General features: G+C 45.4%; 7 protein-coding genes, 1 long non-coding RNA gene and 1 pseudogene across 11 annotated transcripts in view; 4 read left to right on the forward strand and 5 right to left on the reverse strand.

Moving 5' to 3' along the window:
- The window catches only part of LOC117860262 (patatin-like protein 2), a 2,540-nt gene extending 1,393 nt beyond the window's left edge, over window positions 1–1,147 (reverse strand). The window contains exons 1-3 of one of the 2 annotated variants that reach the window (XM_034743524.2): window positions 614–1,147; window positions 289–476; window positions 75–174 (exon numbers count right to left, since the gene is read on the reverse strand). In XM_034743524.2, the coding sequence (XP_034599415.1) occupies window positions 75–174; window positions 289–476; window positions 614–838 (513 nt within the window). In that variant the 5' untranslated portion in view covers window positions 839–1,147. Of the gene's footprint in view, window positions 175–288; window positions 477–613 lie in introns of both variants that reach the window. The other variant, XM_034743522.2, reaches the window with a different exon arrangement.
- An 11,253-nt stretch (window positions 1,148–12,400) lies between these two features.
- On the reverse strand, window positions 12,401–14,742 carry LOC117860159 (patatin-like protein 2). Its single transcript, XM_034743403.2, has 5 exons — window positions 14,283–14,742; window positions 13,965–14,155; window positions 13,687–13,867; window positions 13,428–13,589; window positions 12,401–13,145 (listed from the first exon to the last, which is right to left on the reverse strand). The coding sequence occupies exons 1-5, from the start codon at window positions 14,508–14,510 to the stop codon at window positions 12,597–12,599; spliced, it is 1,311 nt and encodes a 436-aa protein (XP_034599294.1). The 5' UTR covers window positions 14,511–14,742; the 3' UTR covers window positions 12,401–12,596.
- Window positions 14,743–20,728: 5,986 nt separating this feature from the next.
- Window positions 20,729–23,593, reverse strand: LOC117860215 (patatin-like protein 2). The gene is made up of 6 exons (XM_034743469.2): window positions 23,374–23,593; window positions 23,112–23,290; window positions 22,721–22,910; window positions 21,645–21,806; window positions 21,237–21,536; window positions 20,729–21,140 (listed from the first exon to the last, which is right to left on the reverse strand). Exons 1-6 carry the CDS (start codon window positions 23,515–23,517, stop codon window positions 20,877–20,879), a joined length of 1,239 nt encoding a protein of 412 aa, XP_034599360.1. The 5' UTR covers window positions 23,518–23,593; the 3' UTR covers window positions 20,729–20,876.
- Window positions 23,594–32,254: 8,661 nt separating this feature from the next.
- LOC117860274 (patatin-like protein 2) lies at window positions 32,255–35,091 on the reverse strand. Its single transcript, XM_034743537.2, has 6 exons — window positions 34,799–35,091; window positions 34,495–34,673; window positions 34,141–34,330; window positions 33,222–33,383; window positions 32,840–33,139; window positions 32,255–32,740 (listed from the first exon to the last, which is right to left on the reverse strand). The coding sequence occupies exons 1-6, from the start codon at window positions 34,940–34,942 to the stop codon at window positions 32,510–32,512; spliced, it is 1,206 nt and encodes a 401-aa protein (XP_034599428.1). The 5' UTR covers window positions 34,943–35,091; the 3' UTR covers window positions 32,255–32,509.
- Window positions 35,092–37,288: 2,197 nt separating this feature from the next.
- Window positions 37,289–39,350, reverse strand: LOC117859876 (uncharacterized). The gene is made up of 3 exons (XM_034743062.2): window positions 39,055–39,350; window positions 37,960–38,472; window positions 37,289–37,576 (listed from the first exon to the last, which is right to left on the reverse strand). The coding sequence occupies exons 1-3, from the start codon at window positions 39,247–39,249 to the stop codon at window positions 37,529–37,531; spliced, it is 756 nt and encodes a 251-aa protein (XP_034598953.1). The 5' UTR covers window positions 39,250–39,350; the 3' UTR covers window positions 37,289–37,528.
- Window positions 39,351–41,226: 1,876 nt separating this feature from the next.
- LOC117861463 (uncharacterized) lies at window positions 41,227–42,996 on the forward strand. The gene has a single exon (XM_034745032.2). The coding sequence runs from the start codon at window positions 41,427–41,429 to the stop codon at window positions 42,636–42,638; it is 1,212 nt and encodes a 403-aa protein (XP_034600923.1). The 5' UTR covers window positions 41,227–41,426; the 3' UTR covers window positions 42,639–42,996.
- A 1,501-nt stretch (window positions 42,997–44,497) lies between these two features.
- Window positions 44,498–51,444, forward strand: LOC117861464 (dnaJ protein ERDJ7-like; annotated as a pseudogene).
- A 302-nt stretch (window positions 51,445–51,746) lies between these two features.
- Window positions 51,747–52,922, forward strand: LOC117861466 (uncharacterized). Its single transcript, XR_004641784.2, has 2 exons — window positions 51,747–52,420; window positions 52,529–52,922. It is a non-coding gene; the product is annotated as an uncharacterized lncRNA (long non-coding RNA).
- Window positions 52,923–54,717: 1,795 nt separating this feature from the next.
- Window positions 54,718–58,793, forward strand: LOC117861079 (uncharacterized). 3 transcript variants are annotated; one of them, XM_034744548.2, is made up of 8 exons: window positions 54,718–55,005; window positions 56,053–56,215; window positions 56,606–56,691; window positions 56,791–56,833; window positions 56,912–56,968; window positions 57,063–57,120; window positions 57,527–58,233; window positions 58,329–58,793. In XM_034744548.2, exons 2-8 carry the CDS (start codon window positions 56,069–56,071, stop codon window positions 58,359–58,361), a joined length of 1,131 nt encoding a protein of 376 aa, XP_034600439.1. In that variant the 5' UTR covers window positions 54,718–55,005; window positions 56,053–56,068; the 3' UTR covers window positions 58,362–58,793. The 3 variants fall into 3 exon arrangements, with proteins under 3 accessions (XP_034600439.1, XP_034600436.1, XP_034600438.1); XM_034744545.2 differs by having other exon boundaries at window positions 54,719–55,005; window positions 58,324–58,793; XM_034744547.2 differs by lacking the exon at window positions 54,718–55,005 and adding an exon at window positions 55,057–55,435 and having other exon boundaries at window positions 58,324–58,793.
- The last annotated feature ends 2,155 nt before the right edge of the window (window positions 58,794–60,948 follow it).

Raw genomic sequence — 60,948 nt, forward strand, 5'->3', positions numbered from 1 at the left:
CTGGAGAAGATGGTGGGCTGGAGGAGCTTGATGTCGAAGGTGGGGATGACGATGTTCGTGAGCACATCGCTGACCTTGGTCTCGCCGAGGAGCTCCCGGACGATGGAGTGGAGGTACTTGCCGTCGTACTTGGGGCCCGACATGATGCTCTTGAACAAGCCCAGAGGGCCGCCGCTGCACAACGCACACGGGTCGAGTCAAATCAACACTTGCACCAGGCTGAGATGAAATTGTACGACGTAGTAGGATTTTTGCTTCGTTTCGAGCCTGCAAGGGTTGGATCCTTACCCGCCGGATGGGAAGATCTTGGGGCAGTGCTCGAGGTAGAACTTGTTGATGTCCTTGGCGGCGAAGAGCGGGCGCTTGGGGTTCTCCTTGTTTGGCGCCGTGAGCATGGCGGTGACCAGGCCGCCAGTGCTCGTCCCGGCGATGACGTCGAAGTAGTCGGCGATCCTCGCGTCCGTCCCGTCCAGCTCCTGGAGACACATGCAGTAAACGATCATTAGAACCGACCAATAGTGCATCAGAGGTAGATGCATGATGCATGCCTCCCATGAATATGCAACATGCATGTACTAGCTAGCATGCATATATGAATGAATCTCCTCCTCACCTGCAGCTTCTCCTCGAGGAAGGCGAGGATGGTGCCGGGGATGATCCCGCGCACGCCGCCGCCGTCGATGCTTAGCACGGTGACGATGCTCCCGAACGCCGGCGGTGGCGACATGGGCGTGGACAGCGTGGACGCGCGGCGGCTGAGCGCCCGCTCCGCCACCGGGTTCAGCGTCAGGCCGGACCCGCTGGTGCCGAGCCCCGCGGCGTGCACTACCGGCGCCATGGTCGTCGCGGCCTCAACCACAAATTAAAACAGCTAGCCTCTCCGATCCCTAGCTCGACCCCGCCGTGTACGTGAAGTGCCGGTCGCCGCTAAACAAAGGCTCGGGAGGTCGATGAGATGCTGTCGAACGCTGGCCTTACACAAGGACTCGCTTTGTCCGCTTGCCTCTGCCTGTTGCCGCGCTTCGTGCTGCGTGTGGCGAAGGACGGTGCACGAGCTCATGTATTTATAGCCGCCCGGGAGAGAGATCAGAGTTCAGAGAGGTGCTAATAAAGAACGGGACAACACAGCGCTGCTAGTTTTACTGGACCAGAACGTGGTGATTTATTCCATCGACTGCCGGTGCTGTTATACAAGTCAACCGCTCGTGTGTGTGCACCCAGTGACAGAACTGCCGAACTCTGGAAAGGTGCGTGTGGGGTCAGAAAAGTCGAACGGATCAAAGCAGGAGCCGAGAGCCGGGAGCACGCGGTGCCGGGAGCAAGGATCCTGTCGCCGTCGCGGCGTCGCGCGTGACAACGACGATCGGGTCAAGGTCGCGCGCGAGTGGAAACCCGATACTCTTCGTGGAACTCCAAGTCCCGTTCCGCTTCCACACGCCACCTCTGCTCGCCGTGGCCGCCCGCGCGCGGCGCGCCATCCCGGCAGGCGGCAGTGCCACTTGCCGGGGCTTGCTGGCTTGTCGCTTGCGAGGGCGCGCGGCGACCGCGTGCGCGCGCTCGGGGTCGCCGGCGTGGGTGCTACGTAGCCGCCGTGCGCGCCGCCGTCGTTGCGCTGGCCGGTATAGACGGCTGGATCGGACTTATGCGAGCGTACAGCTAGCGTATGGGTGAACCGAAGCGGCGAGGAATTCTACGCCGGGGAAAGCGGCTGCAAGTCACGCGGTGACTGGGGACGAGATACTGGTGGTTCTCTTCCATATGGCTCGGAGTAACCGTGTTTAACTTTCCACCGTATCTGAGGACGACAAATTCAAGCCGCTTGACCTGAAGCTCTCTCCTTGGTCTCTGTCGGTTTGTTCCGGTCCTGTGGGGTTGCACGGTACAGTTTCGAGATCTGACAGTTGATTTTTCACTGGTCATAGCTACAGCTGTTATTGATCTAATGTTTTTTTATCGACTATAGTCCTGGACCAAGTAACTTGAGGCCACACTCAACTAAGAACGAACATGCATGAAGGCTGGGATGAGGCTCCTTTAGGCTGCTCTTGAGTCAGTGACACGTGGATCCGATCCTACGTGTCAATAACCCAACTGCTCTCTGGAGAAACCACTTTCGAAGGCTAAAGGGTATCGAGTAAGAGTCAAATGTCCGTGTGCACACACTTCAACTTGATCAAATGTAAGAAAATGAAACCGATTTGACATATTTTCTTTTCTTTTCACCCACACTCTGTCACTATGAAAGATCATCTAAAGTTTTTTCTGGTAAAAGATCATCTAAAGTTAACCCCTAAAGGTAAATATGCCGACATATGCTATTATGAATAAAATATCGTAATGTCCCCATGTGCATATGCTTCCAATCACCCATTTTTTGCATGAACAATAAATATATATTGCCATAGTTTAACAAATTATGGAAAAATTTTCTTGAATGAATCTCATACTAATGATACCAACAATGTATTTAAAGAATATTATTGCCTCGTAATAATAAGTTATGTTAAGTGCTACTTTAGATAAATTTATATATTGTGGTTGAAACATTATAACATGTCTGCATTAAACGTTTAGTTGTAAGCACTCATTTTGTGTGCAATAAAATATTTACTACACTCAAATTTTTCATAGAGAAAAATTATTTTGGCCAAAACATTACGACATACCTACTTTATAGTTCAATTGTAAGCACTCTTTTTTAAAGAATATAAAGTAAACTATATTACACTTGTAATTCTTTGATAGAAGAAATTCAACTTCTTGACTGTTATAGTGTAGGCCAAAATGCATGTTTATTAAATTGTAGTAACTAAAAGTACAACCTAAGATCTAGATCGATTATTTTTAATAAAATAAAAAAGGGAGTTTTGAACAAGAGGTACATTAAGTACCACTATGTGACGGAACCATCCAAATTAACCTGACTAAAATGCACTTAAGTCGCCTGACACGCGATCATGCACTTTAAGCAAGTCAACTTGGTCGTCCATCGGATTTCATCCGATAAACCACCTACTCAGCATCGAGAAGCATTGCTCGCATGAAGGTGAGTGGGCACAGAGATTACAACATTCCCATCATATTTACATAGTTCAACAATTTATTACATCAGAGTTTTCGAAATTCAAACAGAGTTTGCAAGGTTGTAAACAACAAAGAAGTAAAACAAGCGGAAGCTACACGACGATACATAATACCACGGCGAAGCCGACCATGATATCAATTCCCACGATCCACGCTGTCTGAGGACGGTTTCCACTCGACCGTCCAACCTGGAGGGAGTTGGGTCGGCCAAGTCAAACTGGCAACCATTTCCTCAAAATCAACACTACCTGAAAATATAGCAACAAGCAAGGTTGAGTATACTAATACTCAACAAGACTGACCTGACAGGTGATAACTACTTCACCGACTCCTAGACATGCAAGGCTTTTTGCCTATGGGTTTGTTTTTGCCAAAAGCGACTAAAGTTGATCCTTACTTTTAACATTTTAGCTCAAATTCTAAGTTCATTAACCAGTCTAAATTAGTAACTTTTACTAAGCAAGCATAGTTTCCAAACAATTAAAGTACAAGCATCAAGATTTACATCATCATCACGTTCCATCTTTACTCAGTGCGGAATAGCGATCAAGAAGTCCCAAACTGTGAGAGGCAGACGAATCGATTCGAGTTTATAACCATGCATGGTGAACCTAATCCCACGACATCCGCGCACCACTAAGGGTCGCTTCACTTGTCAGCCGTCCCCATCGATCCCTAAGCACGAGTCAGGTCCAAACTTCCTTTGGCATGCAATGCTCCACCGTCGCGGTCTCTGCCATACTGTGACCGCACTTTCACCCACATGATGCACCATGGGAACGACATTCCAAGGACAGTAGGAATATAAGCCACGCTTCAATCAGGTACTAGGCTTCCCCATCCCATACTAGGTATGAGATTAGTACTTTCAAACACTTGATCACGAACGCTGACACGTTTCGACCTTAGCAAGTTCATCTAGACAGACGGGCACACCACCACATTGGAACCATTCCTGGTCCCATCCGTCATCCTTGTAGTATGAGTAACTAACAACTCCTATAACTCACGAGTGACAGGCAATCACTCGACTTTTACCGAGTCCTATTTAGCACAGCAACTACTTGACTTTAGCAACTAGTGTTCAGATCAAAGGTACTAAGTTCATGCATCTAAGGTTTCAATCAACTCCTATAAACGTAAATGCACAATCATAAGCATCAACATATTGCATAATTTAAAAATAGGAAAACATGCACCGGGGCTTGCCTTCAGGTTCAGAGAAAGTTAATTGGTCTTCGAGGTCTTGATCTGGCTCGGGCTCAGCTTCCACGTGATGTAGCTCTGCAGCAGGTTCCTCATCCAGCGTAGGGTGGAGCTCATAGGTTCCATCAGCGATATTAGCTTCTACACGACATGCATATGCAGAAAGTTCAAATTTCCATACTTTCGTATGAAGGATGCAAGACATGACTTATTGTTGAAGTGAAAGTTGCATTTCGACCACATTCAACTAAACAAGGTTCTAAACTTTCATTATCTTCATGAAGTAAGGTGTGTTGTGGTTTAAAACTCGGGGCTAACTTTGATGGTGATTGTGTACGTATATAAGATTTTACAATTTAGACTTCACAAAGAAAGGTGGGGGTCACTTTTAGGATTGCTCAAGATTCATTCGGAAAGTCATCCTATTGCTGAATGTTTTTCTGTACCTCTTCTAAAAATTACCATTTTACCCTTACTTTTACCTAACGGTTTTTATTCATTTCCTTTTTGGGATTAAATTTCCATAAATGTTTCTGGTAGCTCCTGATAAGTTATGGTTCTAAAAATTTTACAGAGGCTTTATAATCACATCAGTGAGATACTATAAAATTTTGGGATGCATTGAACTTCTACAAAATTAAATAAAAATAAAACAGTACCCTATGGTAGATTATAGAGATCTATTTTTAACTCAAGTTCCAGCAGTAGTTTGGTTCTAATATTTTTACAGGAGGTTACATCAGTATGACAGAGGCTCCTATGATTTTTCCAAGATTTAAGGTGAAGGACATCTATTAACCATATTTTTCTTTCATCCAAACTTTTATAAAAAGTTAAGCATGTTTCTTCAAGCTTCATTCAGTGACTAATATTTTTCCTAGCAAGAAAGTTTTACAAGAGATCTAACCCCGTGGATGACATCACTGGGAGAGCCCCTTGTGAGCTTGTTAGTCCCGTGAAAAACAAGCTCATCATGGTGGCTTATGGTGTGGCTGAACAACCAACACAAGACCAAACAATTCATGGTGTGGAGATTCCAGCTCGCGGTTACGCCAAAATTGGAGTGGACCGAGTGGTCGACGGTTGGCATGACCTAGAACTAGAGATCCCTAGAGGTGACGGGGAAAAGAATCTAGGAGAATCCATCCATGGTTGGATTTTATGGCCCAAGCGCTACATAAGGATTACGCAGCTGAATCCCCCGACCTTGGGATCATCTCCTCAAGGCTCAAGGGCAAGATCACCTACGCCATCTGTCAGGGCACCCTCTCCACTACTAGATAGGGATCCTAGCATGAGTTCACCTTCCCCTATTCTGAGCAAGGCTACACGACAAAAGACGCCTTCAGTTTCGCCTACTGTGGCTACAAAGAAGAAGCAGAAGAAGCTGAAGGAAAAGCAACTAGAGCCCAAGAAAGCTTACAAAATGAGTGGTGCGGAAATCGACACGGTAGTGGATGCTGAGGTTAAATCTCACTTCGCACCAAAGCCTCCCGTGAAGAAAGATCCACCAGTTAAATGTCGGGCTTTCATTAGAAGCATGGAGAAAAAGGCAGAGAAACTACCGCTATCTGACTACGACCGCTCAATAACAAAGGCTTTTTAGAAGAAGAAAAAAAGTAAGTCAAGTATTCCACAGCTCGAAACCCAATCCAACCAATCGATTGCCCCGCTCTAGATATTTTCGGAGTCTAATAAGAACCTATTTCTATTTGCCAAAGATACAAATCTCACCCCAGCTCAACTTCGAGGGGAGGATCACGTCCCAAAGCACCCTGGGGATACTAAATGAAAATTTAAGTTAGGGAAACCGCTTGTGTGGCCGCAGTTGGTGGACCGTCTTCCAACAAAGATATACAAATAGCACCAATGGTACATGGAGGCTTCTGGCAACGGTTTACTCATGCTCGAAGTTCAGATTGGAGATCAACATTATTTCCATGGGGAAGACATTGTAAATGTGCCGCTGGAGAAACTCTATTTCCTTTACAATCAAGACGCACTTGACAAGTCACTCAGCAGTTCATGGGTTCTATAAGTCTTTAATTTGCTCTAACTTCAAAATCCCCACTCTAGTCATTGTGCGATGTCTTAACTCCTATTCGATTTTGTATCATGCAGGATGGAGCTTCAAAGTTGTCGGAGGAAAGGATACTATGACATCGGCTTCATGGACACAGATATTATAAATGAGTCAAATATAAGAGATAGACCAAATCAGACCTTCAAGAACATATATAAGTTCCTAGACAACTAACATTACAAGAAGTACATACTTCTACCATACAACTTCTAGTGAGTCCTAGTAGGATTACAAAGGAATTATAGTAGGAGTCTGTCTTCTTCCTTCCTTGCGGGTACTAGGCATCTATCCCTAAAAATCCCCCGAGTGCTTCGTAGTCGAATGCAGCAGTCTTCGAGTACTTTTCAGATCCTCGCCAAGTAGTTTAGTGCTTCTCGAGTACTTTGTCTGGCTGAATCTTCAAAGTTCTTCAAAGCTGCTATGAGGCTATGGTGTGCTCAAGCCCTTGATCATCTTGATTTTGTAATCTTCATCTTTGGAATGTGATATGGAGGGCGGCGGAAGTCGCGCTCCATATGAAGTAGCCCCCAAGCCTTAGGTTGAATCAAAAATCAGACTGAGGGTCAATAAAATCTTGAATCTTCTATCTTTGTCTTGAAAAAATCAACTGTTGGGTGTAGCTTATCAGCCTCCGAGTCTTGGAATGATTAAATAATCAATCTGAGGGTCTTTAGTCTTCACGCAAGTCATCATCCGAGTTGTATTGCGGCATCCAGTCCCCGAGCTTATGAGCCAGGTGAGCCGTAGAACCCACATCGAGTAGTTATTGGTGCTTAGCCCCCGAGCTTGGAAGCTAGCTGAGGCACTGGAGATATTTCGAGTAGTAATTAGCGTTTAGCCCCTGAGCCTGGGAGCTAGAGGAGCCATTATAGGTACGCTGAGTATCCTGGAGCATCGTCGCCGAAGCTTAACCTGCAAAAAGAGATGCATACATTATGTAGCATATTTGTAGAATATTGAAACTATTGAAATTTATTCAGTGATGAATGTAATGTAAATGTTGTGTGTCATACTCTTGTTTCGGTCATATTTTTCCCAAGTAGTTATCCTATTACATTTAAGTTCCCAGTCACTGTTTAGCCATTACCACTGCGTGTGAGATCTTTGTCTCATGTACGCGTACTGGCATTGCTGCTACGGAGATCTTTGTGTCACGTCCTAGCATTTAGGCATGACAAAAGATCCAAGGCTTTCATGAATTAAGGCCTGTTCTGCTTGAGGAGATTATGACCGCTAAGAGAAGACATTTAAAATAAGTAGTGAGCATTGTGACAAAAAGAGAGCGTGATTGCGGTTAAAGTAGTCGTTTAGACTTTTCTATCTTTTGGCAAGAAGAGCGTGTATTTCCGCACATAGGATTTGTGCCTCCTTATGGTGTAGCCACAGCGAGCCTCCAGCACTCAGTGCACCAAACCCGTGGCCGTAGCCTCCAAAATTTGATGTACCAAGCCTATTGGCAGAGCTTCTGCTTCCGGAACGCAGTGCACAAACTCCGTGGTTATAGCCTCCGTAATTCCGTGTACCAAGCCCATGGCTGTCGGTTAACATGCTCCAGGAATAATTGGCAAATTGTAACTTGGGAGGGTAATTTCCATCGAGAGGCATACACATATAAGTAGTCAGCGCATTCACCAACCATGCTGAAAACAAGCCAAAGAAAAATAATTATTAAAAAAGTGACTTAGCTTGATTTATGGATGATTGTCGATGAAACCGCGACGGTTGTTGATGAAACCGACTAGTCGGAGTTGATTCCAACTAGTTATCGATGGCATGAGACCTATTCTCGACTAGTTTTTAGACGAGATGAGTAGTCCAAATAGTCGTTAGCAAGCCGGTGTAGACGTCTTGTTTTTGCAGAATTAGTTGATCGTTTCGTCGAAGATTTGTTGCTGTTGCCATGCAAGCTAAAGTCCTTCTCGTAGCTTTTTTGGTGTGAGCATAGCTGAATACACCATTGATTTCCAGCGCCAGAGGGAACAGTAGCGGCTGTTTCTTTATTTTGATGCTTGGCGTGCTTTTCCGTCTCCAATCAACAAAGCTGGTCTCCGCTTCGGACTCGACTAAGGAAATTGATTCCCTGTAGGATTCCATCTTGACGCCATCCAATTCTATTCCATCTCGATCTTGATGCTTGGAGATAGTCAGCGGCAGGTGAATTGTTCCACTCCGCACTCCATTTTGAATTCCAATTCGGCGAGAACAGATGCTAGCTTGGAATTAGCCTGTTCGGCGACTTTGCCTCGGACTCCGACGCAGTTGCACACCGAGTTATCAATTGGATGGGAAAATAGTGTTCTTGTCTTGTAGAGTAGATTGATCTTGATGATTGTTGATGATAAGATCCTTCAAGCTCGCCCAATGATCTCGACGATCACCCCTACCTGGCACGCCAAATATCGGTGTTTTATACCAAGCAACCTACCAAGGGGTATCCTGAAGTAGTAGATTGGTTGGTGGGGGATCGCCGGACTTGGAACTCGAAGGTAATAGCGAGGACACAAGACACAGATTTATACGGGTTCGGGCCGACAGAGTAGCGTAATACCCTACATCCTGTTTGGGGTGATGTATATTGCGCCCTGCACTTGGGTGTTATTTGGTATCGATGATTTGGTCCTCTATTGTGATTCTATGAGGTCTTCGCCTATCGATCTAGGTACCCCTGCCCTCCTTTATATACTTCAGGGGGTGGGATGGATTTGGTCCTCTGTAGTGATTCTATGAGGTCTTCGCCTATCGATCTAGGTACCCCTGCCCTCCTTTATATACTTCAGGGGGTGGGATTACTAGTCAGTTACAAGGTAGGAGTCCTAGTAGGATTTCATAGTATGAGTCCTAGTAGGATTACAGAGGAATCATAGTAGGAGTCCGTCTTCTTCCTTCCTTGCGGGTACTGAGGATCTATCCCCGACAGATACTACGTATGTGAGTTCATCCATGGCTTTGTAGGTCCCAAGCGTATAACCGATCACGAATTAAGAGTATGTATACAAATTTCTTAACAATAAATTAGTTCTAATTGTGCAGATCCATTGATCTACTATATAATAACCTTTGCCAATGACACAGATGAGACACATGAAGGAAGCACTCTCCGAAACGGAAAAAACTATAGCAATTCAAGAACAACTTAGTGGATTTCTTCTGGACGAGGTAGTAAATCCAGCGGGGGAGTTCCATAATGATAGATCAAATATGCATCACCGTTAGGACTCGAGTTCAGAATAGTTGATCCAAATGTTGAACTTCAAGTGTTAATGCAATGTAATATTATTCATAAATGTGAATGCAAAAGATGTCTATATATATAATATTATATCAAATATAATATTATAGATAAATACAACTTTATTTATATATATATTAGCATATTAGAACTAGTATATGTAAAGGAAATAAATACGAGGATCTGGTTGTTTATAGCAACCGGTACTAAATTGGCCTCGGCCACACGCGATGTGGCAGCCAATTTAGTACCGATTGGTATAAACAACTGGTACTAAAGGCCCCCCTTTAGTTAGTATTGGTTATTTGACCCGGTACTAAAGTCCCACCTTTAGTACCGAAGTAGCAATACCAGTTGCATAACCGTACTAAAGGAGGTTAGGAACAAGATACCGAAGGCGCTTTCCTAGCAGTATACGCAGCTAGCTTCCCTTAAACAAAAGGACGGAAGTGCAAATCAAGAATTCAAGATGCGTCATCCGTAGAACCTCTCTTAAAGTAATCTCTGCAGCGCACCAGTGCTTAACCTCCACAGTTTCTGAGCTCCGAGAGCATATCTTTGACTTCTCTATAGGTATCACATTTAATTTTCTCGAGTGGAAAATTCTCACGTGACTTGTTAAGTTTTCACCGACGATTTCGTGTATATACCACTTCAAAAATAAGAATGGATGATACAAGCTTTCCACCAACAAGACCAAGGTTTGCATTGCATAGTCCATAATCAATAGCGTGAACGTGTTAGCTAGTGTAAACTAATGACGACTGACGCCATCTTTGGGAGCAGGATAATCATCCTAAGTTTTGATCATCAACCGGGATACTGTGGACTATCTTTAGGTATCAAGAGTAACATGTTAATCATGACTCATGACTTGACTTTTTTTATATGTGCATTAGGCAAATAGCTTTTTACACGGCTACATTTTTGTTTGTTAATGGGGTATAATCTAGTTTCGAGTGACTGAAATTCTCTCTTAGATTGTGGATGCATGGTTTTCCAAGATATATAACAGTGCAAATGACTGATGAACAAAATATGACATTGGTTGGTGATTGGGGTACGGTTCTGGACCTAAGCTTCCAGCTAAATGAAATCCAGCTCAGATACTTATCTCCAACTCATACACGTCAGGACAATATTGGCTTGGTACGTTGGCGGCTAAGATTTCTTGTGGGCAAAGAGTGAGACTATGAATTTGTCAGTCTGTTGTGTACTTGGAATTTCCTGGAGCTTTGACGACCTATAGTAGTATTGAACTGAACATTAGATAGGCACGTGCATTAATTCAAGACGTGGCGAAACAACACTTGGACGTTCTTCAGGAATTCCTTCACAAGTGAAACCTTGAGCTTGCTGTATTATCTTAGTAACTAACGATGATACTATAATTGGGCGGCTAGTGTGTGGTTTAAATCTGGAGTAGGCGGTTTAAATTTCACACGTGTATACTTCGCGTGAAATTTCGCATGACTTGTGACTTGTGACTTGTGACTTGGGATGTGCGCGTGTGTGAGAGCCTCCGAGAGTTTCTAATATTTTTTGGCGCAAAATACTTTAGTCCCGGTTGGCGCAAAAGATGTGCTTTTAATCCCGGGTGAAAGATCCGGGACTAAAAGTTGGAACCTTTAGTCCCAAATGATTAGTTCTGATTGGGAAAATTGAGATTTATGAGGTTTGAGACTACTGTTCGTTTCTCTACCAATGTCTCATATCAACGGCTTCATCAACGACATTCGTTGTCGCTAGAAGTAGTGGCACTAAAATTATAATCCATGATAGATTTCTCGTGATGTTTTCAGAGAACGTCAATGATTGCCCACATTGGAGATGCGTGAGCTACATTGTGCTCTGTCGTTTGACTGACGCCATGACCTCGAACGAACTATGGAAGCTTTGCGGACTAATGTCTTCATTGATGTTCCTTGCTGTTGCTATAGGTATAGGTTGTGGATCTATCATCAGCTTTGCGGGCCAGTGCTTACATCGTACTCTATTTCCCGGTTGACGCTTCGACTTCAAGCCACCGATCTAAGCCTATCCAACAAGGCAACGATGCATGTATCCTTCCGTAAAGATTTTTGTTATCTAATCTGTCAATATGGTGATCTATGGGTTGCCGAATTATATTTTTCCGTTGAACTCGCCACCGTCACCCACAATTGGATGCATAGTAGGGGCTCATACGTCTAACTTCAAAATAACTATATTTTGTGACATCCTTAGCAGCGATGTTCTCCCATCCTGTTATTGACCCATCCTCCTCCATAGTTATAGAGTGTGCAGCAGCGTCGACTAGTCAAAGCGGCCGCCCATTACATTTTTTATTTTTTATATTCTATATAAAAAGTTTTATCTGTGTCGCAACTTTGGACTCTTAAAATGCATGTAGATGCAGCAAAGGCAGCTGGATTTTTTTAATAATGGAACAGCTGACTAATACTAATTGAGTTCAAGCTATGTTTTGGGCAATGACAAATAATTTATCTATAAACTATAGGAATGACCACATTGATTGAAGGAAAAAATCATTAGTTACACACCACCATCATTAAAAAAATAAACCCAAAATACCTCTATATGATTGATAAATTGCCCACCGCTGTTATAAAAAAAATTTAACTAAACTACCTCTAAATGGTATCTATAAAATAATCATCGCTGACATTAGAAAAATTAATAAAAATATACAAATAAATTTGTAATTATTGAAAAAAATAACAAAAAACCCTTATGCAGGCTTCTCCCTTCCCTACTCCCATTATAAAAAGATAAGCTAAGTGTCGACAAAATTCAACTAATGCTGTAATGCAAATTAAGTTTATACATTGCGTATTGCATGTATTACAGAATACAGAGGCAGACAGTTTGGAAGTGCTAATTATAGTCGCTACAAAGAACATGAAGAAATAAATAAATTACAGAGCATGCATGCTTAGGCTATCATGTACTATTCATGTATTCGTCACTACAAGTACCCCGGCCCATCCATGTTTACTGTGATGTGTTGCCTTTCTTCTGGAGCCTGGCCCGGCGCTCCTCTACCAGCATCCGGGCGAAACGGGTGAGCTCCTCCTCATTGGTTCCCCTATTCTTCTCGTCAGACACGTTCTTCCCTGTCTCGACGTTCACCTTGCACACCGGCTTCTTCAAGAGCCTCTTGCCGACGTCGACGAGGCGGTTCAGGTTCTCCTTGGTGGAGACGTCGACGGACGAGGTGTCGCCGCTGAGCTCGTCGTCCTGGATCCGGAGGTAGCTATTCTCCGAGTGCAGCGCCTGGAAGAGCACGGAGGCGTGGATGTCGACGAGGTCGGCGCTGGCCTGGCTGAAGCTGTCGATGATGGGCGCCGAGCCCTTGTTGTAGATCCACCCCAGGAGCCCCCACTTGCTGGACTCCACGGCGTCGAACTTCTCCTCGATCTTGGCGGAGCCGGTGCCCAACGACAGGACCATGAACTTGCCGTAGTCCGCCGGCTTGATCGGGAAGAAGTCCTTGTTGCCCAGGATGATCTGCTTGCTCACGTGCGTCATCGCCAGTAGCGTCTGTAAAATTTTGTCAAGTTTTGCACACATCATCAGCGTCACAATTCATATTTATGGTTTGTACGTGTGCAAATTGCATTAGTAGTCAGTCTAGATTCAAAGGTTGCTGATCCAACGCCGTGGACTCCACGTACTGCACTCTGAGTCACTGAAAACGACCCATTTTCCTTGATTTGTGCATGCATGGTTTCGTGTGTGGCTGCTGTTCTTCGCGTCGATCTATATGCAGAGAGGTTGCTGCCGTTAGCAGCTGGCACATAGCATGGTCAGGCGGGCACTCACCGGATTGTTTGCGGCGACGCCTCCGTCGATGAGGTTGAAGGCCCTGGGCTTGCCGTCCTTGTCCTTGGTATGGAACTGGTGCCCTGGGAGGTACGTCGGCGCGGCGGAGGTGCTGATGCACACGTCCGAGAGCAGAGCGTTCTTGGAGGCATCGTTCTTGGCCTGCATGTGCAATCACAGTTCACAGTCACATTAGGATGGCGTACGCAGACCCAGCCATGGAATTTGCATGTGAAAGTTTATGTGCGTGTGCACGTACGTCGTATCTGGAGAAGACGGTGGGCTGGAGGAGCTTGATGTCGAAGGTGGGGATGACGATGTTCTGGAGCACCTCGCTGACCTTGGTGTCGCCGAGGAGATCCCGGACGATGGACTGGAGGTACTTGCCGTCGTACTTGGGGCCCAGAACGACGCTCTTAAAAAGACCCAGAGGGCCGCCGCTGCACAACGCACGACACGGCAGTCAGATCAAACGTTTACACGGCTTCGACTGAATGACTGATCTTGTGTCCGGCAAGGTTTTGCAGTAGACCTCACCTTCTGGCAGGGAAGATCTTGGGGCAGTGCTTGAGGTAGAAGTCGTTGATGTCCTTGGCGGCGAAGAGCGGGCGGTTGGGGTCCACCTTCTTATTTGGCGCCGTGAGCATGGCGGTCACCAGCCCGCCGGTGCTCGTCCCGGCGATCACATCGAAGTAGTCCGCGATCCTCGCGTCCGGACCGTCCAGCTCCTGCGCAGACACAGGAAACGAGAACGTTAGCACCGACCGGCAGAGAGCATCACAGATAGATGCATGCATGCACTGGCATGCCATGGCCAGCTCCCATATATACGCAGCAACATGGACTAGTACTCACCTGCAGCTTCTCCTCGAGGAAGGCGAGGATGGTCCCGGGGATGATCCCGCGCACGCCACCGCCGTCGATGCTGAGCACGGTGACGATGCTCCCGTACGCCGGCGGCGGCGACTTGGGCGTGGATAGCGCGGACGCGCCGCGGCTGAGCGCCGACCGCTGCGCCGCCGGGTCCAGGATCAGCCCGCCGGACCCGTTGGTGCCGGCCTCCGCGGCGTACACCGGCGCCATGGACACTAACCTCTCGATCGAGCAGCAACCAGTAATCTACCACCGCCAACCTCCGGTCCCTAGCTCGAGAGCCTCGAGAGGTAGCTCGTGAAACGTTTACTGGCTCGAGCGGTAAACAAAGACCGGTAGCTGTGAGAGATCCCTTGGCTAGCTTTAGGCTCTGGCTTGTTTGCTTGTCCCTGGCTTCGTGTCGCGCTTGGTGTGGAGTGGTTGGGTACTTGGGTCGAGGCACACCAGCGGATACTTATACTTGGGTGCAGGGTAGGGAGAACGGAGCAACACGGTGGACGTGATGGTTCCCGGATAAGAAAAGGTCGCGCTCGTAGTGGTGCACCCAGGGTGACGGAGCTGATGGGTGGGAGGGTACGGGCGGGACGAGTCAAAGGTTGAAGGGGTCGACGCAAATGCAGGCTGTAGCCGAGGGCGAGCACGCGCGTGTGGCCAGGGAAGGGCTGGGAGGGTGGACGACGAGACGACAGAGAGGATCCTGTCCTGTCGCCGTCGCGGTGCCTCGGTGGGTCGGTAGCGTCAAGACGATCGGGTCAAAAAGGTCGCGGGGCGGACCCCAATTTTCTTTTACCTCGAAGTCCGACCCGGTTCCGCATTTCCGCTCCGGCGGGATGGGCTGGAAACTATTGTTTTCGCTTGCGAGTGCGGCGCCGAGGCTGCTGCGAGCTTGCTGCAACGCAACCGCGCGCGGCCGCCATGCTACCGCATGGCTAATTGGCCACTTGCCCAGTGCGTGGGGTTCGCCGGTGGCTCGCCGCCGGTATACACGGATGGACCTATGCGTATGGTGTGGGCGTACCGAGCGGAGTGGGAATCCGCGCCACGAAAGAGGCTGGAAGTCTCGGGCGTGCCATACGTGTGCTCTTCCCTGCGAGTGGGGGGCGAGGAACTAGTTGCTTCAGATGATATGGATGGTCCGCGCAACCGTGTTTCTTTTTCCAACCGTCTGTTGACTCCGGGACGACGAAATCAGCAAGCCGGGTTGAGCACCACCACCACCACCTTTTATCTGTCTGTTGGATTTTTGTTTCGGTCGTGGCGTGGGGGTACAGTTTTGACCGTTGATTTTCCTTTCGTCATATATAGCTAGCTAGCTGCTAGATTTTGTTTTTTTTTTCCACAAGTAATGGACTGTAAGTAACAGGTGCCCAACTCCAACAAGAAAGTATGAACACACTGAAATCAGGTTACATTATATTATCTGTGAAACATTGGATCAAATCAGAATCAGACACCCAAACTTGATCAAATGTTTAAGGAAACAAAATAGACTTTTACAACTCATACACATTTCCCTTTTTATTTTATTTATTTTTAATAGTTTTTTGAGAGATGTGGTACCACCGTGGCAGCCTTTGGTCTTTGGTTCTATATGCAAACAAGCAGCCATTGTCAATAGCTTTCTCTCTCTCCTTTTCTTTCCAGAATGGCCAGTGTCGTTTGCGTTAGTTACGTTCACCCCTTGTCCTGTCCGCACTTTTAATTTGCCTATCGCGCGTACATGGTTGCTGGTTGTCAGATTTTAATATTTGAGGCGTGATTAGCTACCAGGCCCAAGCTCGCCGCCGGCGATGGTGTCTGTGCGCATTGTTTTGCATTGCACGGAAAGCTTCTGCATGCTTTTTTGGCTTTTCGCACTAATCTATCTCGTGCGGTTCGGAGAACATCCATCGTGCATATCTTGCCAAGCACCGAAGATTCTACCAAGATGCATTTCTTCAACAAAATAAAGATTGCCCTCATCCAACACGTGACAATGTAGCGGCCAAGTCATCCATTTTGATCTCCACAATTTCATCGCGCAAGATTACCACGAGCCCCAGCTCGATCGCCATGGATTAACAACATTAAAAAAGGCAGCTAGCTAAATCATATAGAGAACAATGTGGAAGCTGAATTTTAGAATCTACAACTTGTGAGATGTGTATCCTTCAAAAACGCGAGACAGCAGCACATCTCTTATTGCAATACAATTTTATCAAGGCTTGTTGGCGCTCAGTGGGTATTACATACTCTTCCACCAGATCAATCACTTCCATTTTCAATGCCATTCGAAGACGGCTGCAACTACTATTCTTTATGGAAATCACAATCCTCATGACATGGAGTATTTGGACAACCAGAAACAACTGGACTTTCAACAATCCTGCTCCGACAATCAGGAACGTCACAAGGAAATTTGTTTTAGATTTTCGCTTGGTAGCCCTTCATAGGACCAGGACCCAAACGCAATCCCTTATGTTAGACTGGGTAGACTCTTTGTAACCTTGTTACTTGAACCTTTTTTCTTTCTTTCTTTTGGCTTTGTTTCCTGTTTTCTTTTACTTCAGTCTTGTCTTGTAATTGATTTCTTTTTTGGTTGTTTAACTCTAAATTCAGTAGGGTCACCCTCCTGTTCCTTAAAAAAAATGTGGAAGCTGAATTCATGACATCGGTCGTAAGTCGTACGTAACAGGATAGTCAACTTTCCTTCATAAACTAGAGGACAGAAGAACCGATCAATCACGACAAAGGCATGCATGCTTGCATCATGCATCTCATAGAAGGTAGAACGTCTCTTATGGAGTACACAACAGCGTTTAATTTACACTGGATATTCCTGATTTCAGACAACACATTTGACTTCACGTGCACACATTTTCTCGAGTGGAAATATTAGCTTCCACGTGTCTAACTTGGACTTGGTTAGTTTTTCACGATGTCGTGTGTACCGTTTCAAAATAAGAATGGGTGAGTCTAGCAGGGGAGGGGTGAATTAGGCAACTTAAAATTTTAACCTATAGCTTCCACTACTTTTACATCAAACTTAAACTAGATCATGCTAACAAGATGTGCAACTATGGTTGATCTAGTGTGAAACTCTTATCCAAAACAAGTTTTGCAACCTAGAGCCAATCCTAGCAAGATACTACACTAAGAATGTAAAAGCACACAAGTTGCATGAATGAAATGCGGAAACGTAAAGGAGGGGATGAGGGGAAGCAAACTCTTGATACGATGATTTATCCCGTGGCATCGGTAGGCACTAAGCCACCACTAGTCCATATTGTTGAAGCACTCACACAACAGTATTGCTTCCCGATCACCAAGTCTCTTCCGGGACACCCCTTGACTTGCCACAAAAGCTCAGCCCGGTCACCTTGATGCTGTCTCCACTAAGGAAGGGGGTCTCCACGTCCCCCACGCACGGTCATCGACACCGCACCACACCAAGCCGGAGGGTCGAAGACTTGCCGGCGAGCCACCAAGGCTCCAAGGCACCGGCACACCTTGTACAATTGTGGTTCACTCCTAGTACCGATCACAAGGTAGGCACACCTTGCACTCTCCCTTTCTCTAGGCCTATCCTAGCACTAATCACCCTTCTAAGCTTGTGCTAAGCCTTAGAATAATCACTTAAACACTTTGGTGGCTTGGATGTGTTCTTGATGAGTCTTGATCTCCAATGGACTTCTGCACACTCCTGCAACTTCAAATGGGCGAGTAGAAGGGGCATAAATAGCCCAAGGCATCAAAGAGCCTTTGCTCCAACAGCTAGTTAAAATATACCATCGGATGTCCCGATGGTCTATTTTGGCATGCATCAGAACATCCGGTGCAACTAGCTGTTGGCTCCTCCACGCCCAGCTTCTTCAAGGATTCATCCGACGCTTTATCTGATGCCCCCATCGGATCATCTGGTGCTGATGGTTTTTTGACCAAAACATCTCTGGAACTTTCCAAAGTAAATATGCTTCGTCCGACACTTTCCTTGACCTACCATCGGATCATCCGGTGCTATAGGATTTTCTTCGGCTTCCAAGCGTTCCCCTTATAATTCATCCGACGCTACTAGAAAACAGGGCATCGGAATATCCGGTGGCTTGACTCAGCCAGCCACCTGCGCGTTGTACCGATTTTTCAGATGGTTGCTCCGATGCTTCTCTATGATTTCTTCATTTCTTAGTTTGTATTTGATTATGGTTGCTTCCTTAGGACCTACAATACCTTCAATGCATATTCTAAACACTTTGCTAGTCCTAATGATCATGTTGTCACATTAATCACCAAAATCACAAACTAATGATCTATTTGGGGCATATTCGCTACAATAGGTAACACATGAGTAGCTTTCCAAAATCTGCCTAGTTGTAGCCACCAGGATCAATGTGTCTGCATGGTAACAGTATCGGTCAATTATCAATATAGCGTTGACGTGTTATATTAGCTGCTAGTACGAATTAATGACCCATGACGGTACCAACTTTTACAATGTAACTCGAGTTTGTTGCTTCAATGATGTTCCGTCCGTGCAACCGTGTTTTTCCAACAGTGTTGCTCCGAGATCACCTTTGATCTGTCGTCTGTCGGATTGTTTCGGTCTTGGGGTACAGTTTGGAGTCACGACCGTTGATTTTTTCCTTTGGTCAGAGCCAGCTGGCTGTTAGATTTTTTTTCCCCTCGACTAATGGACTAACAAGTAACCAGAGGCCAACTCAAAGAAGAAAAACATGAGTGTTAAGTGCGATCGAGTTACATTACATTATCCGTGAAACGTTGGATCGAATCAGAATCAGACACGCACACCCAAACTCGATCAAATGTTTAAGAAAATGAAATCGTGTTTTACACACAAACCTCAAGGCATTTTCCGTTTGATTTAATTTCCTATTTTTTTTGGGGAATGTGCGGCTACGAGGAGGATTCGCCTTTGATCTTGGTTGCGTTGCTTGACCCTTTGTCCTGCTCAGTTTAATTTGGCTATCACGCGTGCGCGGTTGCTGTCTGCCAGATTTTAATATTTGAAGCGTGATTAGCAGCCCAAAAGCTCGCCGCCGGCGACGGTATCCGTAAATCCGTGCTCATTGTTTTGCACAGAAAGGTTCTGTCTTTTTGCCCTAATCCATCTCGTGCGGTTCGGAGAGCATTCCATCACATCTTGCCAAGCCGAACATTCCACTACCAAGATGCATTATTTTTTTCAAGAAAAATACAAAGATTGCCCTTATCCAACACGTGAGTGTTGAATGGGTACCGGTACCGATCAATAATAGTAGGGATCTATGCTATTGGTACTTCGGTAATCGGCACTAATTCACTTATTGATCCCTACTATTATTAAACATTATATATAAGTACCCATCAATACTTGTGGGTACTTCAACAATCTGATCGAAAAACAATTAAAAAAATTAAGGACTACTTTTGGTACTTGGTTCCATCAATTTGATATTTCCTAGTACTTCTCTCTTTAGGTTATTTCCCATTAGATTTTTGGGATGGACGGCTCTCATTTTTTCATCATTCTAAAATTTCTCACATTTATTTAAAAGCGGATAGTAACATAATTTCAAAAAAGGCAGCTGTCATAAAGCTAACACAATTGAGTGGACCCTGTTGATTACTAGTACTAGTCTATTGTAAGTCGTCGTCAGAAGTGTATAAAATTTCGTAGACAAGAATACGGAAGCTGAATATCCATGCACGGCATATTAAACGTTTTGGTTTTATCGGGATAGTCACATACTCTACGCAGCTTTCCTTCTTAAACAGACGGACAGGAGTGCCGAACATGACAAAGGCTTTATTTGCATGCATCATCCGTAGACCATGCATCTCTCTTATTCATTCTTTATACCAGTGCTCAATCTCTACTGGCTGTTCCTGAGTTCAAAGAACATCTTTGACTTCTCTATCACGTGTACACATTTTCTCGAGTGGAAATTAGCTTCCACGTGTCTTGCTTGGACTTGGTTGCTTTGTCACGATGTCGTGTGTATACCACTTCAAAATAAGAACGGATATCACATGAGTAACTTTCAATTTGTGGGTCAGTGTCTGCACAGTAACTGTGTCGGTCTATTATCAATGGAGTGAACGCGTTAGTTGCTACTGCTAGTATGAATTAATAGCCCATGACGCGCTATCAACTTAGTACAATGCAACATTTTCGTTTGCAGAGTAGGTAGAGTTTTCAACCCGCTGAAATGGTCTTAATTTGTGGGTGCATGTTCTAGAGTATATACTTGTGGAGATGGCCGAAATTATGAAGCAATTGTGAATTAGGGATGCCTTTGGCCAAAGGGGGATTGCTTCGATCAGGCAGTGTGGATATTATTGTAAAAACCTGTGTGTAAGGGCTTTTCAGCTATTAGCCAGTTTGGAGTTCCTGACCTCAATGAAACAGGACACTTCATCTTTCAGAAATCCAAAGAATTGCTTTCGCAGTATAAAATAAAACACGTCTAGCGTGTTGATAATATCACAGTATGTGATAATAACACGATCGACAAGATACATGGGAATGCCAAGGCACGAACAACACTGACAGCTAGATACACCGTTGAAAATCCATTCGATCGGCATGCATTTCAATTGTCACCAAGCTAAATTTTGGAATCCTACTTCGGAATAAATAAGCTCGTCCTGGCGCCGGCGCCGCTCGTCGGAGAGCTGCTTCGCAAATCTGGTGAGCTGCTCGGCATTGCTGCCCAGGCCAGGCACCTCCACGATCCGGCCGGTCTCCAGGTCCACCCGGGAGACGTTCATGTTCAGGAGCCTCTTCCCAATCCTCACCAGTTTATCCATGTTCTCCTTGGAGCAGTCGTCTATAGAGCCCGCGCTGCCCGTCAATTGATCGTACTGCATTTGCAAGACAACCAGTCATGTAAATAAACGATATAAACAGCAGTAAAAAGTTGGAAGTAGAGATGGAGTTCATCAATGTCCGTAGTGTGCCTGAATCCGCAGGTAGTTCTCGCTGGAGCGCAGGGCGCGGAAAAGGACGCAGAGGTTGATGTCGACCATGTCAGCGCTGGCGGAGTTGAGCATGTCGACGATGGGGGCAGTGCCGTTCTTGATGAGCCAGCTGAAGATGCCCCACTTGGCTGCCACCTTGGCGCAGTACCTGCGGTTCCGGTTTGACCCGCAGCCGAGGGAGATCACCATGAACTTGCCGTAGTCTGCTGGCTTCACCGGGAAGAAGTGCTCGTTCCCCAGGATGATGTCCTGGGACACCTGGTTCATCGCGCACAGAGTCTGCGCGTGTACCCAACGGTTGGTTCGTTGCATGAGACCACGAGCAAAATGATCAGGTGCGCTCCATGCATATGTGAGCTATGTTGCATCTGCAAGGCGCTAGCTTACGGGGTTGTTCGCGGCGAGGCCACCATCCACGAGGTTGAAGGCCTTCCTCCTGCCATTCTTGTCCTTCGTCTCGAAGTAGTGTGGCGGGAAGAAGGTTGGTGCAGCCGAGGTGCTCATTGATATGTCCGACAGGAGCGCATTTTTCGACGGCTGGTGCTTCAACTGATTATAAGATAGGATAGGTAGCATGAATGCAACGAGTTAACTAACACACATAAAAAAATCTCTTTTGACAAGCATTAGCAACTAGTGATGGTGATCTGGTGATATGAAATGGAAGTTGTTGGTTGTAATTGCACTATACTAAAAACTTGCAGTTGGCCTTAAAAGGTATACAGGAAAAGCTAGGTGGTTGGATCATAGATGCACAGCCAATCAGCGCCTGATAACCCAAACGCATAAGAAAGTAGCACGGATCATATAACAGTCTCTCCTTAGGCGGGATCATATCCATTACTGGAAACTGGAATATCCATGTGTGTCAAACACCAAGAAGCAATCCCCGATGCTAAAAACCGTCAGATAAATACCACAAGAGATAGACACACAGGGGAAAATGTTTGTTCGACTGGCAGCCCTAAAAAATATCGCGATGGCAGTTTTTGACAGTGATCATCAGGAAATTTACCAGTGTTAAAGTATCTGTGACCTCTACCCTGAGTATTACCTATCAGAAAAAGACAGACAGGGATGATTTACCTATCAGGGAACATCCTTCAGGTTTAATATGACTATATCGGTATTGAGCCCATCAAGAAAAAATATTGACTATAGTAATGGTTGTAGCCCGTAAAAAATGTCCAACTTTTATTTCCATGAGAGTAAACAAAACTGGCACGTTAATTAATATTTTCCTCAGAGTTCTGAAGAAATCAACAAGGTATTGAATTTCCCTGAGTAATACCCTAAACTGATAAAAAAATGTTTCCCCCTGTGACTCCCGTAAAAAAATGCCTCATGAGTGAAGTTTGATTAGTGGGACCTCATCAAAGCAAAAGAAACAACACAAAAGAAACCACGCTGCCCCTTTTCTCTTATGTCCATAGATTGGAGAACCTATTCAATACTTCAGTTACCTCAAAGGTGGAGAAAATCGTAGGTTGCATGTATGCAATGTCGAAGGTCGGGATGACAATGTTGGTCAGCGTCCTGTCCAGCCTCATGTCACCGAGGTACCGACGGAGCAGCGCATGGAGATACTTGCCATCGTACTTGGGCCCTGACAGCATCCTCAGCTTGCTGGCGATCTTGGACCGGATATGGTTCCTGCAAAATGCAAGGTGATCACCGACGCATCCTTAGAAGAATCACCATGTGTATGAGCAAACTCTAGTCAAGTTTCAGCTAACAATGCATGCATCCTTCTGTTGTAGTACAGTACTAACTACTGAGGAAATGTTCCTTCTGAAATGTAAGGAACCTAGCTAGTTTTGCAGCAGCATAATTTTCTCATGAATGTTTGGTTACTTCTGTCGGAAGATTTTGGGAGAGTGCTTTATGTAGAACCGCGCCAGGTCCTTGGCAGCGAAAAGTGGTCGTCCGTTAGTGTCTGGGGCTGTAAGCATCGCAGTCAAGAGGCCGCCAGTGCTAGTGCCAGCGACGACATCGAAGTAGTCTGCAATCCTAGCATCTGGCCCATCCAGTTCCTACACATAGGCACAATGGGAACACTCAAAGAGACATCAGCACCTGGTATGAATAAAACACTAGATGAACTTATCTGGATTACTTGGAGCTTTGCTTCAAGGAAGGCGAGGATGGTGGCCGGGATGATCCCCCTGATGCCACCGCCGTCGATGCTCAGGATGGTGACCAGCTTGAGGTTGTCAGGGGGCATCCAGCGTGCACTTTCTGCTGAACTAGCACTTGCCATCTCTGATATTTTGTGGCACAAAGCAAGCTGTGCACTTATGAGTTATGAGAAGGAACAGGAGAGAGAGAAAAAGGTAGTACTAGGAAAGGGACCATTAAGGTTTTTATAAAGCCAATAAATTACAGCCTGAGCTGAGTCATTAAAAAAAAATCAATGGCCTGCAGTTAGACAAGCAATCGGTGCCAGACATCTAGAACCACCAGCACACCAATCAATCCAATATGCAACCAACATTTCCACATCAATGTAGACCATCAATTAATTGCACGTCAGTTCAATGTGCAACCACCAATTGATTCCAAATCAATATACAACAAGTAATCACAGCAAGTTGAACCACCAATTGCACATCAATCCAATATGTAACCATCTTTATACTCCATTTGGTGTGTCACTACTAATTTCATGGCCTGATGAGAAGCCGGAATGCAAAGACACAAGCAATTAACATATCATTAGCTTCGCATGAACCTGCAACTTAATGGGCTGCAACAGCTCATGCATTAAGGAAGGAGTATGTAATGATGTCAGTCTAACAAAAGCAGTCATGTTTACAGTCACAAAAAAAGAAAAGTTTGAGGTTGCTACTTGAAGTTTCAAGGGTAAACGTTTACCTTCCTTTCCTTCCATTTCCATGTGATTTGCTCATAAAGTTTGTTCAGATTGACTATAAAAACAGGATTCCCAAATCAGGCAGTAAGCCAGTCTACAAACATGGACGTCTATAAATACAAGCTCCAAAACACAAGAGAGGTTACCATCAGGTGTCTCTTTACTTAGGCTGACTGGCTGATATCAGCAAACAATGGAAATCAGACAGATTGACGGCAAACGTTTGCAAAATTCAGAGGGTTTGGTTGCGTTTCACCTGGCAATGAAACAATTCGAAGTTTCCAGCTTAATGCTTCAATTGTTCCATTCAGAATGTCTTATCAATGATTGCGTGAGACAAATGTTAGGACCACCCTCATCTGAGTCAAATTCAACCTGCCATCCAGCATACAATGTTTAATGGATAGCATGATTGAGAAATAAAACTAGAGATACTGATACAGATCTGGATCACATAAAAGCATGAACTTTACGATGTTGAAGGAGCTATTCTTTGTGGATCATCGTGTCAAAAATTTCACATATTACATTTGCTGACACTGTGATATGATATGGCTAGTTTATTGGACAAGGAATACAATAGCAGATCGACAGGTACCTACTCGCCCTCCCTGGGAGGCTCTGAGTTTAGGATCTGTTTCTACTTAATGCTAACCTATGGCACCTAGGGCCCTTATATATTGGGCCAGCCAACAATCCTTAACTGACTAGGACTCAACTCTAATCTAACTAGGACTCTATCTCTAATCTAATTCTGTTACAATTCTTAACCAACTAGGAGTCTAATCCTTATCTAATTCTAACAGATCTGCTGAACCAGGATTAGCTGGCCCTTTGTTCCTTCGGTGGAACTTCTTGCCAAAGAAGTTGTCCACAACACTTCCGCCCCCCTGACAGAAAAGCTCGTCCTCGAGCTTGAAATCAGGGTAACTCTCCTTGAATTGGTCCAGCTGCTCCCAAGTGGCATCAGCAGCATCACGACCCACCCATTGCACCAGAAGGTCCCAAGACGAGGCTGTAGGCTTAGCGCGCACCACCTTCTCTGGAACAGGAACTGCACAATCTGAGCAGGGACAGGACCCTGGTGTTTCTTCAAGAAGGCTACATGGAAAACATCATGAATTCGAGCCTTGGGCGGCAGGCGAAGACGATAAGCCACCTGCCCTTCAATCACTTGAAATGGACCGTAGAAGCGAGGAGCAAGCTTGGCATTGGTTTTGGCAGTGATAGCCGTGGCTGAGCGCTGATGTAGACGTAACCAGACCCACTCGCCCACCTTAAATTCCAGCGCCCGGTGAGCCTTATCATGCGTGGCCTTCATATAATCCTGAGCCTGAAGAAGACGCTCCCGGATCTCCGCCAAAAACTCATCACGCTGCACAAGCTGCTTATCCAATGCCACCACACGGGCCAATCCTGGCTGATAGGACAACAGGGAAGGCGGATCACGGCCAAACACAACCCGGAATGGCGTGCATTGCAAGGCGGACTGATATGAAGTGTTATAACAGTACTCAGCCCAAGGCAACCAGCGCAGCCAACTGCGAGGACGATCACCCGCCAAGCAACGAAGATACACGCCTAGAACCCGATTAGTCACCTCAGATTGACCATCTGTTTGTGGCCGGAATGCAGAACTGAGGTGCAATTTGACGCCGGCGAGGCTGAATAGCTCCTTCCACAAAGCACTAGTGAAAACCGGATCACGATCACTAACGATGGAGCATGGGAGCCCATGGAGGCGTACGATGCCATCAAAGAAAGCCTGAGCCACAGACAGGGCTGTGTAGGGATGTCCCAAGGCAATGAAGTGCGCCACCTTGGAGAAGCAGTCGACCACTGTGAGCACAACAGACCGGCCGCCTACTTTTGGAAACCCCTCAACAAAATCCATTGCAATGTCGCTCCGAACGGACTAAGGAACATCCAAAGGCTGCAGCAATCCTGCGGATGAAGGTGCTCTGTCTTGTTTCGCTGACAAACAGCACAACCCCGAACATAATCGCGGACTAATTTGGGTGCATGCGGACTGTAGAACGAAGCGCGCAGCCGATGGAGAGTTTTCTGGGTACCTTCATGGCCGGCGCCATGGGCGGCAGCAAGGAGTTGCGGCCATAGGGCCGAAGAATCAGGAACAAAAATTCTGCCCCAATGCATGACAAATCCATCCACAACAAACCATGCTGCTCCTGCTGTCCCATCTGCAATCTCCTGCTTCTTAGCCTGTACTTCCAGCAAAGAGGACGCCTCCTCCCTGAATTCGTCGAATAGAGCAAACTCCGGGTGAGAGATGGCGTGGACATCGCCGGTTACCTCCTGTTCATCCCGGCGAGATAACGCATCAGCGGCAGCATTCTGTTTCCCGGGTTTATATTCAACCTGGAAGCTGTAGCCAAATAGCTTGCTGACCCATGTGTGTTGCGGTATGGTGGACAGGCGCTGGTCAAGGAGATGCTTTAAGCTGCAGTGATCTGTGCAAATGATGAACTCCCGGACCCAAAGATATGGCCGCCAATGCCTTACTGCCTGAACCAATCCAGTTAACTCCCGTTCACAGGCCGCGAGTTTAGCATGCTGAGGGGCGACTGTCTTGCTGAAAAAAGCAATAGGCCCTGCGCCTTGATGCAACACAGCTCCAAAACCAGATCCAGATGCGTCACAATCCACAATAAAGGGCTTATCAAAATCTGGAAGCTGCAGTACATGACCTGTTGTGAGGGCGGCCTTGAGTGCCTCAAAAGCTGTCGTTGCCTCTGAACTCCACACAAAGGCATCCCTCTTCAGAAGCATTGTTAACGGGGCAGCAATGAGGCCGTAGTTGGCGATGAACCGGCGATAGTACCCGGTGAGCCCAAGAAATCCCCGCAGCGCCTTGACAGACCGAGGACAGGACCAAGATTGGACAGCCGCAATTTTTTCAGTATCCATGGCCACAGCGTCGTCGGCAATGACATGTCCCAAATAATGCACCCGACGTTCCCCAAAGAGGCACTTGGATCGCTTGAGGACGAGGTCGTGCTCGCGGAGGACGGAGAACACGGCGCGAACATGCTGCAGGTGCTCGGTCCAGGAGCTGCTGTAAATCAGGATGTCGTCGAAGAAGACGAGAATGCAGCGGCGGAGGAACGGATGAAGAACCTCGTTCATCAGTGCCTGGAACGTGGACGGCGCATTGGTGAGGCCAAACGGCATGACCAGGAACTCGAAGTGGCCGTGGTGGGTTCAGAACGTCGTCTTCGCCACATCGTCGGGGTGCATCCGCACTTGGTGATAGCCACTGCGAAGGTCAAGCTTGGTGAAGAAAATAGCGCCCTTGAGCTCATTCAGGAGCTCCTCCACCACCGGAATTGGAAACTTGTCGCGGACGGTCTTGAGGTTGAGGGCGCAGTAGTCAACACAGAAGCGCCACGTGCCGTCCCCCTTGCGCACCAAAAGCACCGACGAGGAGAACGCTGACGTGCTGGGGCGGATGATCCCTTGCTCGAGCATGGCCTGGCATTGGGCCTCAATCTCATCCTTCAAAAGCTGCGGATAGCGATAGGGGCGCACCGCCACTGGAGAAGTACCTGGAAGAAGATGAATGCGGTGGTCGAAGGCTCGCGGCGGCGGCAGCCCTGACAGCGTGGAGAATAAATCAGCAAACTCCTCCAACAGTAGCCCAAGCAGATCCGATGACTGAGTGACAGCCAGCCGTGGGGAAGGCCGACCATTGACCCCGAACCACTTGACGCGATGGTCCTGGCGCCAGAAAGCCATGGACAGCCGTGTGAAGTCCCAGAGGATGGGCCCCAAGGTGCGAAGCCAGTCGCACCCCAGGACGAGCTTGTAGCCGCCGAGCGGGATGACGAATAGGTTGACGTAGAACTCCTCCTGGCCGATGTGGACGATGACGTTCCGGCATACGCTAGCGGAAGGAACGCGGTCGCCGTTGGCGACGCCGACGGTGAGGCCCGACCGTGCCTCTGGAGTGAGCCCAAGCCGGGCGGCAGTGTCCACGGCGATGAACGAGTGGGTGGACCCCAAATCCACCAAGGCCGTGAGGCCCACAGCCTGGACAACGGTGGCAAGCTGCGAGGTGGAGCTCGTCTGGATGCCTGTAATGGCGTTGAGGGAAATGGACGGCTCGTCTTCCCCTGAGCCGTCCGAAGCGGTGGCGTCGTCATCCAGCTCCATCCAGTAGATGCCCTTCATCGAGCACTTCTTGGCGTGTTCCCTTGAAAACTTCTCTAGACAGTTGAAACACAGCCCCTCGAGGCGCCACTGCGCCATCTCCTCCGGAGAGAGGTGCGTGAAACGGGCGCCTGGTGGCGCCGCAGGCTTGACAGGAGCGCTTGGTGTTGCAGACGCCATAGAAGAGGCTGGCGGTGTAGCAGGAGGCTTGGCCGGGGCTGAGGAGAACGAACCAATGCGGGAGGAGGGGTGCGATGCGCGCACTAGGGAGCGAGCGCCCTCGTCGACCACCTGGTTGCAGCGCTCGAAGGCACGCGCCAGCGCCATGGCGTCCTCCAACGTCTCGGGCTTGTTCATCTCCACATCGATGCTCATGGGTTGCAGGAGGCCGGCGGAGAAGATGGCAATCTGCTGCTATTCGGTGACGCCCTCGCAGCGAGCCAGGAGTTTAAGGAACTGCTCCTGGTAGTCGTCAACGGAGCCCGTGCGGCGAAGATGGGCCAGCTCGCCGAGGGGGTTGCTGCGTACCAGCAGTCCAAACCTCTTGTTGATGCCCTCGACGAAAGCCGACCAAGTAGGGATGCCGCGATTCTTTTCCAAGCGGTAGTACCACTGTCCCGCGGCGCCCTCCAAATAGAACGTCGCCGTCCAGACCTTCTGATTTCCGGCGTGCCCTGGGAGCGAAAGAATTGTTCGCACTTATGCAGCCAGCCCAGAGGGTCGTCGGAGCCGTCGTACTTGGGGAAGCGGAGCTTATGCACAGGTGGTGGCAGCGGCCCATACTTCCCGTCGTCCCCGGAGGAGGAACCAGTAGCGTCGAAGCGTCCGTTCTTCTCCAGAACCTGATTCTTGACATTGGTGATGGAGGAGGCGAGACGCCCTTGTTCCTGGCGGACAGATCCCAATTCTCTGTCAAGCTTCATGCTGATCTCGTTCATCTTGGTGATCATCTTGGCGACGGTGTCATCAAAGACAGCCTGGGTGATGAAGGAATCGCCCATGGTTACGGTGGAAGCAATGGGGTTGGCGGCGCACAGGGGAATATGGGGTGTGGTGGATCTGCAATTGGTGGCAGGTAGAAACCAAGGAAGGTTCCAGCTGATACCAAAGATGATATGGCTAGTTTATTGGGCAAGGAATACAATAGCAGATCGACAAGTACCTACTCGCCCTCCCTGGGAGGCTCTGAGTTTAGGATCGGTTTCTGCTTAATGCTAACCTATGGCACCTAGGGCCCTTATATATTGGGCCAGCCAACAATCCTTAACTGACTAGGACTCAACTCTAATCTAACTAGGACTCTATCTCCAATCTAATTCTGTTACAATTCTTAACCAACTAGGAGTCTAATCCTTATCTAATTCTAACAGATCTGCTGAACCAGGATTAGCTGGCCCTTTCTTCCTTCGGTGGAACTTCTTGCCAAAGAAGTTGTCCACAACATGATACCACTTTGTCTGAGTGAAAATATAACGTGTACTTAAGAATACGAAGGTTCAAGTGTAAACAAATATGATAACAGTGCACATTTTATTGATACTATCAACCTAAATTCTCAATGTAATACGGAGAACAATAACAGCAAACGAATAAGTTCTGAATGTATTGTCCAATGGCACTTTGTTCATAAAAGAAAAAAAAACATGTAACTCACATTTCCATCTACAATTTGCTGTGGAAGCCCCGTTTCAAGCCCAAAGCAGTGAACTTGCATTCTTTTTCCTGGGAGTTCGATTTCTAACGAAAGATTTCTCCTTTCCTAGTGTTAGGTTCAGTCAATCCAGTATTTCCAGTCAAGTTTCCATTGGATAACCAGGAGAAACATGGGAGTTGCAGGATGAACCATTTACTATCATCTTTCTGATCACAAGATACTTTATTAGCATTGAAATAGTTTGAGATCTGGTTGACTGTCTTCAGAACATCCATTCGGGTCTGCTCTATTATTGGTTTTCCTGTTGTTTACTGGGCATAACACCAGCACATGGATAACCAGAAAAACTTAAAGTGGAAGCATCTGAAGAAAGAGCCAGTCTCTTGTTAATTTCCTGCTGCTCTGACAATTCTTCATCACTCAGCCTATATTCTGCTACCATATGTCTTGCGCCTTTATTATACGTCTTTTAATTTATTGTCATTAGAAAAATAAAAAAAATGGAAGAACCATGGTGGTATGAGAAACAACAGAAGAGCATAACCTGCAAGGTTTCTCCTTATAGAATATGCTTGTGAAAGAAGTACTCAACATTAAACTCACACACATGGTGAACTAAGGATCGATAATTCACCAGTACCACAATTCACTAAGCTACAGAAAGCAGCCTCCTGCATAATATTTAGTTATTTACAAGATAATGGTGACAAAGCATAATATTTACAAGCATAATCGTTTCATCGTATTTTTAGTTTTTTACCAAGATGCAGCAAGATGCAGTGATTGTGGCACGGAAAAAAAAATCAGTACGAGAGAGACAGCTGCGCACTGCGAAAACATCTACTCCAACCCGCATTGGTAGTTGCACAAAGCCACCGATATCTCAAATTAAAAAAAAAACTCCTTTCTCAAGAGTTAGAGTGATACATGCCGTGACCTGATACCTAACATGATAATCAAAGCCAAAGAGACAAATGATATATAGAGGACGAATTGGAATATTTCAGAGCGAGCCAATTCTCACTAACCCACCGCCAACAGCAATACACGCAAGCATAGGCAATCCATAAGCAGACAGCTACGTGAGTATAGAAAAGGATGGGTTGGGGATGGAGATCGACGAACTTGCCTGCCATTGGGGAGCCACTTCAGGGGATCAGGCGTCAAGCTCAAGGAGATGTCAAGGCGGGGAGCATGAGGTCGTCGAGGCGGGACTTCCGCTTCTGCGCGTGGAGCGCCCAGCTGTCGCCGCCGAGCACGCTCATGCCGGCTTCCTTCCTCACCGCCGCTGCCGCGCCCGCCGAGAACAACGAGAGAGAGGAAGGTGGGGGTGGTTCGGCCCACAGGGGTTTCCGCCGCATTGCGCGCAACTTACCCACGGGTCTACTTATTTGGGCCTTTAAAGGGATATGGGCTCTTAGGCCTGCTAAATTACTGATTGGGCCGAGCTAATGATGGCAGCCGGCAATTGTGGGCCAAAATGCTCTATACCACTACTATTTCCCTTAGTTCCATTTCCCCTTTTTTTTTCATTTCCTTCTTCGCTACTAAGAAAATCATCAGTCTTTCAAGATCAAATGTTTGTTATGCCGGATACATATCTTCCCTCTTAAACAAAAAGACAAAAGGCTAATCATCCATAGAAGCTCTTAATTAAGCCTTTATATATGCCACTGGTCATCTTTTGACTTCTCTATTACATTTTTCAATCTCGAGCGGACAGTTGTCATGTGTCTTAGTTTACCACGGCATCGTGCAGCTACCACTTCAAACTAAGAATGGATAATACATTAGCGTGAACGTGCGTAAGTGTGTAACTAGTGTGAATGATGACACGATCACACGACCATTTCTTAGTTAGCCACGTGGTTGTGGCTTGTTTAATTAGATATGTGTGCGTCACTGCTATATGGAAGCGACCTTGCAATATAAAATTCGTTCAAATGACTAAAAAATTCTGATTTATGGATTCGTGCCTCCCCGAAAGAGATGGCTCAAAATATGAAAGTAATTAGTTTTTGTTTTTTTCTCAACCTAAGCCAAATTAAATACCAGCTCAGATCAGATCGATCCTTATCTCACTCTTATACACGTCAACCACCAAATACCACGCTAGGCGCGTTGTTGGGTGAGATTTCTTGTGGGCAAAGAATACGATCGACAATGAACGTGTACGTCAGCCAGTCGTTTACTCGGAATTTGCTGGAACTTTGGAGTTTAGTCCTCTTGGACTGAACGAACACAGATTTGAAAAAAACACATGTCTGCAAGCATTATTAAAGACATTTCAAAACAATGACATTCGAGAAGTTCTTCCGGAATTATTACTTCACAAGTAAAACAAACCCGTTATTATTGGCTTATTGACAAAATATATCAAACTACTACATGACACCAACACGAGCAAAAGAATGAACGCAAACATATGCCAAACCATGCTGACGCGAGCAGCTAGCTAACGTTGAAAACCCGGCCAAATGATGAGCGGCTTTTGAAGTGTGTCTCCAAAATTTTTTTTTATGGAAGTGTGTCTCCAAATTCAATTTTCAGCATATACTACTTTGAAAGCTTCTGGCGCCGGCGCCGCTCTTCGGAGAGCTGCTTTGCGAACTTGGCGAGCTGCTCGGCGTTGGTGCCCTCGCCGGGAACGTCCACGTTCCGGCCAGTCTCCAGGTCCACCCGGGAGACCGTCTGTCCGAGAAGATCCTTCCCAATCTTCACCAACTTGTCCATGTTCTCCTTGGAGCAGTCGTCGATAGAGCCCGCGCTGCCCGTCAACTGATCATACTGCACCGATTTTTCACGACAAACAGTCAGAACTTAACTAATACTTCTGTCACATGCTCACAGCATGAACAAGATGAACACATGCTGGCCGATGCGTACCTGGATGCGAAGGTAGTTGCGGCTGGAGCGAAGGGCCCTGAAGAGGACGCAGAGGTGGATGTCAACCATGTCGCCGCTGGCGGAGTTGAACATGTCGATGATGGGGGCCGTGCCGTCCTTGATGAGCCAGTTGAAAACGCCCCACTTGGCCGCGGCCTTGGCGCTGTACTTGCGGTTCCGGTTCGACCCACAGCCGATGGAGATCACCATGAACTTGCCATAGTCCACCGGCTTCACCGGGAAGAAGTCGTCGTTCCCAAGGACGATGTCCTTTGTCACCTGGCTCATCGCACACAGTGTCTGCGCAAACGCCCGTTCATAAGATCAAGCATATATTGACATGAGTGCGATACGTGTCATGAAGCTGCGCACAAGGTTTTACCGGATTGTTAGCGGCAACACCTCCATCAACGAGGTTAAAGGCCCTGGTATTGCCCTTCTCGTCTTTCGTCTCGAAGTAGTGTGCCGGGAAGAAGGTCGGAGCGGCGGAGGTGCTGATTGCGATGTCCGACAGGAGTGCATTTTTTGACGGCCGGTGCTTCAGCTGATCAGAACCAGGGCAGAGGCAGCACACATGCAACGAGTTAATTGAGAAATCACCAAAAAAGATTCTCCGCTTGACATTGCGACTATAGATGATAAGCATTAGCTGTTAATGATGGTGATATGATCATAAGAAACAAAAATGATGGCTGTCAAGGTGTACAGGAAACACTAGTTAGTTGGTTAATAACCCATCAAAACATGTCTTGGGTTTTCCCCCAAGTTTATTTAAGCTACAAAGACTGGAGAGACAGAATATACATGCAGCAATTTCTATGGATTGGCGTAAATGGACAACCGTCAACATGTGCAGTTTAGGGAGAAAAAAAAGGAGGTTCAACCTACCATAGTTAGTATGATTTATTTTTATTTTATATACTGACAGCTTCAACAATCCAACTATAAGCCTATAGCTTTCGCTGGCTTGACCCAGACTTGTCTAGTTGAATTAGTTAGTCTGAAAAGAAAATTGTTTCTTCTTGGGTCCTGTTATTCTAGGAGACTACGGCTCGTTTGCACTCCAGTTTGCTTCGAGATCTAGTTCCTTCGAATCTCCTTCCCAGTTGCCCTCTTTTAGGAGTTATATCATCGCTCTAGGGTAACTGGATTGTTCCTCACATTATTTCCGTTTGCTGTATTGGCAATTTAGTAACTGTTCACTACTTGACCAAATGGTGCTTAATTCTTGGGTGATGAGCTCAGGATCATAGTATGAGTAGAGTACTATTGCCATTACACAGGAGGACACATTAAGTTACCTCAAAGCTAGAGAAAATCGTGGGTTGCAGGAATGCGATGTCGAAGGTTGGGATGATCACATTAGTTAACGCCTTGTCCAACTTCATGTCGCCGAGGTACTGACCAAGCAGCGCATGGAGGTACTTGCCGTCGTACTTCGGGCCTCTTACCATCCTCAACGTGCCAAAGATCTTGGACAGGATCCAGTTCCTGCAAAATGCCCGGCGATCATCTAGTAGCTCACTTTAAACTGATTACCATGCATCCTTTCTGTCGCAGTAGTAGTACTGGGTAAATGTCTCTTCCGAACTGTATAAAGAAAAACGAGTCCAATGGTGGTATAATTTTACCATGCATTTATGATTACTACTTACTTCTGTGGGAAGATTTTCGGCGAGTGGTCGATGTAGAACTGCGCCAAATCCTTGGCATTGAAGAGTGGTCGTCCGTTCTTGCCTGGGGCTGCGAGCATCGTTGTCAAGAGACCACCGGTGCTCGTGCCAGCAATAACATCAAAGTAGTCAGCGATCCTAGCATCCGGTCCATCCAGTTCCTGCACCGGAAAATCGCGAGAACTCATGAGACAAGCACCTGATATGGATGAAGCAAGGAACAGCACACCATAACTGTGTTCCGCAGGATAGAGTACAAGTGCACCTGATATGCATGTGAACTTACTTGGAGCTTCTCTTCGAGGAAGGCAAGGACGACAGCCGGGATGATTCCCCTAACACCGCCACCGTCGATGCTCAGAACGGTGACCAGCTTGACCTTTTCAGGGTTAATCTGAGGTGCACCTCCTGCAGAACTAGTGCTTGTCATCTTTTGATTTTGATGGCACAAATCAAGCTATGCACTTATGAGTTATGGAAGGATCAGAATGTCATGCAGGTAGTACTGGCAAGCAGGCCATTAAGGTTTTTATAGAGACATATCCCTGGACTCTGGATTAACTCAAGGAAGAAGCAACAATGTTGCCTCCAAAGCAGGGCTCTACAGGGTCAAATTAATGGGGGGAAAGCCAACTAATCCGATTAATTTACTCCTCGGGCCAAGTCATCAGTTCCTTTCAACTGCTTGTAGTTAGGAGAAGAAATCAGTGCCAGGCATCTCAAGTTGTATTCAATACTAATGTGTTCGATCTACAGCTAAAAGGTAGCATCTCCACCAAATTATTTCTACCACTACCTTCAATAAAAGTTTCACTAACTTTGAGGTACACCAGCCACAATAATTTTAATCAATCTTAAAACTGTGCTGCAGAGAAACAACATGCCGTCCAATGTGTTTTTCTTAATTGGATCTTACCTTGACCTTGTTTGTCCAAGAGCCAACTTGCAAGGTGCTTTATCTTTGTTCTCTCTAATAAGTGTAATAAAACATGAATGCATAATTAGGAAATTCATAAATCCCTATGTTATCCACGTTTGTACTAAAAGCTTCTAACTCATCAGTTCTACAAGTGAATAACTGCAACCACTATTTCTACGTCAATTTGGTGTGAAGTCACTAATTATGTAGAACTTCAACTGGTAAGATTGGAAAGGAATCCACAAATACAATTCTAGGAAAGATATTATGGATATATTTTCTTTTTTTAATATGCGCCATCAGAAAGTTAGTAACTTGCAATGGAGAGAAACGAAAATAACAAGGGCACGCATAGATAGTACATACTGTGCAACATCCCACTTTGTCGGTTCTGTATAAGCTGTATCATCAGTACAAGCACTAACTTTTGGTATTTCCGGAAACATGGATCATGCGACTGTTTGGATACATGTCAAGGTGGAAGGTGCCTATGGCATCAAGAAATAACAAAACTACTGCTACTTTACAAAACATGGAAATGTACCTGACCTACTTTCCAAAGAACCAAAGTGAGAGAATATGGACAAGAGAAAGAGAACTAAAAAAAGACTGAAATAGACACTAAAAAAATAGTTCAGAGTATCAAAAAAATAGTCTGAATATACCCTAAAAATACCTTATTAAACGACTTCAGAGGATATGTGGTTGCAATGACTGCACGCCCTCAAAGACATCTAAACTGACCTATCAATTAATATTACAAATGTCAGGTATGTCTGTTTGAAAATAGTTGAAGCATTTGTTGCTTTAGAGTTTAGAATATTCAATGAAAAGTTCACAAAATTATACATGGGAGGCACCTGGAAAGCTACAAACTGGAAGATACAAGCAACAAACTGCTCATCTCATTAGCTTTGCATGCACCTGCAACTTTTAAATGGGTAACAGCAACTTGTGCTTCTAGAACAGAAAATATAATGGTGTTAGTGTTAATAAATATTTATATTCATGATAACACAAAAGTTTGTGGTTGCCATTTTTAAGAGTACAGGGGTACAGCATGTAGGGTGATATCTTTGTTAAGAAAACAAAAACAACAACGAGAGAGTAGCAGTTTAAAGTATCTGTCTTTCACTATCAGGAAAATGTACCATGGTTCTAAAAAGAGAGAAAAACAGCAAGTTTGGAAACTAAAGTAAGCTGGAATAACACGTGGCCAGATGATGTAGAGGTTATACCTTCCGGCTAATCTAGTATAAACACAGACGAGACACGCACTAATGCATACTGTTATCCCACCCTTTTGTTATCATTATCTTCAAAAGCTTGCAAGAGGAAAACAAGGAACAATAAACACAACTATATGTACTCCTAAATTATAGGAAGGTGTTAAGATTTTTATTTGTGATGATAACCATATTAAAGAAGATATGCAAGTGTGCTGTCCGTTGACTTTTCTGAACCAGGGTGTGCTGACAAGAAAGCGGATGAGATTCTAGGGCTGGCTGTTGAGTGTTAGGAAGAGAAATCTATTGCAGATAACTTGCTTAGCTGTGTTTTGTTGTGTAACATGCAATTCGTGCACGGTAGATGAAGTGGTTTGACATTAGTCATTTTGTCCAGTTCTGTAAGTAGGTGAATCTGTAATGTTTTTGTTTCCTTGTCATTCTTTCCCTTACGTATTGTTCTGAAAGTATCATCATACTTTACAAAGCAACACCTAGATCAAGCATAAGCCACTTGCGAAATGTGGAGGTCTGAAAATAAGCTTCAGAACCAAAATGTTTCACCTATTTACAGTGGCTAATAGCAGGTCTAGCCATGGACACCTTCAAAAATTCTCTGATCTCCAAGTAATTAGTAACAACATAAATACACACTTTATTTCTCAAGTATCATCATACAGGATTAGTTCACAAATGAAACAAATATTCGAGTTCAACAGGCACATAATCTGACATCGCCATTTACAAGAACACAGAATTGATTTAACCACTTTTGGAGGGGGGCTGATTGCACTTCATATTGCATTGTGATGAATTTGATGTTCCCAGTTGATCCATTAGATTGATCAATTCAGAACGCCTTCTTAAAGGATCAGCAGAGACAGATGTTAGGATCATCTTCATCCGAGTCAAATTCAACCTGCCATCCAGCATAGGATGTTTAATGGAAAACACTTCACGTTTTGTAAAGAAAAATTGATATAAATTTGGATAAAATAAAGCATGACCAAATTGGCTCAGAGAGCCAATTTTCATGGGGTATCAGGTCATAAACTGACATGGTAAGTCTACTGATGTCACCTTATATGTCAATGTGAAAAATGTAATATACTCATTTTAAGACTAGGAGACATCAAGTGTGGATAATAGTAGTTTCAGCACAGCACAGCATATCTCATCGATAAAATCAGCTTAAATTTTGTCACAATAATATAGAAAATTAGAGCAGCAAGAGAATCAATCTTGATGATACTATCTAATAGTAATAGGTTCACAGGAGAGAGCAAAAATTATGTAACTCACATTTTCATCTCTGTACCATCTTCCATGGCCATCCCGTTTCCAGCCCGATGCAGTGAACCGAAGTTCTTGCTCCTGGCGTTTTTGGACTTCTGTTTGCCAATCTGAAACTAAGTTGCCTTGAATCTGATTTCCAGCAAAAGATTCTCCTTTTCTTCTATTACATTGTATTGATCCAGTATCTCCAGCCAATTTTTCCATTGGAACATCAGAAGGAGCGACAAGGGGGTCACAGGATGAAGTATTTGTCGTCCCCTTCAAATCATGAGATACCTTCTTGCCATTGAAATTGTTGAACCTGCTTGACTGTGCTTCCAGAATTGCCCTCCGTGTCTGCTCAATTAACGGCTTTCCTTTCATATTGGTAGGCCTAATACTGGTGCTCGGATTACCAGAGTTTGAATGGGAAGCATCTGACGAGAGAGCCAGTCTCTTGTTAATTTCGTGCTTCCTAGATAATTCTTTCTCCCTCAGCCTAGATTCTGCTGCAATGTGCCGTGCACCTTTATTATGGATCTGTTAATTTGTTGATATTAGAAACGCAATAATAACAGAAGAACCACGGCTGCAATGTCTAACAAGACAAACAACCAAAAAAAAGTAAGGAAGAATGAGAGCTAGCTTTCTGATAACAAACATCTGGAGAAAAAAGCTACATGACAAGATTTATGACACGAGAAGTTATGAAATGACTACCACTACTGTGCTACATCCAACCACAGGTATTGTGTGATACACTACTTCCATTTAGAAATGTATGTCTTTCTGGACAAGCTGCAGTGCAGTTTTTTCATTTGTGACCACTGATATGAGAAATGCATTTACTTTAACCGATTAATACAACCACCGCCCACCAGCCCACAGACGTCTCCAATCAATCGAAACTCCCTTCTCAAATGAAGGGACATTTTCCGTGACAGGACACCCAGATCATGGTAACCCAAGCTATAGAAACAAATAATAGGGGGGAAATAGAAGATGTTACACGAGCTGATTCTCTGTAATGCACTGGGCAGCAACCATTCACGCAAGCATCAGAAATTCAGCAGCCAAATAACTGGGGGAGTCTAGTACAGGAGGAATTGGGTGCTGCCTTACGGAGAGCATGAGGGGAGAATCGAGGACAGGGTGGTTGGGGCAGACGAGGCAAGCGAGCTTGCCGTTGGGGAGCCTCCTGAACGAATCGGGCGTCGAGGGAGATGAGGACTCCGAGGCAGGTAGCATGAGGTCGTCCAGGCGGCGCTTCCTCTGCTGCGCATCACGCGCCCAGCTGTCGCCGCCGAACACGCTCATGCCGGCTTCCTCGCCGTCCCAGCCGCCGCGGCCGCCAGGAGGAGGTGGGGTGACCGGTGGACCTGGTGGTGGTTCGGCCCGCGTCCTCAGCCTGGGCTGGATTGGACCCGAGTTTGCGCAATGCTCGATAATACCATCTACCTGGCTGGTCTTTAGAGGCCATGGATGCGAAGGCCTGGTGGGCTTTCGATTGGGCCGATCTAATTCGCCAACCCAGGCCCGGCCTTTGTGTGGCCTTGCTAATCCTTAATCATTGACATGTGGGTCTTGCTTTGAGATACATGTACAATACCAGGGCAAACCATCTGCCCTGTGCAACCTTGGAAACTATGAATCGAGGTCATAAGATGCTAATATAATGGATAGGATCAGTGGTGGGATTATTTTGCAGTTAAGCCTCCCACCCGCCGGTCACTTTTGCGGGCGGGTGGGGAGGCTTAACTGCAAAATAATCCTACTACTAATCTTATCCATTAGATTAGCATCTCATGGTCTTGATTCATAGTTTCCAAGATTGCACAATATTTTACACCAGATACGTTCCATGATACAAACCAAAGCGAAAAGATAGATCGCTACGCCATGATTATTTGGTTTTTGCTCTTTCTAGTTTGATTTTATTCTGAGAAAGAAAATCTGATTAGAAGTGTTTGAGTCTCTTACCAATATAATGTCACGGACAAACAACTTTTGACCATTTGGTTTCAAACTAACAAGTTACCAAAAACTATAAGAAATACATCATTACACAGTACTTCTTAATTTAATGCTTCTATTTTTCAAGTGACCAAATAATTATCAATCTCTGTTTCAGTTTACTTGTCAACGTGTTTTATTGTAGCATTTTACCCTCTGCATGTTTTTTTAAAAAAGGTACAAGTACTTAAAGTTAGAAAATATTTATAAAGCATATTTGATAATAAATCTAATAATGTGAAAATTTCAAGTATTTGTATAAGTTCGAGGTGGTCAAAATCGTTTTAATAAGCATAGGTTAGTATCTTGGTATGCATTTTAATTCTAAAATCTTAATACACTTCATAACGGATGAATCATCATTAGACCGATTTATAGGTTTCAGATCAGCAAAAAAAAACAAGGAAAATAGTTGGTCTCTCTCTCTCTCTCAATTCCTTTTCCCAAGCAAATGATTGTCATCACTCAACTTTCTGTCCTACTATCCTTTCCAAAGACAGACTGTTGTTGGCATGAAATTTTCTTTCTCAATCTTCTTTCCTAAGACAAATCATCGTGTCACTCAAAACGGTCAAAGGGCTAAAAAGTAACGCTAAGAGGCTACGATTTCTGCTATATTTGTCAGTAATTCTAGCTTATATATGGTTCTTGCTAATAGTTCATTGTATTGGGTCAAAAGTTACCTACTAAAAGAATTAAAGAGACTATCAATTTGCTATACTTGGTACTAGTTTCAGTTTGTGTGGTTCTTGGATTCCCCGATAAACCATTTGGTTTGTCAAGACGGAGGAATCGGCCACCACCATTTTCGCCCTCGCATAGATGTAGAAAATACTAAACACGATACATCCATCTAAATGAGTGCGGCACTTTGAGTCGACAAATAAAAACTTGGTCGGCCAAGCACGGATATTAAAACCAAACATACTCATTGTATTTGAACCACTAAAAAGTTTAAGATGCGATGTGAGTTCTTTAGCATTGGTAAGCCTAAAGAATATTTTTGATGTTATTGAAAGTTTTTTTGAAAAAACATTTTTGAAAGTTTTTTTGAAAAAACATTTTTGAAAGTTTTTTAATATACAACCTTTATTCTATCGGTAAATGACATATCTTTATCTTTGGCCAGACATAACTTGACAACAAACATAATACTGTAAAAGGGCAAAATAACTGTCCACCTCGTACTCTTTAGCAGGACCTAACTCCTTGGTTCGGCTTACGGAACCTCTTCAGTTCTTCTTCAGATTGGTTTTTGCTTCACGCTTCTGCTAAATCCAAACAGTTTCTGGATTAGTTGGGAGTATGTGACCAAGTATCCTCTATGGGTGCACAAGCCCGAAGCAAGAGAGCATTGCAACCAAAATTACTGAACGCACCCACGGACCACAACCCCACCAGTTCCCCCCGATCCATTCCCCTTCCCAGTCAAATCGCCTGGCCTCCCCTGTGCCGCGCGGCTGTGCCCCCAGCGGCGAGCCATGGATCCTTCCCCCGCCCGCCGGCGGGAGGCGGAGCGGTCTATGAGCATCGCCGAGAAGCTCCTGATGGCGCGCGACCTCGAGGGCTGCAAGCAGTTCGTCGCCGAGGCCCTCTCCGCCGACCCTCGCGCCCCTGGCGGGGACGACCTCTACGCCGCCGCCGACGCCCTCCTCGCCGCCCAGCGCCGGCGCCTCCCGTCCGGGGCCCCCGATCCCTACGCCGTCCTTGGGCTCGACTCCGCCGTCCCAGCCAACCGCGACCCCGACGTGGTACACTCCCACTATCGCCGCCTCTCCCTCCTGCTCAACCGCTCCCACCCCGACCGCCCCTGCTCTCACGCCTTCGCCGATGCCGCCCGCCTCGTCGCCGACGCGTGGGCCTTCCTTTCGGATCCCCTTCGCAAAGCCTCCCTCGACTCCGACCTCGACGCTGCCGCCGCTGCAGCTAACGCGGCTGCAACCGCCAAAGCCGCCGCCGCCGCCGCATCAGCAGCAGCTCGTGTACCCGCCGCTCCCTCTCCAGAGAAGCAGCATCAGCCGCAGCTGCCGCCGCCGCCTCCTCAGCCAGCCTCGCCACCGCCGGCTCCCCAGCCACGGCAGACCGTGTCGGCCACGCCGCCGTCAAAGCGCGGCCGGCCGCCCCGCGCTGCCGAGACGCCGCCGGCGGTGGAACGGAACCAGGAAGGGGAGGCTCCGCAGGCGCCACCGTTCTGGACAGCTTGCCCCTCCTGCTGCCACCTGCATCAGTACGACCGCTCGTACGAGGGGCAAACGCTGCTCTGCCCCAGCTGCCACCAGCCGTTCGCCGGCACGGCAATGTCCACGCCACCGCCCATCGTGCCAGGCACCGACATGTACTACTGCTCATGGGGGTTCTTTCCGATGGGGTTCCCTGGTGGCCCTGCGTTCGCCGGACCAGTCAGTTCCCCGGGGCAGCAGCCCCCTTCTGCTCTAGGATTTTATCCAATGGGACCATACTTGCCATTGCCAGGACAAGGTGGCATTGTGGAAGGCAATACGGCAGTTGGTGCCGGCAGTGGCATTCCCGTCACCCCCACTGTGACAGCACCAGTGCCGGTCACCCCCACAGTGGCAGCTCCAGCGCCGGCAGCGGCAATGCCAGTGAATTCCTCACATCAAAAGGTTGAGGCAAGGAAGCGAGGGCGGCCCAAAGGCAGCAAGAACAAGAAAGTGGTGATTGAGATCAGTTAGGGCTTTGGTAGTTGGTGCCGGTGGTGGCAATTCCCGTCACTCCCACAGTTACAGCACCAGCGCTGCAGCGACAATTCCAGGGAAGTCCTCACATGTAAAGGTTGTGGCAAGGAAGTGAGAAAGGCCCAAAGAAGGCTAGAACAGGAAAGTGGGTGTTGAGATCAGGTGAAGATGGAATGAGGAATTGTGTACGTTGGTTGCGCCATTCAGCATCTGTGTCTGTTGTAAACTAAACAATCTGTATGCTTAGAAGTTTAGGGTAGTTCTCTTGGTTGCAGATGGCATGGGTGGAGTAAGATGGTCGAGCATCAGAGCTTTCTCCATGATAAGGTGGTGAATCAAAGCTGATTCATGACAATTTTGTTGACTAGGTTGTAGGTTGTCCTCCTTACTTTCATTGCAGAGTTTAGCATAGTGGGTTAGATGGATAGACAAGTTATGGAGCAGTATAGGGAGAAGAAGAAGGACCTACACATGGTTTTTATTGACTTGGAGAAGGCGTATGACAAAATACCAAGGAATGTGATATGGTGGGCTTTGGACAAACATAAAGTCCCAACGAAGTACGTTGGACTTATTAAGGACATGTACAACAATGTTGTAACTAGAGTTCGAACAAGTGATGGAGACACAGATGACTTTCCGATTAGAATAGGACTGCATCAAGGATCTGCTTTGAGCCCTTATCTATTTGCCTTGGTGATGGATGAGGTAACAAGGGACATTCAATGGGATATCCCTTGGTGTATGCTCTTCGCGGATTATGTAGTGCTAGTTGATGAAAGTTGAGCAGGAGTAAATAGGAAACTGGAGTTGTGGCGGGAGACCCTAGAGTCAAAAGGTTTTAGACTCAGCAGAACTAAAACTGAATATATGAGATGTGACTGTGGCACTACTACACATGAGGAGGGAGATGTCAGTTTGGAAAGCCAAGTAGTGCTCATGAAGGATACATTTTGATATTTGGGATCAATGCTACAACGAGATGGGAATATTGACAAGAGGGTACCATTAAAGCTAAAAGGCAAGTTTTATAGGACGGTGATGAGACCTACAATGCTGTATGGTGCAGAATGTTGGCCAAAAAAGACGACATATCCAGCAGATTAGTGTTGCGGAAATGCGTATGTTGCGTTGGATTTGTGGTCATACGAGAAGGGATTGAGTCCGTAATAAGGATATACGTGATAGGTTAGGGGTAGCACCAATTGAAGAAAAGCTTATCCAACACCGGTTGAGATGGTTTGGACATGTCCAACGAAGGCCTCTGGAGACACCGGTGCGTAGTAATGTGAAGAGAGACAGAGGAAGACCAAAATTGACATGGGAAGAGGCAATAAAAGAAGATTTGAATAAAAAGAGATTTGAAGAGATGGAATATACCCAATAGTTAACTCTAGATAGGAGTGCTAGGAAAATAGCTAATTCATGTGCTCGAATCCTGATTTGTGGTTCTTGTTGGGTTTCAACTCTAGCCTATCCCATTTTGCTTGGAACTGAAAGGCTATGTTGTTGTTGTTGGGTTAGATGGATAGATGTTTCAGGTTGTAGAGTGGCAGGTGCTCAAGTGCCAGATATGCTCTCTGCCTGTAAGATTATGAGATGGATGGCAAGCTCAGCGAGTGTGCATGTGGATTACTTAGAAATGGTACGAATCTGATGAAATTGTGCACATGCAATTGTTTGATGTGCGTCTGAACTCTGAACTCGTGTGTTCTCTATTGGCTGGTCTGAAGGATTTGTCCATGATACTGGTAGTTCTGCATGTGCCATGATGGAGGAATTGCCAGAAGTACTCGCTCCTGTTGTAGTGTCAGTGCAGGTACACTCGGTAAGCATGATGGTTGCTGTTTTTGCTGTAAAATTTGTGCAGTTGAGTACTTGAGTTTAAGGACTCCGATTCCTACTACACCGTGAAATCCTCACCGACTTAACAGTGGAATAGTAATCGGGGTCACATGCGGATAGTGTGTTGATATGCAAATGATATTGATCTCTTTTCCAATACCAGACGGCTGGTTCCTTCAACCAAAAGATCCGTCAGTTCATTCAAAAGATGTAGGCCTCTACCTGAGTGACCTGCTGACCATTTTTAACAGGTTCAGTTTTCTCACAGCTGCTCCAAATCGGTGCAGTGATAGCCACAGCAAAATAGTTGCACACTGCGAAAGCCTAGATGACAGAAGAGATGAGGAGCCCATGACCAGGAGCATCGGGTTTAGATTGTCTACAGTGGAACTGGAAGATGGTGGCTGGTGGCGAGGAATTTGTGCGGCGGCTTGAGCTGAGCAGGAAGAAACAACAGAAGCGCTCGACGCCTCGACCTCCACCTCCACATCTTTCCTGTTCTTTTTTCTCACCGTTTTTTTTTCTCCTGTAGAAAATTCTACCTTATCTTATCCGTTTCTCTCTTTCCCTGGACCCGTACGTCCCTATCCTCCGCCGCGCACCCGTGGCTCTGCTCGTCCCTGCTCCAGCGTAGCCATGCCGCGCCCTTGCCGTCGTTCTCTATCCCCGCCACGCAGCTCCTCCGCAGCTCCGCTCTAGCCGCGCCGTGCTGCGCCCCGCCGCTCTTCTCCGTCGCCGTGCCGCATCTCCGCCCGTCCGCCTGCATCTCGGCTGTGCGCTCCGCCGCCGCTGCCCGGTCACCCAAGCCGGTTATTTGGGCTCCGGCTCCATCGGTAGGCTTGTCTTAGCGGGTTTTCCGGGGCTCCAGATGGCTTCGGCAGTGAAGCCATTTTGACTTCCCCGTTTGGTAGAGCTCCTTCAGAAGCTGGTGAAGAAGCCCTCGACGGAGCCGTGCCAAAGAGGACCCAAGAAGCTGCCCAGTGTTTACAACTGAACGGCAGAGGCATCCTTCGAACTTCGGATCCGCCATGGCTGCCGCTTCTCCCCTCGTCTCCCTCCTCCCCCTCCTCCTGGCTACAAATGCCATCTACTGCGACGAAGACGACTGCTACGACCTCCTCGGGTACCATCCGCTTCCTCCTTCCCTCCATTCATTACCTTTGTTTCTTGGTTCCTTCTCCCGCTCAAGAATCGTTGCGCGCCGCAGGCTTGGACGCGAACGCGTCGGAGATCAAGAAAGCCTACTACAAGCTCGCCCTCAAACAGTGAGTTCCTCCCGCTTTCCTCGTTTCTTGCCCCCTGATTCCGCCCTTCCCCAATTCGACCCAATGCCGACCGTTTCTTAGAATGCTCTGCACTGTGCAGCCATCCGGACAAGAACCCTGATCCGGAGTTGCGGAAGCTCTTCGTCAAGATCGCCAATGCTTACGAGGTCTGGCCTGGACATTCCTGCCCATTTCAGTCTTGCTTGTAGTTTACGTATCTTCCTGACATGACTGAGCGATTTGTGGCGCCCAAGATTAGTGTCTAATTCCATGCATCACTGTCAATTTGCGCAAGATTATCACCTGCACCGATATGTTTATGAATTGCGTCCATGAAATCTTGCTCAAATCGGTACAGTAACCACGGTATCTGAAATGCCGCTCCAAAATGGTCAGCACTCGTTAAGGTATGAAACCTGTAGTAGGAGCTAATTGAACTATATGTCATGGATGCTTCTTAATTGAGTAAAGATCACAAAACCGCAGGTAATCTGACAGTTCCTTTTCCCAAGTTCATTCACTGTTGTCTGAGATGAGTAGATGACATAACCACATCATCTTCTGTTCTCTCGTAAAAATGAGACACCAAATGCATGGCTCCTTGATATATGTCCTTAAATTGCAATTTGTGACAGTTTTTCCTACATACTTTACTATGTGAAATTTAATCTTAATTTATTTGAGATTGACACCTGAGAGTGTTAGTTTTGTTCTTTGAGGTTTGATTGAAGAACTCATTTTCCTGAGTGATCAGTGCTGATATGAAATCGTTAATAAATGAGTTATGGTGGCCCATGGCAAGACACCAGAATTGAGATTGTGCTGGTCATATTGCTTAGCTGCTCAAGAAGCCAAGGAGTTATCATCTCTGGAATCTGGATAAATAGTTGATATAACATTTGCAAATAGCTTGGCATGTTGTCCATGTTGTTCAGATGACTGAACTTACAAAACCAACTTTCTTTACAGCTGGCCCAAATAATTTGTGGAAATTTGTATCTCCTTCCTAATATGGAATTGTAATAAACATCAAATTATTGATCTTGCATGTTGAAATTAATTAGTTCCTCTGTGAAGCGCATTGCTGTTGACTGCTACTTGCATCTTGCCATGCCCTTTGTTTGGTTTGTAAACTTTGTATCTTTGAATTGCTATTTCCCCCTAATTTTGCCCCCTCCAAATGTTTTTGGCTCCTGATTTATTCTATTTTTTTTATCCATCAGATTCTAAAAGATGAATCCACTAGGGAGCAGTATGACTATGCCATTGCGCATCCGGAGGAGGTAAACATGCATTGCCTTGCTGTCATTAAAGGGAGTGTAACTGTGCTATTATCAACTCTTCATCATCCCATAAAATTGTTTCTATTTTCAATAATTAGAAACATTTTGACTTATAAAGTTTAGCCACCTTTTCACATCCTGTGGTCACGCCCTATGACACTTCTTCGAGCTACATCTACCAGATGTCCAGATCAACTCTTTATACGAGTGAAGCACACTTAATTAAACCTTTAGTTTTTTCAGAACTCAGTAAGCACATATATAAAAGAGCGAACATTATTGTTCCTTATAGTTCCATCCTCAGTACTTGCCAGACGTTTTTTCATCATTGCTTGCTAGATTGCTTGTTATGTATTCATATGAACCTAGAGGTTCCATTGGAACCATGTCAATCCTTTTAGTGGCTAAAGTGCTAAGGATATCTTGCTTTGTCTGTTGCATGTTTTGAAGGAGCAATAGTTGATACAGCTCTTTCCATGTTGGGAACACTGTTCTCAACTAGACCTTTACTTCCTCCAATCAAAAATATATAAGTTCATTCGGACATCGACATGATCTTCAATATGCCATTTTGACTAGTAATAGCTATAAAAATATTAACTTCAATGGAAATTTTTACATATTATGAGATTACTTTTTATGATAAATCTCGTAACATTGTGGAATAGCAGATGTTATGCCACATATGTACTCTTTCAGCTTATTACACATGCAACATATTTACATGCTATATCTAGTTTTTTTGGTTAACTCAATTAGTTTTCTATCACAAAGATTCATCATGGGCTTAAGTTTGATTTTGAGAATATATAGATATCAGTTTTTCTGGAAAATAGTTATTTATATTGAACAGACCTAACTTTTTCGTTTTAAAAAAAAATGGATCCGCGTTACCTGAGAACCAGAGCATTTGAATTCAGATACCCAATATTGCCCCCAAATAATTATTCCAATCCAAGCAATTTCCACAAGATTTCATACCTGACAATTATAAAGATAAAATCTATTTAAGATTGGTTCTATGATTTTGTCTTTAACATCTGTGCACTGTTACTGACAGCCAATTGTGTGTATTGTTTATTGGCCATTTCAGGTTTTTTACAACACAGCTCAGTACTGTAGGGCATACTATGGACATAAAACAGTTAGATTTTTGTATCCATAAAAAGTTTGTGCAGCAATGTTCTCCATAAATTTGATAGTATTGCAACTAACTGCACTGCCTGTCTGTGTAGGATCCTCGTGCTGTGTTGATTGGTCTTCTTCTAATTGTTTCAGCATTTCAATACATAAATCAGATGACAAGGTATAACCAGGTATGGACATGGAATACAAAGACAAATATAAGGTTGCAGTTATTTTAGATGTGATTTGTATTGGTTGTTTATGAACCAAATATTCAACACATTCAGAATTTCAATGCTAACAGACAACAGGCTCTGAGAACTTTGTACATACTATCACTATCAATTATGCTTCAAAATAGTAGATACAGTTTTTAGAAATGTATCCATTACTGTTCTACAAGTTTGACAATTGTCCTTTCCTTTTCAGGGTTTCCACCTTATTTCTATTGAACCTTTTACCATCTCAATTTCCTGGCATTTAAAGTTTTAAACCGTACACATTGTTTTGATCTTGGAAAACATATTAACTTTTATACTTTGGTTTCGTTCATGTTAATCTTTTACTGTAATTTGTCTCTAACCAATATTGATTTTGAAGAACTCATATGTTTAATTGGGAAGCTTTGCAACTAGAGAACTGTCTTATAGATTATTTATCTCCATATGCCCAAGTGTCATGACTGTCAACACAAAACATATGGTCTTGTATCCTTTGCCCATCTACAATATAAGACACAACCAAGTGATTGAGCATTACATCACAATGCAACAATGGTGCAAACATTGAAACTCTAATGCCCTTATTGTAGGCCATAGAAAGTGTCAAGCAAACTCCTGCTTACAGAAATAGGTTAAAAGCATTGGAGTTTGAGCGAACAGGAGGAATTGCTAACAAAAAGAAGGGTCACAAGCAGGCAGGTAAGTAAGAACTGATAGGCTTGATTTCCTTTTTGCCCTATTTTGTTGAGTCAAGGCTGCTTTTCAGCTTTGGTTAATAGGTTGCAAAAGTTTAAAGACGTGTTTGCATATTTTCAATTTGATGTTGCATTCTTTTTTTTAAAAAAGAAAGGCTTGGTAGATTCCTTTGCTTTTCAATTTCTTTGTTACCGTAGACATGCTGTTTTCAGAAAGGTACATGCTGATATCATGATGCAGTTCTGGATTTGCAAATTAATTTTTCTCTCTACTGATCCCCCCCATTTTTAATTTGGAGGGCATAGTTTTCTTTGGCTCAAAGAGCAATGAGGTAGCTAATGTGATCAAATTGGCCCCATTAATTCTTAAGAATGCATGCAGCTCTGTTCTCTGGTTTGCCTCTTTCTCCGCATACAGTCACGCAGGTCACCGGATATTAATGAGTCCATAGCATACGCATAACTGCCAGTCTCTTTGGAAGAATCAAATTGCTTTGCATGCACATGGAGTTAGTAGGGGTATAGATGTCCATGAGTGATTTGTAAACTGAACATGCCTATCAAAACTGAACAGCCAACAGAAAAAAATAAGGCTGAACAGAGGGAATATATTTATGTGCTGTCTTTCATATTATGAAAGGTGTTCCCTAGTGCCTAATTTTCTGTCATGTATCAGTTTGTATTTAGTTTCTGGTACTGGGTATTAATAGCTTTCTTTCTTATAATTGCCTTTTCTTTTCTCTGATGTAGGAAGGCTGAAGAAGAGGTCAGTAATGAAGTTGAATTGCAAATCCATGGTGTCGAGAAACCGTCTGTCTGGAGGCTCTATGGTGTCCAGTTTATACTTTTGCCTTATTCCATTGGCAAGGTCAGTTCATGACTTCGTGTCTTCTAAATTTGCGTGTTTTGAGCTGAGCAAATTGCATAGTACCCTCCTTCAACTTCAACCCTCTGGACTTACCTGCTCTTGTTTGGAAATTTTGACATGAAGCATACTGACTGAATCACATTTAACTTTTCTTGTGGCAGGTGCTTACTTGGGAGATTTGTTGGTTTTGGAGATACCGGATAAAGAAATTGCCATATGCATGGGAGGATGCTTGCTACTTGACTCAGACTTCACTCAAGATACCTGCCGGTACATGGAAAAATATTGGTAATTGCAATTTTATCTAACTAATGTGGAATTCAGTTATGGGCAAGGTTATGCAAGCAACCGTTGTACTAGGGGCAGTATCCTGGATATCGGGCTGAATTTCGCCGTGGCCAATGGGAGTATATGCTAATGGCACAACGAGAGGGAGAGGGAGAGGGATAGGGCTTTGTTATTGCTCAAACCTAAAATAATGATGCTTAACCTGTATTGATAGGTAGCTTGCTTAACAATACCATGGTATAACTTGAATTACAAATGCTAACAAATAAAGATATAATAAACCCTACTGCTGAGAAGGCCCTAACTTACTGAGGTTAGGCTATTGGGGCCTGGGGTGTGCTTGCCACTTCCTCCTCCAGTGCATTTTGCGGTAGTAAATCTAGAGCAGTACAGTCTTTGTTATACCAACTAGTTAAATGCTGGGTAAACGATGTTTTGCTTATCTTACATTGTAAGTTTAAGGGCTACAAATCAAATATTGCCCACTGCTGGATTTTGGTCACTGCTAAGGTACATGTTTGGCATGTTCTTTTTGCTGTTTGGCAAAAGGCTTGGAGAACTTCATTGGTGTAGGGAATAATGTAGTCCTAACAGCAAAATACTCACCATATAATTATGTCCAACTACTTAACTGGCTAGAACTTTATTTTAGGGCCTGGGGCACTTGTCAGTGTGACTATGCTGCATACTCTTCGTAGCGTTATTTGTTTGCATTCATGGAATGATGATAGCCTGTGTCTGATATACTGTGTGTTTCAGATGAACCTAGGAAAGATGACCTCGTGACTGAGACGCCTTAGGGAGAAGAGCTACATGGAGAGGTACATTGCGGAGACAGGGAAGGAATCAAAGTGTAGGAGGTAGCTAGCTGTATAACATTTTTCAACCAGAGATTACGGGGAGGTCTTGGTAACACAGCATGTAGATCAGCGTGTTGGAAGGAAAGGAAGCACACAGACAACTCAGGCCTGATTTCGCCAACAGCGGATTGCTCGGGGGATCACAGTGGTTGTGATCTTCAGAACGCACCAATGGTCCAGAACAAAGAAGCATAGAAGTTTTATTTGTTGCACTGTGAAACAAATTGTAATTACATATTTACATAGTTGAACGTCTAGGATAAATCCGTATACAGCATATGTACATCGGATATTTGTTTCCTTTTTCCAAAACAATTTGCGGGCGTAGAAATTAACGGAAGAGCATTTATACATGTGTACTGGTCAGGCAAGCACCCGCCGCCGCTCGGCCAGATCTCGCTCGTGGCCGCGGGTACAACTGGGAATGGGAAATGAGGTTGCGGCACGCTAACTGAGTGGCCGGAGCGACGAGGGGTGGCGAGTCAATGAAGATGCCGTGGTACCTGTTGGAGCCAGTACACCTCACCCCGCAGGAGCCGCACCGCGCTCGCCGGTCAACGGAGCCGCCGCTCCCCTCGGACGCGCCGATCGCCAGGCCACTGGAGCCGCGGCTCGTCTCGCACACGCGGGTCGCCGGAGCCGGCGCTCCCATCGGACGCGCTGCCTGCCAAGCCACCGCAACCGTCGAAGCAGCAGGACCCATCGAGTTTCCCGGGAGCATTGCTTATCTAGGAACATGATGTGGAGCGCTTCCAAAAGAACAACGAGAGGCCACACCTGTGGATCAGAACGACGGAGCTTCGGCCCGTGGAGGCCTGAAGACATTTCAATTTTTATAAGCTCGTGGGTCCCACTTCCAAACCCAAACCCAATCCAGATCATGCCAAATAACGGATTGCATTTCCAATCTCTTTTCCCAATCCATAACCCACGTCTCATATCCCATCTTATATCCATTTCCCTTCCCCAATCACTACCCAAACGCCACCAGAGAGCAAATGGCGGCTGCGTTCCGTGCCTACCTGGTGGTGGGGAAAGAGAGAAAAACGTTGGAGCAAGGTTAGGCGTGGTGGGCTAGATGGGCCATCAAAAGGTAGCCCATTGCATTCTCATGGGCTAGCGGCGGCCTACTGACGACCCGCATGTGACCATAGTCGCCAGTCTCGTCATTGGCCGGTCATCTGCTGCTCCTGTGTCGTCGTCGTCCTCTCCAACCCCCAACTCCCATCCACCACTCAACTGGTACTCGCTCAGCGTGGAGGAGTGGAGATCTATCCGGTTCGGGGCCGTCTTCGTTTGCTGAATCCGCTTTCTTGGATGGATTTTCCTGTGGGTGAATTTGTTTACAGTAGAATTTGGCTAGCTTGTTTATTTAATAGGCCGATTATTTTAATTGCTGGCAGAGTTGATTAATTGGCAAGGTGCTGTGACTCTCAGGCTGTACGTACTGCATATGTATGTTTGGAAGGAGCAATGTGCATCAGGGGTCAAGATTTCAGTACGTCATTAAGCAATGGAGGCTCCGATTGGTGATCATAGAAGGAAGGCAACCCGTGCGTGCATACATTGAGGATTTCTATATTTTCTGGTCGCTGGTGTACATGGTTTCATATTTGAATGGGAGAAGAGGATTAGATATAGAATATATTGTAATTGATTAAACTATCCGGAAGATATAAACATGCTTGTATAAATAGAGTTCTTGTTGCCGGAGACCAGGCTTACCCTATAAGTAACGAGGCTTACCCCTATAAGCAACGAGGTACATGACCGATTGTTTCTCTCTCTACCAATCAATCAACATAATACAATATCTTTACCTTTTCATGTACATTTTCTAGCACAGTAGCTTGTAGTTCTTGCCGAGCCCTCGTAGCCCTAGAGTTTGGTCGATTTTTGCTGTTTTGCGCTGAAAAATGGTCGGCTCTTCTCCACGAAAGTGAGGTATCTTTGTTGCTTTACTCGGAAAGCAAACGTTCGTCATCGCGAAAGTACGACATTTATCGTGATGCTGGACGGATCGATTTCGTGCGGCAACATAATTTTTCTTTTGGTGGGAGATCATTTTAACCCACCGCGAGAGCACTCCAAACCAAAAACCTACTCTCTCTCTCTCTCTCCCCTAGGAGTGGATTCCATGGTCTTGTGGGCGATTGTTGGACGAGATCGAGTGACCCATCTCCTTTTAACTCAAAAGGGTATAGGAGTTATGTTAGGATTGAGGGTGGCGAGGTGAGGCGGCGGGAACTGAGAAGGGCCGATAGCGGGAGCTAGCATCTTCCTCAGTTAGCCAATGGCGGGTTAGAGGGTGGCTTGTGGGCGGCGCCACTATCGACGGTCGAGGTCGGTGGTGGAAGGGGCAGTCCAAGGTTCGCTGAACCTGGATTATGCATGCCGTCACTCCAAATCTTGCATGTGCAGCCTTGGATGTCAAGATCACATGAGTTCCGTATATTCTTCATAACTCATAACTAAATGAATCACCTATTTTACCAAAAGTTTTCCTTAAATTCCTTCAGATGTGTTACATGGGTACAGTGACGGACGTAGGATTATACAAATAGGTATACATACATTCTTAATTTTATTCTAAATATATATTATCCTATTTTAAGTAAGTGTAGTTTTTATTTTCAAATGAAAAATAAAGTTTTCTTAATTGCTTGTTGAAACTACCAATCCTAAATATATAGAAGAACATAATCTTCATATGTTTTGCAAGTTGTGTTTGTTTAAATACATTTTTAACTTTTTAACTAAAATATACGTTCCATGGGTCACCACATATTTTGGGAGATATCATGGCAACTTCCAAACTTTAGTGATAAGGAAGTTGCTAGTTGATTGTCTTCGTCGAAAATTTAATAGATCGCAGTGTAGTTGCGCTAGCCAAATTACATAAATAACTAGTACTTTTTACAATATTATATTTAAAAATGTTCACTTTCTTTTTAGTAGTGATGACTTATTTTTGTTAAAATTTTTTTTATCTAGAACCATCATTAAAGAAAAAAATTCTTTATATTGTTTTTATATTGTCTTGAAAGAAGTATAAATCTATTTGATTTCAATGATATTCTAAAAGTATTCTTTACAAGTATTTTTTACAAGGTAAAAAGTTTTAAGGTGAAAACCAACATATGTTAAGGTAATACTTTAGAAAAAAAAATAAAAGATTAAATATTTCTATCAAATTTGGCCGCTCGTGCTCGCTGCACGCCCTGCCCTTGTTGCCATCCATTGGCGCCGCCTCCACCATGCACCGCCCATGCTTGTTGCGGTGCCCATGCACGATGTCCCGCCGTGGCTTCCCGTGCTCGTTGCGAGCGCTCATCCCCACTGGGTCCATCGCTATGGCCTATTGATATCATCTATCTCCACCACGCGCTGCTAGTGCTTGCCACGGGAGCCGCCAGCTACCGACTTCGAGGAAGAAGAATAAATAAAAAACTAGCATTTGAAAAATGTTGATCTTTAGTTTGGAAAATGTTGAATCTGTTCTAAATTATATGCAGCCTATGAAAAATGTGGATTGTACTAATTTCTTCAAAATATTGATATATATTTTGAAAAATGTTGATTATGTTATTTTCAAATGTTAGTCGAACCGGTTCGGCCCGTGCGACGGCGTCTGCTACTCTGCTGCGGTTTTCCTCCTCCCCGCGACCCATTCCCTTCGCTCCCCCAGCGCCCGCCGCTCTCCACGCGGTCGGCCCGTGCGCCGCCCTCCACGCTCCCCTGCCCAGCTGCAGCTCGAGTCCGGCTGGTGCGGCAGCACCCTCCCTTCCCACGACTTCTCTGTTCTCTCTCAGCTTCAGTCTTCCTTTTCTAGCGGCGACGACAGGTCGAGTCGCTCTGCCCGTTGTTCATCGAGCGACGGGCGCTTCGCCGGCGACGAACATCGTCCGACAGGGGTATGCCTGCCTATTCCCCTCCCTTACCATCCTGCTGCGCGAAATTAAACACCCAAACCCCTAACATATGGTATTTGTATTCGGATCTGACCATGATTTTACCCAAACCTCCGTGCTGGCCGAGCTGCTCCGCCCCACGCGCCACACCTTGCAGGCCCGCAGCTCCCCGCGCCGGTCCGCGCGCGGATCTGCAGCTTCACGCGCCGCTTCACATGTGTGCGTCAGGGGGAGAGGCTAGCTGCCCCGGGCACATGCGAGCTGAAGGGAGAGGGATGCCGGGAAGGACAGGAGGTTTGGGGAGGGGAGGAAGCTCGGCGCCGGTGCGGCGGGAGCCTGCCTGTGCTCCTGGGCGGCAGCTGTGTGCGTGACTGCGTGCGGCAGCCAATGCGGCAGCAGAGAAATCGAGAAAGGGGATTGGAGTGGAGAGATGGTCCAATATTCTTGCATAGCTTCAATTTGCAGCTCCATATTTTACTTATTTCTCTTGCTATTTTTATTCGTATATGCCTGAATCTTGCAATACATGGAACAATATGGATACCGGGTGAACGTGTTTGATGAAAGCAATGTTGGTGGCAGCAGTGATCTGAAATTTGATGAGATTGATATGAATAAAATATGGGAGAGTTGAATATAGGAGGGCAAATATAAGAGGGTTGTTGGAGATCATTGTGAAGTAGGAGAGAGAAACCAGATGAGAGACTCTTATTTAGGTGGAATAGGAGGTCAAAAATAGGAAGTGGGTTGGAGTTGCTCTAAATTCAATCTTTTTGCAACAGTTATTGGGTGTACATGTGTACACCCATGTCCTATACTGGGTCCGCCCCTGCATGGGTAGATATGCGGCTGCTTTAACAAGCATAATAAAATGAGCTGTAGCCTTTATGACGGTTTTGGCATCAGATAGGTAGTGCGGATGCCCTGATCTATCCTTGCAGTTGCAATGTTTGAAAATGATCCTTGGTAGAGTGACATCCTTTCCACTAAGCAACCAGCTCACGAAATGTACAATCTCCATAACAATTTTCTTGTTCCATGGTGATGCAGGTTTGCACTGATCGTTATGGTGAATGAAAGTGTACAGAAAGATCGTGATGTTGATGGAAGCCCACCAACTTCTCGGGTTCCAGAAATTAAGTTACGGCACAATTTTCGTTTGGGAGATGTAACATGGGTTAAGCTTGATGGATCTTCATGGTGGCCAGCCCAGGTATGTGTTATGACGCTGCACCTTGTTAGCATATCTTTTAGTGCAGAAAGTACGCTTTTCCTCTGTAACTAGGCAAAAGTTTAGATTGCTAGTGGCAAATGTCCTTGTTGCTTACTGCCCACATCAGAAGTAAACACTGGACAGATGGTAGCTTAGTAAAAGTAAACATTAAGAATCTAAATTTGGCTGGTACTATAGCTTGGCGTTTGTGTTTGAACATTAACATTGATCAACAACAATTGAAATGAACAGTGTTTACAGTTCAGGTGCCATCATCTTAGCATGCGTATAATCTGAAGTCAGGACTTTTTTATTAATATTACTTGTTCTGTACTCTAGCTTCCCCTGCATCTAATTACACCCAGATTCTTTTTTTTTTCTGAATTCAAGGTCATTGATGAATCATGTGTTGGTAGCAAGCCTAAGAAGAAAGACAAGTATGATTGCCTAGTCCGGCTTTATGGCACATGTCAATAGTAAGGGATCCTATGACACATTAGTCCTTTCTTTTCTTTTCTGTAATGATACTCTTTGTGACATTCTTTTATTGTTTGTTTCTGTTATTTAACTTTCAGCTTGTACGTAGATCCTTGGAAGTCTAACTCAGAGTTTGAAATGGTATGCATAGACAATGATATGGACCTTGTTCTATAGTGGTGGTAATAAGGATTTCTCATATGAGTTCATTGTATGCAGATGCTAAAACAAGAAAACAAGAGCGCAATGGAAACATTCCGTGAGGTGATTGAGAAGGTATGGCAGTCATCTCTACTATTTACACTAGACAGTTTACGAGTAAAAAAATTGGTATAGATCGTTGAGAAACATGTCTAATTCAATAATGCAGGAGCTGTCTTGTGATAACTCGCCCAGTGTTTATGATGAGGAAGCTGTCAACTCAAAAGGTGAAACCTTTTCTTCTTTGGTGCGCAATCTAATGCATACATGCCATGTATACTCGGTATGGTGGTCCTCGTGTCAATCATTTGATTATTCATCACCCTCTTTTTTTAAGTGATTCTTGTACAAGGGTATTTTCTGTTTTATTGAATTTCTTCATTTTGATGCTATTTGGGAACATGTTATGTGGCATAGTGCCATAGTGTTTATGTAAAGACTAAAGACAATTCATTTTGTGGTTGCTTAAAGTGTCAGATGTTTTGAACAATGGTGTTATTAAATATCAGTTATGCAACATGTAATTTTATTCGCTTGTTTGTGAAATAAGTTCAATTTCGAGCTCGTTGTCAATAAAACAAATTTAATTTTGCTTCAGTTGCTATACACCTAAATTTTCTAAACTGATTTCAGGTGGTTCCACCAAAGGGACCTCAAAGAAGAATTCGTCTAGAAAAGTCAGAAAACAAGGTTTGAAGCCACAATATAGTGAAGAGGAAGACCAAGATGTTGGGAGCACTGAAACTACTGGAGTTACTGCTCGGAAAAGGAAGGGTGGACGTCTGAGACAATCAAGTTCTACTTATGATGCCATTGACAAAGCTTCTAGTGAAAGTTCAGCTGAAGGTTTAAGGAATAAGAGACAGAAGCATGGTGTTCAAAGTGCTTCAGTGGACAGAAGGGAAGGGTTGAGACGATCAGCTCGTTCTGATGCCAAGCAATACTTGGATGCAGCTGAAGACAGTTCAGAACCACTCACTGATAGGCATGCAGGTGAAGATGCAACTGAAGCTTCAATGCTGGATGGAACTTCAGCTCCTCATACTGAAATAAAAGCTATGGTCAGGGATATTCTGTTCAAAGATATTATTGACAGGGAGCATGATGCTGAAATGGCTTACGTGGATGAAGTGATTAATGGAATTTGTGGTGCTACTGAGGACATCATGAGTGGTGGTGCTACTGCTTCTACGAAGGGTGGACGAGGCGTCAAGCAGAGTGGTAGTGGAGTTGAGGGTGAGTCAAGCAATGTCAGGCAAAGGCGTAGAGATGAAGCAACTGAGGACTCCTTGCAAGCAACAAGTCCAGAAACCAAGAAAGGGAATACCGATACGACCCATGTAAGTCAGACCCTGTTGCCCACTCTCCACAATTCCCAACTCCTGTTACGATCTCAAATTTTACACGCTAATTTGACGAGATTTCACCAGAGCAGGGAAGCAGTGGTGAAGACACCGGGGCAACTTAGCGCGCGCCAGATCAGGATCATGCAAAGTCTCGGCCTGATTGCTCCATCCGGATCTCCATTCGGCAGGGACAGAGCAGTTGCAACCACCAATCAACAATTCTGAATCTCTTGCGACGACCTCCAAAACAACTAGGTTCAGCGAACGATTGCTAACATTTTGCAGTCATCGGCTCGGTGCACTATGCCTGGTGCGGCTGGTAGCTCCATCTCCATGGGATATTGAATTTGAGTCGCTGCTGGCATTCAGCTTTTGAGGAACCGCCTATTTATGGTGCCTTATGTACCGGATTACATAGCAATTGTTGCTATTATCTACAGAAGACTTATAACTGATTGTAATTGCTATGCAAGCTCGATGATCGTTCAGTACTTCTGCAACTGCAGCTGCGCAAAATTGGCAAAATGTGGTGCCTATTGAATTCTTATTTGACACCCCCTGACCAAGTTACTGAGTTGCCTGAATCAGTACTGGTTTTCAGCATTTGAGGGGCAGAAGTTTTACCGTCAGAACAGAGGCGGCGATGCCAGTGACTCGACATCGCAGATGCAACCTGGTAAAAGGTGTTAGTTGTAGATGAACAAGAACAATTCTTGTGCACTACGGGGCTGTTTGGTTCCGTTTGCTTATTTTTAGCACGTGTCACATCGAATGTTTAGATATTAATTAGAAGTATTAAACATAGACTATTTACAAAACTCATTACATAAGTGGAGGTTAAACGGCGAGACGAATCTATTAAGCTTAATTAAGCCTAATTAATCCATCATTAGCAAATATTTACTGTAGCAACACATTGTCAAATTATGGACTAATTAGGCTTAATAGATTCGTCTCGCCGTTTAGCCTCCGCTTATATAGTGAGTTTTATAAATAGTCTACGTTTAATACTTCTAATTAGTATCTAAACATCAATGTGACAGGTGCTTAAAAATAAGCCGGTAAATCAAACCAGGCCGTAGAGAGGTTTGAACTGATGGATCACAACAAATCTTACGCGACCTGCCACTTGGAGATCTGCGACACCCATACGCGTCTACCGAACCTGTCGGGGTGAAACTAGACGCGTCACGTCTCACTAGTAGAGAACTGACTTTCGATCCGCCCCCTTTTATCCCGGTTTAAAAGTGGCCCGGGACAAAAGGGGGTGCGCCGGGGTGCGGGAATTTGGAGGGGAGCATTAGTCCCGGTTGGTAATTGCAACCGGGACTAAAGGCCCCCTTTAGTCCCGGTTGCAACGGCTAGCGGGGGGGGGGGGGGGGGGGGGGGGGGGGGGGGCGTCGGTGGCGGGACCCTTTTATCCCGGTTGGAGGATCCAACCGGGATAAAAGGGACACCCTTTTATCCCGGTTGGAGGCACCAACCGGGATAAAAGGGTTAGTCCCGGTTGGTGCCTCCAACCGGGATAAAAGGGTGTCCCTTTTATCCCGGTTGGATCCTCCAACCGGGATAAACTTCCAACCGGGACAAAAGGTGTTTCTTTTGTCTCGGTTGGAGTTTTTAACCGGGATAAAAACTCATCCCCCACTATATCCCGAGACAGAGATTTTCTTCTTCCTCCAGCCCGAGCAGTCCAGCACATTGATAGAGAGCTGAGCTTCACCTACTCTCCGGTGGTGCCCAAGCAAGGGAGGTGCTGCCCAAAGTTTTTTCCCTCATTTTCGTGGGAATTTCACTCGGCCAACACAAGTAATGCGAAGGTTTGCTACTTCATCCTCGTGTTATGCTTTGATTTATTCTTTGGAGATGGAAAGATTATTTGCTACAATGTGATGATGAAGTAGAAAAATGGAGAGGTATTTTGAGCTAGAATGTGAGGGAGGTTGATGTGTCATATATAGTATGCATTATTGCAGTGGTTTAAATCCATATGCTACCTTGTCTAGACGGTTTATCTTATCAAATTCAATATGGTTTTTTAAATCCATATACTTGTTGAACTTGCATACCGTGTTCATTTCGGCGAGAATGTTCTCCGCCGAGCAGCAACGTATGTCAAGAAGGAGGTTCGATTCTACGAGAAAGAGTGGATACGGACATCGTGACCGTGTCCCCTTTTTCGTAGCATCTAACCTCTTTCATGACGAAGTGCGGTGCCGCCCAGCTGAGGACATCCTCGCGAAATGAACACGGTCTTCAAGTTCAACAACTTCTGTAGTGGTAAGGAAAGAATTTTTGTACATAGATGACTTTTGCTACTTGTTGAACTTGCATACCGTGTTCATCTCTCCGAGGATTTTTTCCGCCGAGCAGCAACGTATGTCAAGAAGGAGGTTCGATTCTACGACAAAGAGTGGATACGGACATCGTGACCGTGTCCCCTTTTCCGTAGCATCTAACCTCTTTCATGACGAATACCGGTACCGCCCAGTTGAGGACATCCTCGCGAGATGATCACGGTCTTCAAGTTGAACAACTTATGCAGTGTTTGAGACTTTAATTTAAATATGTGTATTTGGATCTTCATGTTGTTGTATTGTACCATGTTGTTTGGATCTTTAATTGATTTCACGCGTAATCCATTGTCAAGTGTAATCCATTTTCATGCGTAATACGATGCAGATGGACCGGCAATGGATGTATAATGCA

This window comes from Setaria viridis, chromosome 6, assembly GCF_005286985.2.
Source record: "Setaria viridis chromosome 6, Setaria_viridis_v4.0, whole genome shotgun sequence".
Lineage (NCBI taxonomy): Eukaryota > Viridiplantae > Streptophyta > Magnoliopsida > Poales > Poaceae > Setaria > Setaria viridis.

Coding starts and splice junctions, on each gene's coding strand:
- LOC117860159 (XM_034743403.2), bottom strand. CDS start 14,510: ATGGCGCCGGTGTACGCCGCGGAGGCCGGCACCAACGGGTCCGGCGGG. Junction 14,156..14,282: donor TCCTCGAGGAGAAGCTGCAG/GTGAGTACTAGT, acceptor GTGTCTGCGCAG/GAGCTGGACGGTCCGGACGC. Junction 13,146..13,427: donor GCGTCGCCGCAAACAATCCG/GTGAGTGCCCGC, acceptor AAAATTTTACAG/ACGCTACTGGCGATGACGCA.
- LOC117859876 (XM_034743062.2), bottom strand. CDS start 39,249: ATGAGCGTGTTCGGCGGCGACAGCTGGGCGCGTGATGCGCAGCAGAGG. Junction 38,473..39,054: donor ATTCTCCCCTCATGCTCTCC/GTAAGGCAGCAC, acceptor ACAAATTAACAG/ATCCATAATAAAGGTGCACG. Junction 37,577..37,959: donor GATGGTACAGAGATGAAAAT/GTGAGTTACATA, acceptor GCTGGATGGCAG/GTTGAATTTGACTCGGATGA.
- LOC117861463 (XM_034745032.2), top strand. CDS start 41,427: ATGGATCCTTCCCCCGCCCGCCGGCGGGAGGCGGAGCGGTCTATGAGC.
- LOC117861079 (XM_034744545.2), top strand. CDS start 56,069: ATGGTGAATGAAAGTGTACAGAAAGATCGTGATGTTGATGGAAGCCCA. Junction 56,969..57,062: donor TCCGTGAGGTGATTGAGAAG/GTATGGCAGTCA, acceptor TCAATAATGCAG/GAGCTGTCTTGTGATAACTC. Junction 58,234..58,323: donor GGAATACCGATACGACCCAT/GTAAGTCAGACC, acceptor AGATTTCACCAG/AGCAGGGAAGCAGTGGTGAA.
- LOC117860215 (XM_034743469.2), bottom strand. CDS start 23,517: ATGGCAAGTGCTAGTTCAGCAGAAAGTGCACGCTGGATGCCCCCTGAC. Junction 23,291..23,373: donor TCCTTGAAGCAAAGCTCCAA/GTAATCCAGATA, acceptor GCCTATGTGTAG/GAACTGGATGGGCCAGATGC. Junction 21,141..21,236: donor AGAACTACCTGCGGATTCAG/GCACACTACGGA, acceptor TTGCAAATGCAG/TACGATCAATTGACGGGCAG.
- LOC117860274 (XM_034743537.2), bottom strand. CDS start 34,942: ATGACAAGCACTAGTTCTGCAGGAGGTGCACCTCAGATTAACCCTGAA. Junction 34,674..34,798: donor TCCTCGAAGAGAAGCTCCAA/GTAAGTTCACAT, acceptor TTTCCGGTGCAG/GAACTGGATGGACCGGATGC. Junction 34,331..34,494: donor CCGAAAATCTTCCCACAGAA/GTAAGTAGTAAT, acceptor GGCATTTTGCAG/GAACTGGATCCTGTCCAAGA.